The sequence below is a fragment of the Rhineura floridana genome, chromosome 7 (genome assembly GCF_030035675.1).
Source record: "Rhineura floridana isolate rRhiFlo1 chromosome 7, rRhiFlo1.hap2, whole genome shotgun sequence".
NCBI lineage: Eukaryota > Metazoa > Chordata > Lepidosauria > Squamata > Rhineuridae > Rhineura > Rhineura floridana.
In genome coordinates, this window is record NC_084486.1 from 119,610,072 (window position 1) to 119,682,160 (window position 72,089).

General features: G+C 42.4%; 1 protein-coding gene across 1 annotated transcript; it reads left to right on the forward strand.

The window, feature by feature from the left end:
- Window positions 1–5,628: 5,628 nt before the first annotated feature.
- On the forward strand, window positions 5,629–32,269 carry AADAC (arylacetamide deacetylase). Its single transcript, XM_061637069.1, has 5 exons — window positions 5,629–5,827; window positions 23,948–24,170; window positions 25,147–25,216; window positions 27,553–27,724; window positions 28,979–32,269. The coding sequence occupies exons 1-5, from the start codon at window positions 5,690–5,692 to the stop codon at window positions 29,585–29,587; spliced, it is 1,212 nt and encodes a 403-aa protein (XP_061493053.1). The 5' UTR covers window positions 5,629–5,689; the 3' UTR covers window positions 29,588–32,269.
- Window positions 32,270–72,089: the final 39,820 nt, after the last annotated feature.

Genomic DNA, 72,089 nt, shown 5'->3' on the forward strand with positions numbered 1-72,089 from the left:
GAAATGACTCGGTAGCCTGGCCTCCAAATACCTGGATGGAGTACTGGAGAGAGGTGTGGCCACAGCCATTCAGCCTTGCAACCGTATCCCCCTGCCACTGCTCACCATACCATCTCCTGCCCATATCCGCCTGGGGGGAGTGGATGTTGTTATTATTTAAATTGGTATCCCACCTTCCTCCCAGAAGGAGCCCAGGGTGGCAAACAAGCAGCAAAACTGAAAACATCTTTAAAACATTGTTTAAAACATCTTAAACATTTTCATTTAAACATAGATACAGACTGGGATATGGTCTCAACTTAAAAGGCTTGTTGAAAAAGGAAGGTCTCCAGTAAGCGCTAAAAAGACAACAGAGATGGTGCTTGTCTAATGTTTGAAATGGAAATGGACTACCTTCAAGTCGATTCCAACTTATGGCGACCCTATGGTTTTCATGGTAAGCGGTATTCAGAGGTGGTTTACCATTGCCTTCCTCTGAGGCTGAGAAGCAGTGACTGGCCCAAGGTCACCCAGTGAGCTTCAGGGCTGTGTGGGGATTCGAACCCTGGTCTCCCAGGTCATAGTCCAACACCTTAACTTCTACACCACAATAAGGGAAGGGAATTCTTGAGTGTCAGTGCCACAACACTAAAGATCCATTTCCTTTGTTGTGCGGAGTGGATCTCCTGATGAGATGGTATCCACAGGAAGCCCTCTTCTACAGAGCATAGCAATCGACTGGGTATATAAGGTATATAACAATCTTTCAGGTATCTTGGTTGCAAGCTGTATAGGGCTTTATACACCAAAACCAGCACCTTGAACTTAGCCCAGTAGCTAATGGGCAGCTGTATTTTGTACCTGTTGATATTGTTACATTTCTTTCTTATTTTTTGCCTCTTTCACAATCTTGATCTGCTGGGGGAGCAGAAAATCCTGACAAAGTTACACCAATGTCGGCTCAGTCAGAGGAACAGCCAGTAAACCTGAATCCTAGAATCTGTTTTGAAACCTTTCACAGCAGCTTACTGAAATGCTACTGGTTCCATGCGCAGGACCAGCCAGACAGGCCCAGCTTTGCAGTCTCAATGCGTGGATGAGACGATGGTGTTGGGTGGAAGGGTTTGGATTTGTTAGGCACTGGGGAACATTTTGGAACAAGCCAGGCCTGTACAAAAGGGACGGGCTCCACTTGAACCAGAATGGAACCAGACTGCTGGGACTTAAAATTAAAAAGGTGGCAGAGCAGCTTTTAAACTGACTGAGGGGGGAAACCCAACAGGAGCTGAGGAAGGTCCGGTTCGGAATAAACCTCCCCCCTGGGATAAAGATCAAAGAAATGATGAAATTTTAAAAGGAGTAGGCCTAGAAGTAGGCATTGTGAGAGCAGGGGCACAGGATATAAATTCAGAAGGGCAAAATTACTACAGGCCAAACCACAAGTGCCAAAGACACTTGAAGAGAGACACTGCTTACAAGTGCCTGTATGCTAATGCTAGGAGCCTCCAAACCAAGATGGGAGAACTGGAGTGCTTGGTCTTAGAGAAGAGCATTGATATAGTGAGCATAACGGAGACCTGGTGGAATGGAGAAAACCAGTGGGATACGGTTATCCCTGGATATAAACTATATCGGAAGGACAGGGCAGGACGTATTGGTGGCGGAGTCGCTCTATACGTGAAAGAAGGCATTGAATCCAGCAAGCTCGAAACCCCAAAAGAGGCAGACTCCTCCACAGAATCGTTGTGGGTGGTGATACATTGCCCCAGGAGGGATTTAATACTGGAAACGATCTATCATCCCCCTGATCAAAATGCTCAGGGAGACCTGGAGATGAGATATGAAATTGAGGAAGCATCCAAACAAGGAAATGTGGTAGTAATGGGTGACTTCAACTACCCAGACATAGACTGGCCGCATATGTGTTCCAGTCATGACAAAGAAGCAAAATTTCTAGATATTCTAAATGACTATTCCCTAAACCAGTTGGTCATGGAACCGACCAGAGGGACGGCAACCCTGGACTTAATCCTGAGTGGGGACCGGAACCTGGTGCGAGATGTAAGTGTTGTTGAACCGATTGGGAGCAGTGACCACAGTGCTATTAAATTAAACATACATGTAACTGGCCAATTGCCAAGAAAATCCAACACGATCACATTTGACTTCAAAAGAGGAAACTTCACAAAAATGAGGGGATTGGTAAAAAGAAAGCTGAAAAACAAAGTCCAGAGGGTCACATCACTCGAAAATGCTTGGAAGTTGTTTAAAAACACTATATTAGAAGCGCAACTGGAGTGCATACCGCAGATCAGAAAAGGTACCGCCAGGGCCAAGAAGATGCCAGCATGGTTAATGAGCAAAGTCAAGGAAGCTCTTAGAGGCAAAAAGTCTTCCTTCAGAAAATGGAAGTCTTGTCCGAATGAAGAAAATAAAAAAGAACACAAACTCTGGCAAAAGAAATGCAAGAAGACAATAAGGGATGCTAAAAAAGATTTTGAGGAGCACATTGCTAAGAACATAAAAACCAACAACAAAAAATTCTATAAATACATTCAAAGCAGGAGACCATCTAGGGAGGCGATTGGACCCTTGGATGATAAGGGAGTCAAAGGTGTACTAAAGAACGATAAGGAGATTGCAGAGAAGCTAAATGAATTCTTTGCATCTGTCTTCACAGTGGAAGATATAGGGCAGATTCCTGAACCTGAACTAACATTTGCAGGAAGGGATTCTGAGGAACTGAGACAAATAGTGGTAATGAGAGAGGAAGTTCTAGGCTTAATGGACAATATAAAAACTGACAAATCACCGGGCCCGGATGGCATCCACCCAAGAGTTCTCAAAGAACTCAAATGTGAAATTGCTGATCTGCTAACTAAAATATGTAACTTGTCCCTCGGGTCCTCCTCCGTGCCTGAGGACTGGAAAATGGCAAATGTAACGCCAATCTTCAAAAAGGGATCCAGAGGGGATCCCGGAAATTACAGGCCAGTTAGCTTAACTTCTGTCCCTCGAAAACTGATAAAAAGTATTATTAAAGCTAGATTATCTAAGCACATAGAAGAACAAGCTTTGCTGAAGCAGAGCCAGCATGGCTTCTGCAAGGGAAAGTCCTGTCTCAGTAACCTATTAGAATTCTTTGAGAGTGTCAACAAGCATATAGATAGAGGTGATCCAGTGGACATAGTGTACTTAGACTTTCAAAAAGCGTTTGACAAGGTACCTCACCAAAGACTTCTGAGGAAGCTTAGCAGTCATGGAATAAGAGGAGAGGTCCTCTTGTGGATAAGGAATTGGTTAAGAAGCAGAAAGCAGAGAGTAGGAATCAACGGACAGTTCTCCCAATGGAGGGCTGTAGAAAGTGGAGTCCCTCAAGGATCGGTATTGGGACCTGTACTTTTCAACTTGTTCATTAATGACCTAGAATTAGGAGTGAGCAGTGAAGTGGCCAAGTTTGCTGACGACACTAAATTGTTCAGGGTTGTTAAAACAAAAAGGGATTGCGAAGAGCTCCAAAAAGACCTCTCCAAATTGAGTGAATGGGTGGAAAAATGGCAAATGCAATTCAATATAAACAAGTGTAAAATTATGCATATTGGAGCAAAAAATCTTAATTTCACGTATATGCTCATGGGGTCTGAACTGGCGGTGACCGACCAGGAGAGAGACCTCGGGGTTGTAGTGGACAGCACAATGAAAATGTCGACCCAGTGTGTGGCAGCTGTGAAAAAGGCAAATTCCATGCTAGGGATAATTAGGAAAGGTATTGAAAATAAAACAGCCGATATCATAATGCCGTTGTATAAATCTATGGTGCGGCCGCATTTGGAATACTGTGTACAGTTCTGGTCGCCTCATCTCAAAAAGGATATTATAGAGTTGGAAAAGGTTCAGAAGAGGGCAACCAGAATGATCAAGGGGATGGAGCGACTCCCTTACGAGGAAAGGTTGCAGCATTTGGGGCTTTTTAGTTTAGAGAAAAGGTGGGTCAGAGGAGACATGATAGAAGTGTATAAAATTATGCATGGCATTGAGAAAGTGGATAGAGAAAAGTTCATGGAGGACAGGACTATCAATGGCTACTAGCCATGATGGCTGTGCTGTGCCACCCTAGTCAGAGGCAGCATGCTTCTGAAAACCAGTTGCCGGAAGCCTCAGGAGGGGAGAGTGTTCTTGCACTCGGGTCCTGCTTGCGGGCTTCCCCCAGTCACCTGGTTGGCCACTGTGAGAACAGGATGCTGGACTAGATGGGCCACTGGCCTGATCCAGCAGGCTCTTCTTATGTTCTTATGAGTGGAGAAACTTGGAGTGATGAAATCTTAACTACTCTTTCTGTAGAAGTCATGCAATACTAGATCCAACCTCTCTTCCTTCCCCACCCCCCTGCAACCAACTCTCCCATTCTTGCTACTTGAAGTACCCATTAGGACCAAAGTTTAGAAAGTTTTGCATATCTTAACTAGTGAGTTGTATAATGGTTAAATATTTCAATCTAAAGGCAATCAATTTCTTTGAGCAGTCAGTTATATAACCGGGTATAGGCCCTCAATTAGGTGCACCTACAGTCTGGTCCATTGTGGCAAGGAATCATTGAAGCAAATGCATTTAGTCTCCATCTCACTGAGATGAAGATTTTAGTTTATCAGTCATTTGGAGCTTCAAAGGGCTTGGAAGGAAGTGAACTGCCTTCAAGTCAATTCCGACTTATGGCAACCCTATGAATAGGGTTTTCATGGTAAGTGGTATTCAGAGGTGGTTTACCATTACCTTCCTCTGAGGCTGAGGGGCAGTGACTGGCCCAAGGTCACCCAGTGAGCTTCATGGCTCTCTCAAAGAGCTTACTCTCCACCAAATATGTTGTTAGTCTGAATGCATCTGCCGCAGCTCTGAACTGAGGGTGCAGCATTTTCCCACTTTAATTTCACCAGTGAGCTATCATGTCAAGTAGGGACGGGGGAGAAATTCAATTATGTTTGCATTTAAAGCCAAATCTATCAAATTTCCACTTTCTGAAGCAATATGAAAACCGAAACACAGCCCTCCTTTGAAATTCACATTTATCCGAATTTTATGATGCAGTTCTGCAACCAACCAATGTTTACAAAAATGCATATATTAGGGGGAAGTGTGATTGAAATGAGCATATTAGTAGAAATAGCATACAAAATGCATTAATTAGGAGAAATTGTTTGCAAAAATGTGTACATAGTCAAAAATGCATACAAAAGTGTGTTCATTAGGAAAAACCCGCACTAAAATCCTGGAGAATTTTCATGAGGACTTCTTTTTAATGCACATTGCTGGAAAAACCTGGAAAACTGAATTTACAACTGGAAATGAGAAACTGAGACAACTGCAATTGACAGATCCTTTGATTCTTACTCTCAAGCCATCAAAACATGAGAGCTGTCTGACAGAACCAATAGGTACAACTTTTGTTGTTGTTGCTTTGATATTAAAACCTAAGCTCCAGTAGCACCAACCTTAGTAATCCTACTGCAGGTGGTTGAATGCTTGCTAACATGGGGGTGTGCCTCTGATGCACAAGCACAACCTTTTCCCTAGTGATCAAAGGAGAGCTGAACTCTTGGGTGTGATTCATAATGTGATAGCAGACAAACTTTGTTACTGTCAGCTGACTTGCCTCTGTTAAAACTGGTGAGCCTATTCAATGGGAATCAGTCTTGAGCGAAGTGGATAGTAAAAGATGGGAAACAAATCACTGTGCCTTCTCATTGCTACTGTTTTAGTTGCATATTATATTTACAGCCCTATTCCAGAGAATGTTGAGGACCACTGGAAACTGATGTTCATTAGTGCTGCCTTTAGAACTGTGGGACATGTGGTAAGTTTAGCCATTTCTTTATTCCAGGCATCTGTGTGTGAGATTGCTTGAATTCAAACAGATGGAAAGTAAGGCAACAAAGAAAAAGGAGAAGATTGGGATTATGCAAAGTCAGAGCTAATTTCTATCACTACCTTGAATGCATTATTGGAGTGGGTGTGGAGGAATAATGACATAGAATTTATTTATCTCTCTTTCTTTAACTCTCTGGACACAAATATTCTCTATATTAAAATGAATACAAATGGAGGGGAACCTAACTGTTTGTTTTAAATAATTTAATAGCTTTACCAGGCATTACATCCTGTTTTCTCTCTGTATTCTCAAGCTGTCTTTGAAATATGAGCATCCTATTTTTAAGGCAGAAAAATGCAAAGCTCCCTTTGATAATGGATATAATTACCACGATTCACATTTCATACACACTCTTTAGTCTGCATGGCTGTGGCTATAAATAACCAGAGCTAATGCTAGAAGTAATCAATCAAGGGTAAAGCTCTTAGAATTTTCCCTAGCACTGATGTAATTTCTAATTGAAATCTTGTGTAAGGGAGATACAAGTAGCCCTACTAATATATCCGACACGCCAGACACTGCTAATAATAATTGTGGCGAGTACAGCAATTGGGCATAAACTTAAATTATTTTTCTCTATTTGCAGGGTTACATGCATTCATGGTTTTCCCCAGCTTGCTTGCTTATTTATAAAATTATAGCACTTATTATCCACCCTTGGCCCAAAGATTCTAGGGTGGGTTACATAAAAAAAATTAAAAAATATAAAATTACAGAGCTTGCCACAATAATTTTCCATTTCCATTTTTAACTGGTAGTACGTGGCATTGTTAGACATTTTGCTCCTGAGCAAATAATGTTGTTTGCATATGAAAAAGAGGAATCAGTACCTGCATTTATTCCAGTAAAGCATCAGATATATATGAGAATCCTAAAGTGAAGATTTACTCTCCCTCCCCCTACTTTTTTCTGAGGCATAGTTCCCAGTACTCTGCCTGCTATGCCCTAGTACTATAAGCACAGAACAGTTTTAAAAAATATATTGGCATGCTGCTGTAAGAGTAGCTTTCTGAGCACTTGCTGAGGTGTGCAAAAGTTGGGTCTGTGGCATCAGCTTTTGTGTGACTGCTTGGGTGCCTGGATTGCTGCTGCTGCTGGGGTCACAAAAGCACATCCTACGAAAGGAGGAAAGCAAAGGTCATAGAAAGGAACAGCATGCAGGGCAAGGAAGGAAGGCATCATACAAAGCAAAGGAGGGAGGGAGAAATAGAGAGTCTGGCAGAAGTTGATTGTAGTGAAGTATGTGGCAATGGAAACAAAGAGATGCAGCATGACTAGCACTGGGAGGATAGATAGGTAGGATCGCTAAATTCCATATGGAACCAGAGAGTTCCTATATTAGTTGGGTTAAAGGGAGAATTTTGGCATGTGATTTTCCTCATCTCAGTATTATAATGGAAGAAGCAGTATGTGCTAGAATTCTCCCTTCCACTTGATAGCCATGATAGTCATTTCTGATAACAGTTATGGCAATTCTAGGGAACGAGCAGAAGATGATCCAGACAAAGCTCCTTTTTTGGCTGGAATAATTTTGACAAGTTCAGCTTTTCCTGTGTAGTTCTGCTTTGTCTATGGGTTTGTCTATAGGTTTTCTGCTAAACCTTGATTAGTAAAGTACGGTTTCATACAGGTGTTGGTAAATCACAGGGTTATTAATGTGGGTTATATGCTTTTAACCCAGGCCTGCACGTGCCTAATCTAAAGGGATGGGCATGAGAAAGGATTCTAGAGGCTGGGATGCCCTTAAGCTACAGCGCAGAGTTAATGTACTGTGCCAGTATATTGCACAAGCCATTTTTCAGACTTCTTGCCACATGTATAATGAATGGGCAGGGTGCTGCTGGTGGTATCCTGGCAGCAGGCTCCATCTCTGATATATGCACATTTGTTGTAGTGTCTATTGTACAGCTGTATGCACAGAGGGTTCTTCTCCTTTCATTTGGGATTCCTGCTTTACTTTTCCAGGGTTCCCAATGCACAGAGAAGAGGCCTCTGGATATACAGCTGTAAGAGGGAAGGGGTCTTTAGAGACTGTATTATGAATGTGGACATATTGCGAGTGGTCCCTGACACCCACCCATGTGTGTTGTATGTATGCTACAACAACAATATAATAAAGCATTTATTTGTCGCTAACTACAAAAAGTCTCAAAGCCACTTACAATTATAAAAGCATATAGGATATGTATGCTTCAAAAAGATAAAATGCATCAGAAAGATAAAAGAACATTGACTACAAGTGCTCATCCTGTAATACGAACACTTAAGCAGATGCATGAAGAATCTCACCTCTGCCTTTTTTAGGAGGGTTGTTAAGATCACCTGTTTCTGGCTGTACAACACTCTGATCATCCACAAGTCCCAAAGTGCTGATAAATCCATTTGTTGAGCCCTCTGCGTACAAAGAAAATATATCTCCAATGTGTAGAAAGCACAAATATGTTATAAAAGAGATACTGTCTGGTTGCTATGAAAGATGCAGGAGGGTTATCTCTTATTGGATCTGGCAACTTCAAGGCAGAATAAGGGAAAGACCTAGATAAAGTGTCTGGGTTCCTTGCTCCCTTGCCTTCCTGTAACAAGGCTTGTAATTAAGCCTAAGCACATGTAGCTGAAGCAGCCACATATTGCACATAGCTTCTCTGCCTTCCTTTCCTGTTGTTTTCTTCTGTGTCAAAAGTTAACTGTAAACTCTTGTGGAGGGACCTGCCCTCTTGTACTCTGTAAAGTGCACACTGATGGTGCCACACCTTTCCTGTATACAAAGAGCAAACTCAGTTCTCCAGGTATGGATTCATATGTAGCCAAAATGGCACCATCTATGCACAAGAAACAGATATCAACAGTGTGGGGGGAGCCCCAAGGTATGATGAAGTGCCAAAAAAACCTGCCAAAGGGAGAAAAATCCCTCCTATAAAAAAGAGCCCCCTCCCTAGGCTAAGCATACTTGGTGGCCACAGAATGCTGGCTGACAGCTGAAAAGGGGAAACTGAGGGAATGGAATAGAATATCCTGCAAGAGGTCATGTCTGGCTGGAATCATGAACAGGAGTACTCCACATTGCAACATTTTGTTGCAAGCCCCACTTGCAAATGGTGGTGGTGGTGAAGATGAACAGCCTTCAATGAGAGGAAATACAACTTTTGTTTTCTTTGTTGATAGCAAATCACTCCAACAAATACAGGGCTGCCACAATTTTTTGACCTTGCTCCTATGCCTTTAACAGCAGCCTAACAACCAGAAATCAAGCTTTCTCTCTTCACTTCTACTTTTCTCTCCCAGATTGTTTTAAAGTCAGAGGGTTAAGGCTGGAAAAAAAATACAAAAAGAACCTCTTAACCAATACCAAGCCCTAATATTTGGCCCAGTTACCTTTTACATAGATATTTATTTGTATATAGTATGAAATTTCCTGTTCTGCTTGTTCTTCAGGTATTGTGTATACAGCATCTTGCTAGTATCATAATACATGAATAGGATAAAAGGAACAGGCAGACACACCTACTGAGTAAGTTTACTTGTGCAGCAGTTTCTTCCTGGAATGGTGTGATATTGCTACATAGGGGAGGGACTGTAACTCAGTGGAAGAGCACATACTTCTCATGCAAAAGATCCCTGATGTCTCCAGGTAGCTCTGGGAAAAGATTCCTGTCTGAAGTCCTGGAGAGTTGCTTCCAGGCAGTGTCTGTAATATTGAGTTAGATCGACCAATGGTCTGACTTGTTATAAGGCAGCTTCCTATATCCCTATGGCCAATTACTTGAGCCCTGTCCACACCTTCTGCACATGTACGGTAATCACATGGAGAAGGAGGGAGTTGAATTGTGCCACTGGCTCACCCCAAATGTCATGCACTGTTAGCCCCCTTCCTGTGATACCTGCATGCATGTTCAGTGCAATGTCTACAAAAAGGTAGACATTAATAGCTGAATCTATGTAGAAGTGCCAGACATTGGAACTTCTGATCACACAGGGATCCTTATTGTGGGTTCAGCTGCTCATATATAGATGCTCCTTTGCAGATGTCCAAAGGCTGCACATGTATACTACCCTTAGTGGGAGAAATCATTGCACTGGTGCCAGCCCTCCCCAACTGAAATTTGGAATTAGCCTGAAGGGAAGCAAATTGCCCAGGGCCTTAGACTGGAAATTTTAATGAAAGAGCATGCACCCCAGATGCACATTATTCAAGCCCCATTCCAACTCCTAATGCATCTTTTAAACAGTGAGCTCAACTACCATCTTAAAGGACTCCAGGGCAAATTAGATGTTTGTGTAGCTGTTAATCTATCCACAATGCACTGATTTCAACAGAATGAACATAATGGTCTACATTGGGGTATGAATTTGAATGACAATGAGTGTAGTATAGATGGTAATGTATCCTGCCTATCAGAAGGGAAGCCTTGAAGCTGTCCATCAACAGCTAGCACCTAGACTGCAGACTAAGCAGGCACACAGGTTGTCTGGTTACAGTCTTCCCCACCTTGGTGAGATGTATTGCATTTTGATTGAAATTATTGAAAGTATGTCTAAATAGTTTTTATTTAATATTTCTAAATTAGCATCTATACATATACATTAGCATATACAAATTTTATGCAAACCTGTGTCCTCTTTTGGGTGATGCATTTCCCCTTTTTGGGATGATGGTACAAATGGACACCCTAACGCAGTACAGAGAGATTTTCACAAATGTACAAGCAACACAGGAATATAAGAAGCTGCTTTATACTAAGTCAGACCATTGGTCCATCTAGATCAGTGTTGTCTACACTGACTGGCAACTGCTCTCCAGGGTTTGAGATAGGAGTTTTTCCCAGCACTACCTGGAAACTCCAAGGATTGAACCTGGGACCTTTTGCATGCAAAGCAGGTGCTCTCCACTGAGCTACAATCCCTCCTCCAAAGTGTACTGTTTTCACAATATCATTTGTCTTTCTTACACTGAAGGATCATGACAACATCATGTGCTGACATCATAAAAAGTTGCCAGAGAGGTTTATGGTTTAGCTATAAGTCTTTACCCCAGCCACATGGATTCTGGATCCAGGGATTTCTGGTCAGGGAGTTTGTCCAAGTCTTGGATTGCAAAGTAGCTCGTTGTGAGTGCTTAAACAACATTCTGATTTTAAATAAACGTTTTCAGTACTTCCTTTCTTCTGTGTAAATAAGATCATTTCATTCATTGATATTTCCTGTGCTACGATCTGGAAGATATGTTGAACACTACAAATGCTTGAGTAAAGCACATTCAGGGCCTTCTGTTAATAAGATTATTGGGATACTGTATCATTCCTATGTTGAAATAACTTCTATGTCTTCTATGCAGTTTCTTTCAGATACTATATTGAAATGCATTTCCTTCCTCCCATGGCATATTATGGCCATATATTTCTCCCCTTTCCCCTGCAGGTGAAAAAGCAGGATGGAGAGGTAACCTTTGATGTGAGAAAGGAGCAGAGGAGATTGGGTTTAGCAGTCTCTCCCTTTCCTGCCTTTTCTTCACTCAGATGCAGCCTGCCCAAGGCAGTTCTAGGTTTAAAAAAAAGCATAGAGAAGAGAATAAAAAAACTTCTCTTAATCCTGTTATTTAGGCCAACGTTTATTAAAGAATTAGGAGCTGTTTTTACAAGCTTCAAAAGCCCAATTTGGGTGTTATCCTCTCATGCAAGTAACATTGCCTGAGAAAGAGGGAGAAAGAGAGAAAGAGAATGTACATGGCCGTATCCTCTGGCCCCCAAAATCCCACTACTGTTCATACATTGAGGGAACAATCTGAAGAGGGGAACCTGCTCCACCATGAATGGGCTCTGTGATGCAGAATCCTGCATGATCAAGGTTCTGGATCATGGATGGAGCCTAAGTGAGTAGCAAAGATTCTCCTCTTCAAACCTTTTCTCTAGTGTGGATGGCAGAGGGGCAGAGCCAGCAGAGATGTAATGGTGGCTCACCCCTGAATAGAACTAAATGTTCTTTCAAATATATACTCAAATATACATTTTGGATTAGTTTGCTTCATGTTGCAGAGTTGTGTTTAGGGATGGGTGAGAATTTTGATTCAGTTTGCATTTCAAGCAGAATTTATCGAATTCGCAATTTCTGAAATAATATGAGAAATGAAACACAGCCATCCTTCAAAATTAGCATTTATTAGAATTTTGGGATGCAGTTCGCCAACTAAATGACATTTACAAGAATGCATATATTAGGGGAAAGTGTGCATAAAAATGAATATATAAGTAAAAATAACATGCAGAAAAGCATGAAATGATGAGAAATAGCTTGCAAAAATGTGTACCTTTATCAAAACTGCCTACAAAAATGTGTTTATTTGGAGAAATTTGCACTAAAATGGTGGAGAATTTTCATGAGGATTTTTAAAAAGTTTTTTGCAGATTGCTGTAGAAATGTAGAGAACTGAATTTAACATTGGAAAAATGAGAAACTGAGAGAACTGAAACATCTTTCCATCCCTAGTTGTGTTACTGATCTGACAATAGGTTTTAAACAGAGAAGAGTGGATTCTCTCTGTTCCACATCATTATTGTTCCAGTACTGTGACACATGATGATGCATCACCTTTTATATGCATCTCAATATGATTTACAAATCTCTTGGGTTTCACTCCATTTGAATGCCAGCAGAGGGTGGTGGAAGTATCAAGAGAGCCTCACATGCCGGCTCAAGTTCTGGGGTATTGTTGTAGTGTTGGGAGCTACCAGCACCACCCACGTAAGCCCCCTCCCCACTATAGGAATGAGAACCACAGGAAAACACTTTGAGAAGGGCCTCCTCGATGTTGGCGCTGTCTCAGGTCCTGAACATTAAAAAGCCTTTCCTCCTTACAGAGGGTTAAACTAGTTATTTGCTGGAGGTGCCAAACATCTGAAAAGAGGCTGGAGAAGCAGAATCTGGCTGGAAAAAGTGGCAAATGTCACAGTGGTGTCTGTACCTTTGCCCTCTCCCCTGCCCTTTTCCTCCATGGCTGCTTTTCTCCCTTGCACAGCAAACATGCATATGAGAGAATTGACTGTGGGAAGAGAGGATTCAGGCAAGACATGGCAGGTGGTGGAAAGGTGAAGCACTCCTTCCCTGATCTGGGTCTGCTTCCAAGCACTTCAGTTTGGCCCTGGAGTAACCACTACTACTACTACTACTACATCAGTTTGGCAGGTACACCTTCTGTCAAAAGCAAACAGCTCCTTAACATTTCAGGACACACTTTTCTCAATGACTTACACTTGAGCAAGGAGAGAATAAACACAAGGAGATTAAACTCTTTCCAAGGTCAAAATACTGTACTCAGGCAGGAACAATCAGTCTGACCCCCGAGTCACAGTCTTAGGGCCCCAGACAAATGCTGTGATTAGCAATTACTTTGTTGTCCTCAAAAATGTAGCATGTGTCAAGCGATGATTTAGCCTTTCCTCTTCAGCCACAATATTAGGGGAAATCACCGCAGCCACTCTTGTGGCAATTAGCATTAGGAAAAAGTTCCCATTAGCACCCATTGCTGGATGTGTGTGTGCGTGTGGGGGGGCAATTTTCACAGATAAGATGGCTGGGCCTAAACCTTTAACTCACTATATGCTGCATGCCTGAGGACAATCCCCAATCCCGCATGTTTGGATTTAATTTTTTTAACGAAAAATTAAATGTTTTAATATGTTTTTAAAGATGTTTTGTTTTAATATATTTTAAAATCTTTCGTTTTTAAGATGTTTTAAAGTGTTGTTAGGGTTTAGTTTGGGATCGGGTAATAATGGTGTAATTAAATCATAAGAATGTGGTTAGAACAACTTTGGCTGTAACATCATCCTCAGATGCAATTGAAGTAATTTAGTGGAGCAATTAGCATAATATATAAGCTGTGTGACTGGTTCATGCATATTATGTATGCAAATGTATTTTTGTCATAAAAGACCTGAAATAGCAAATGGTTTTGGGGTCCTGGAGACCTAATCCTCTCTTCCCTTGAGGAGATGTATGTAAATAAAAAAGGTACAGCACAATCCTGTATGTATCTACACAGAAGTAAGTCCTGGAGTTCATTGGGATTTGTGCCCAGATAAGTAGGTACTGGATTGCAGCCTGAACCTCTTTTCTACTAAGTTTCTTGCATCCAGCTTTCTCCATGCAGAGAAGCATGAGTAAAAAGATCAAATATGGAGAGATAAATGTTAATACCAGATATGGCTGGCATGGTGGAACAATGTGGTGCCACCTCCTCCTTGACAGCAGCATCACTGCCACTTACTGGGATGGAGGACAGGCAGGAAGGCATAGTGATGAGATCAGGGTTATGCAGGCGCACCAGCAGGAGTGCCAGATTGGCTCCACCAGTGTGTCTGGGCAAGCCCAACTTTGCTGCTGACCTGCCCCACCCTGACTGTCATATGTCAGAGATGCCCCTGTAGGGAGGGTGTTGACTCAGCACTGGCCCACTGTACCAGCTGCTCCTGAGTAGTACCCATACAAAAAGTAAAGGTAGCCATGTTGGTCCAAAAGAAAAATTCCAAAATCCATTGTAGGTCAATGGTAGCTGGTGTCCATGAGGACTGGTTGGCTGGAAGGCTGGATGAGGGCCAATAAACTGAGTCTGAATCTTAGCAAAACGGAGGTGCTGTGGGTTGGTGGTTCCTGAATTTGTATAATTGGTTAGTTGCCTGCTTTGGATGGGGTCATATACCCTTTGAGAGAGCGGGTTCATAGTCTGGGGGTGCTCCTGGATCCATCTTTGTTGCTAGAGGCCCAGATGACCTCAGTGACTAAGAGTGCCCTTTACCAGCTTCAGCTGGTAAGTCAGCTGTGGCCATTTCTGCACCAGGATAGCCTGACCACTGTTGTCCATGCTCTGATAACCTCCAGGCTGGATTACTGTAATCCGCTCTATGTGGGGCTGCCCTTGGAGGTTGGTCCGGAAGCAGCAGCTGGTGCAAAACGCAGCTGCAAAACTGCTCACTGGGGCAGGGTATTGCCAACATGTCACCCTGCTGCTGAAAGAATTGCACTGGCTACCTATTAGCTACCTGGCTAAGTTCAAGGTTCTGGTTTTGGTGTACAAAGCCCTATACAGCTTTTGTCATAGCACAGTAATAATTACCTGCATAAACAGAATGGAAACTCTTTGCTGTATCTGAACAACAGGCTTACAAGATTTGTGGTAAATAATTATTGTGGGACTGAATCGTTGTTGGTCGCCCTGATGGATGACCTTTATCAGGAGAACGACAGGGGGAGTGTGACCCTGTTATTCTTACTTGATCTCTTGGTGGCTTTTTATCCCATGGGATCCTTCTGGACCAACTTGGTGAGATGAGTATTGGAGGCACTGTTTTACAGTGGTTTCAATACTGTCTCAAGGGTCGTTTTCAGAGAATAGCATTGGATGATTGTCTTTTGGTGGCCTGGCAGTTGTGCTGTGGGGTGCCACAGAGTACCATCTTGTCCCTCATGCTGTTTAACATCTATATGAAGCCGTTGGGAGCAGTCACCAGGAGATTTGGGGTGAAGTGGCAGCAGTATGCTGATGATGCCCAGATCTATTTCTTGGTAACATCTGAATCGAAAGAGGCGGTGCAAGTCCTGGACTGCTGTCTGGACTCAGTAGTAGGCTGGATGAGGGCCAATAAACTGAGTCTGAATCCTAACAAGATGGAGGTGCTGTGGATTGGTGATTCTTGAGTTCAGATAATTGGTCAGTTGTCTGCTTTGGATGGGGTTGTACTCCCTCTAAAAGAGCAGGGTTGTAGTCTTGGGGTGCTCCTGGATCCATCTTTGTCACTAGAGGTCCAGGTGACCTCAGTGGCTAGGAGTGCCTTTTACCAGCTTCAGCTTTTAAGACAGCTGTGGCTGTTTCTGGACCAGGATAGCCTGACCACTGTTGTCCATGCACTGGTAACCTCCAGGCTGGATTACTGTAATGCACTGTATGTGGGACTGCCCTTGAGGTTGGTTCAGCAGCTGCAGGTGGTGCAAAATGTGGTGGCATGACTGGTCACTGGAGCAGGTTCTCACCAACATGTGACCCTGCTGCTGAAAGAATTGCACTGGCTGCCCATTAGCTATTGGCTAAGTTCAAGGTTCTGGTTTTGGTATACAAAGCCCTGTACAGCTTGGGACCAGGATACCTGAAAGACCGTCTTATTCCTTATATACCCAGTCAATCACACACTGTGCAGGTGAGGGCCTCCTGCAGATACCATCTTATCAGGAGGTCTGTTTCACACAACATAACAAGCAGACCTTTAGTGTTGTGGCACCTACCCTTTGGAATTCCCTCCCCTTAAATATTAGACAGGCACCATCTCTGTTATCTCTTCAGTGCCTACTGAAGAGCTTCCTCTTTCAACAAGCCTTTTAAGTAGAGACCTTATCCCAGTCTGCGTCTGTGTTGGAATTACCTTTTAAGATGGTTTTAAAGCTTTTTTTAAAAAAAGATATTTTGTTTTAACATGTTTTTAAAGATGTTTTGTTTAAATATAGCTTAAAGTCTGTTTTCATGATGTTTTGGAGTCTTTTTAGTGTTTTTGTTTGCCGCTCTGTGCTCCTACTAGGAGGAAGGGTGGTATATATATTAAATTAAATTAATTGGATTCCTGCATTGAGCAGGGGGTTGGACTTGATGGCCTTATAGGCCCCTTCCAAGTCTACTATTCTATGAGTCTATGTAATAAATAATAAGGTAGGGACACCAACAGACCCAGAGCCAATGACAGGTAGAGCCAACTAATTCTAGTTTTGTCCCCATCTTCCTCCCTGCTGAGTTCTACAAGGGCAATACTGAGACTGTGATGGGGCTGATTGAGGGTAAACTGAGGTTGGTAGGGCAATGCCCCACTTGCCCTAATTGGCCAGCCTCCACTGAGGCCAACCCAAATATCACAAGGTAGTGTACAAGCATTTGAGTTCTCCAGATTCCTTCAACATGCTAGACTGTAAATGGAGCAATGGTAGGCTGATGACATTTGGCTGATGTTGAAGCCATGGTATCTGCAGCTGGTCACAGCCTTATGATGGAAGGGGGAAGAAGGTAGCAGATATTCAAATGAGGCTCTTTTACATGCTCTGCAGGTATCCGATTCCACAAGGCCATAATAATGTTGATAACATTTCTGAGCAACAAGATACTTCCTCCACTTCTCAACCACATGCTCTTAGATGCTCCACTCTCTTTTGCAAATTTAGTTTTTGAATGCACTTTAGAAATAGTGATCTCATGTACTTCCCCTTGCTCAGGCTTTGTAACATGATCCCTGCATTTGCTACTTAGATGCTAAAAGCATCCCACCATCTAGGGATTACTTTGATGTACTAATGCAGCCTCATCATTTAGGGTAGTTATTTGCATGTTCAAATGCTCAGCACAACCAATACTATCAGCACATTCCCCACACTGCAATTGAATTGGGACATTAACCAAAAAGTGGTTCTCAGAGTTACCTTGAGAATTTTTGGCTCACTAAAATGTTAAGAATTACTGGAACGACCAACATTGACTGGATTTTTTGACATGTGTATACATAAGGCATTTGCGCAAACCAGAGCATGCAGCAGAATATAGGATAGCGAAAAATGGGGGTGGGGTGGGTGGGGTGGGTGGGGTGGGGGAAGAGGAGTGCAAAAAGTGTTCACCCCACCAAAGACAACAAACAGCCCACTTATATTTTTATTTTATTTTGTTTGTTTGTTTAGAAGGAGCCCAGGGTGGCAGACCACAGTGGTGTGGACACAGATGTAGATGGCTAAAATGTAGTTGAGGAAAACTTTGTTTGATTGTTTCAATAGGCTTTTCTATGTACATGTTTGTATCTGACAGAAGAAGCTGTTGACTTGTAAATCCTAACAGTGTTAACTGGAATATCGAGCTCAAACCTGTTCAACTGCATGACTGACTGTTGAAGGTGGGGTGATTTCTTTCAGTAAAATACAGCAATTGCATATTTTTATACTATGTGTGCAACAGGGTTTATTAGTCTTTATATGTGCAGTAAAAACAGACTGTTTGCAAAATGAGAGTTTTTCTTGTTTCTCAAGTATTCCCCCTCTTGTACAGTATTATATTGCCTTTTGGGGATTTCACAGTCCTTGTTTCTTTCTGTTTATTTTCTGTAGGTTTTCTGTGTATAGTTTCTCTGTGATTAGTTGACTGCCTTGTTCTCTTTTCCTCGCAATCCAGGGCGAATCCAGTAGTGTTGTGAAAATTCAGAAGTGCAAGGTCCCTTCATGACAATCACAGCCATGGCCCCACACAGTCACACACTCCTTCTAAGATTGTACAACCTTGTAAGATTTTAGAATCTGGCCAGACTTGAATACTGCTTTCTGCTTCTCTGTCAGTGCCACCATTTGACACTGTCAAATTTTACACCATTTGACACTTTCTCACTGTCAATTCAATTGCTTGAATTATTGAATTCAGTGTCTGCATGTTTATCTTCTGCTGCTACCAAACTGCTTGATGATGTAGATGGGATGCTATCATCAGGATTCACTGTGTCTTCTGGAGTTCCAGAATTTTCACCTTCCACAACTTGTCTTGGCTTTTTGAAGTAGGAACTAATAAAGGCTTGCTTGAAATTGCTACTCATTGGGGCTTGCATAACTGACTCTGAAAGCCCTACCACAATGAAGAAAAACACAAAACCTTTGGGAAAAAAACACTGTTTGTAGAGCTCCTCCCCCACTCTCTTTCTCTTGGGGCTTTTTGGCTGCTGAGTTAGGGCAACACTTGTTTTTCCTAAATAAAGGAATTCACACTCTCTAAGCAGGCCAGGGTAACACCCTTCCTTTTCATGCTGATTGGCTCATAGCATGCTGGAGACATAGGGACCCTGCTGGGACCTGGCTCCCAAGAAAGAAAGGGGTCTAAGACCCTTCTGAGACCCTGGACACATACACCCCTGCCAATGCCAGACTTCATAGGGCCCTTGGAAAGATGACGCCAATGGCTTCCCACCTCCTCAAAGCAGCAGCATTTTGTTCTGTTATGACAATAACAGGAGTTTCACTTACCACCCTCCTTGCTGGACAGCGTTTTGGCACTGGGCAGATGCAATGTAAATTTTGAATGGGAGCTGCACTTGACTCCCAACCACAGAGGCCACCTGATATTTTCATTCACCCAAAATTCAGTGCTTTGACTCACAGATCTATGGAATTTCATAAAACTATGGGCCGGGACATTGTATTTGGGATAAATAAAAATGGTGGGCATCCAGCACATGTGGGAGCCATGCTTGGCTCCCATTCAATAGCAGCATCACTACACGACCGACACTAGAATGGTTGCTCAGGCGTCCTGTCGATGAACTTATTGTTGATGGGCACCCTCAAGGCCCATGCTGCTGTCCCAGCTTATGCTCTTTATCTTTCATCTCGATTCAACCAGGCAGCCCTTCAAACAGAGGACTCCTTCAAACAGAGGACCATCCGTTGACAGCCCTTTAATTAGATAACTGTGTGGAGAGGCAAAAACCACCCAGATTCTCTAGTTTGGGAAATTTAAAGAGGCAATTGTTTTTAAGACTACTATGCATATAGAAAGCTCTCATGGGTTAATCTGGAGAGGTCTGATTTTACTGAGTTCTGCATACTCATAGTTTGACCCATTAAAATTAATGGACTTAAATGCGTCATGTCCATGAATTTCAGTGGGACTACCTGGAGTATGCATACAAGCTATCATTGCATACAAGATACAACACACTGATTTGGGCATTGGCAGAGCTATTGAAGCTCCCAGCTAGGTTTGGAACCTCTCCTGACGAGCTGGAAACATAAATACAGCACACACACAAAAGAGAAACACTTTAAGAAGGGCTAGAAGCATATCTAATATCTTTCTCTCTGAAAGCATGACAGTTTGAAGGAACCACTTGATGATCCATAGCTTTGTTTTGTTCTTTCCTTCACAAGGAAAGAAAAAAGTCAGGTAAAGAGTGTGAGATTTATGGTGGGAAAATGGCTGTGGGAAAAGTATCCACACACAAACACATTTAGGTATCATGAAAGCTAACTGAAATCCGTGTTCACAGTGCTGTGAACAAGAGAGTACATTGGATGGAATCTTGGAGACTTTGGGATGTCATCACCACCAGTGAAAGTTTACAGGCAATACTTTCTAATTATACAGTCACAAGAGTGGCTGTATACTCTAGCCAACGTGGATTTTTCACATTCCACAATGTTAAATTGAAAATAACCCCATGCCATTATGATGCTTCCCATAAGCTCATTTCAAAACAAAACCTTATAGTCCTGAGCTCAGGAACGCTTGCTTAACAACCCTCCCAATTTTCATGGCAATAAGCAAAACATTCAGAAAGAATTGAGAGTTCAAAGTCTAAAGAGAGAGAGAAAAAACCTCAGAGCCCTTTTGGACTTTTTTCTGTCAGAGTTCTCATAATCTGTTGAAATTCAGTAAACTCACCCATGTTCACAGAGGACCTGTAATCCTGTTACTGACCTTGCCCCATACTCTGACCTTCATCTTCTGCAGTTTAAAAGTTAAAAAAATGCCAGGTATATTTTTAATTAATTTAATCATTTTTGCATTGAACTGAATGATAATGTCGGGCATGCTTAGTAAGAATCAACTGTCAGTGTTCTAAAAGCCAGACTCACAGCTGCTTGGCTTGGCTAATCAGGAGGCCATACCCACACCAGACTTTGATTTCACATGAGACAGTCATGGCTTCCCTCAGAGAATCCTGGGAAGTGTAGTTAGTGAAGGGTGCTGAGAGGAGACTCCTATTCCCCTGACAGAGCTCCACGGACAGTCAGTCACTCTGACTGAAGGTCTGTGAGGGGAACCGGGCAGCTCCTAGCAATTCTCAGCACTCTTCACTAACTACACTTCCCAGGATTCTTTGAGAGAAGCCATGACTGTCCAAAGTGAAAGAAAGGCCTGGTATGGATGTGGCCAGGGACAGCTTTGGTTTAAATTTGGGTGGGAGGCTATATGTGCCTGCTGTAGAATGATAAGGTGGGGGAAACGCTGAAAAGCAATGATACTGTTCATAGTGCTTTCCTTTTAGAAAGGGGCTTCCCCTCTGCCCAGTGCCCACCCTTCCAATCTCCTCCCCTCCCCCTCTTCCTCCCCTCCCTGCTCCTCCCAAGGTCAGTCTTGGACTATGACTTGGGAGACCAGGGTTCGAATCTTCACACAGCCATGAAGCTCACTGGGTGACCTTGGGCCACTCACTGCCTCTCAGCCTCAGAGGAAGACAATGGTAAAACCACCTCTGAATACTGTTTACCATGAAAACCCTAAGTTGGGATCGACTTGAAGGGAGTCCATTTCCATTTTCAAACATGATTGCACAGAAATAAATCCGATTGAACTCAAAAAGTATGCAACTGATCAAATCCACCCTCCCTTCTCCTCCTTCCCATCCTCTCCCTTTTGCCCCTCCCCTCCCCCTCCAATCCCCTCTTTTCCCCTCTCCTCCCCCTCCCCCTCTCCATGCTCAGTTTTACCTATCTTAAGCATGATTGCATGGGAGTAAATCCCATTGAACTCAATAAGCATGCAAATGATTAAACCTGCCCTTCCTTTGCCCCTCCCCCTCCAATCCTGTCCTCCCTCCTCCCCCTCCCTCCGCTCCCCTTTCCCCTCCCTTTCTCCTTCCCTCTCCTCTCCCCTCCCCCTGCTGCTCCCCCATGGTAAGTTTTACCTATAATAACCATGATTACATAGGAGTAAATCCCATTGAAATCAATAAGCATGCAAATGGTTGGACCTGCTTTCCCCTCCTTCCCCTCTTCTCTCCCTTCCTCCTCCCTTCCCCTCTTCTTTCTTCCTCCTTCCCTGCCCACTCCAGCTGTCCCTCCCTCCCCCCGGTCAGTTTTACCTATCCTAAACATGATCGCATGGGAGTAAATCCCACTGAACTCAATAAACATGCAAATGATCAAACCTATCCCTCCCCTCCCCCTTCTGCCTGCTCCCCTCCCCCTCTTCCCCTCTGCCCTCCCTCCCCTCCCTCCTCCCCTCCCTATCCCCTGTGGTCAGTTTCACCTATTGTAAGCATGAGTGTAGGGGAGTAAATCCCACTAAACTCAATAAGCATGCAAATGGTCAATCCATTCTTGGCAAGCTTGCACAGGATCCCATTTCTTACTTCCCAGATTAAGAAGCAGAGAAATTCACTAATAGGCAGAAAACCTTGCGGTTTAAGAATGTACCTGTAGCCCACAGATATTTCTATCCAAGTTTAAAAAGCAGGGAAATTGGGCAGCTATAGTGAATGCACCAGGGGAGCAGGAGACCTGACCTCCTCTCAGAGGCACATGTTACCAAATTCTTCCAAGCTACAAAGCAAGTGGATTAGACTGTGAAAGACCAACTCAAATTGTGTTTGCATTTTGACAAATTTAGAGGGCAGTCCAATATCTCAGAGGGGAGGTCACATCTCCTGCTCCCCTGGTGCATTCACTATAGTTGCCCAATTTCCCTGCTTTTTAAAGTTGGATAGAAATATCTGTGGGCTATAGGTACATTCTTAAACTGCAAGGCTTTTTGCCTATTAGTGAATCTGGATAATGTTTGTCACATTGTTATAATAGAAAGGAAAGAAAATGGGATTTACACCTGTGTAATGATTACAGAAGAAAGTTGGTCATAAGGAAGGGCATTGCTAGATAACATAGCAGTGTATTAAGTGCTGTGTGGCGTCATCATTTCAATTCTGCTTACAGTTGATTGTCCACAAGGCAAAACACTGCTTCAGTAGTAAGGATGGAAGGCTCTGTTAATTTCACTTCTCCCTGGCTGCTTTCACACTGCACTTTATTCTGTTAGTCCAAGGATTTCTTACCTGGTAATTTGTGCATTTTATTTGATCTTTCACATGACATAAAAACTAGTTCCGGAAATCTAGTGGAAGTTTAGTGCTTATTTCCGTGATAAATTTGCAAGTTTGGGAACCCGGAAAATTGGGGGAGGTTTGGGTTAGCTGCAGCCACTCTGTGACAGGCATCCCAGGATGCAATGCATTCCTGCCCTTTAGGTGCACATTTTTTTTTTCCTAATGAAAATTGTACTGGTATTCTGGAGTAAGCAAGGGTAGCAGCTTCCCCTTCCTCCTTTTCCCACACACACCCTTGTGTCCAGACATTAACTTGCACAGCGAATTATGGGGGAACAAAAGTGCGTATGTGTATAACGGGTGAGGGACTAAAACAAGATGTTCGTTGCAAGAGTGTAAAAGATATTTGTACAAAATGCTGGTATATCAGCTAAAACAGCCACGATTCCTTAATGCAAAAGGTACTGCAGTGTAAAAGGAATTTTAGAAATCGGGACAGAAGCACTCCCATTTTAGTCCGCAAAACTGACGCAATAAGCCCCATGTATGAAAGCAGCCTTAGTTTCTCATGTTTCCAATCTTTTTTTTTTTTTTAAACAAACCCTCAGTCTTTTTACAGTTTGGAAAGTGATGTGGAAATGCACTGAAATGTGTGGGATGAATGAATGATCAATGGGAAGACATGTAAACACCCCAAAAGCAAATCAGGATGAATGCAGGATGAATGCTCATTGTCATATAATTGCCCTGTGAACAAGTCAGAACAAATGTCCAATAAAGACCGGACAAGCAAATCAGGATGATTCTGAATAAGCAGGTCATCAGGAGGAGACCTGAGTTTTGTATTTGGTGGAAGGAAGAAAGGGCTCCAAATGGATATTGCCTTTGGAAAACTGTTGCTGTTTTTCAGATGAATGGTATCTACTTGGGTGTTTATTTCCTCCTCTGTGTTTAACATGGATATTTATAAACAGATATCACAAAGCACCATTTGTCTCCAGTGCTCTCTCTCATGAAAAATGACAACTCTGTTATGCAACCTCTGGAATATCGTAGTGCTCCGGGGATGCATACCATTCTACATGATTAATGACAATAATCATATGCATGCTGAATGTTTTGGACAAGTTTTTATATAAAAGAGAAGGAAAAGAGGCCTTGATGAATATAGTCTATTATGCAGTTTGAGCTTGCATAATATATTGACATAAATATTGCTCTTGCCTTTCAGGCAGCAGTTGCTGAGAAGCTGGGTCTTGCACACTACATGGACATTATGATGGTGATCACAAGTATGGAATACGCAGCACCAGCATCAGATGAGAAGGTCACTGTGAGGGACACTGAATTTAATGGTGTTCCGGTTCGTTTGTACATCCCTAAAGACCAGCCTGATTCCTTGAAAAGGGCAGTGATTTTCATTCATGGGGGTGGATGGTGTGTAGGAGGGTCAGGTAAGCACGAGTGCTTCATTTCACTAATGTGGGTCTTTGGTGGAAAACTGAAATGTCTTTGAGATAGGATTTGTGATACAATATAGCACAGTAACCACTGCTAGATGGCAAAAAAGAGAAGGGAAAAGAAGACGTATAGTACACTTTCAGCAAACATCTCTTCTGCTCAAACAATAATATACCAGCAGAGGATGAATATTGTGCTCTGATTCTCTGCAAATCTGTGAGAAGGAATGAATATGAAGATTGCACTTAGCAGGTAATAAACCTTATGGACTGTGGCAAGTAATTGAAATAATGGGATTGTGTCCAATGGTTGTGCAAGCAGGAAGTACTTTGCACAACCAATTTCTTCTTCCCCTCCTTCCCCCAGCAGCCTCTTGAACCACATCAAACCTCCAGGGGTCCAGCCCTTGAACAGTGGGAACAATATTATACAGGGCTGGGTAGGGAAGGATAACTAACATTGGGCAGAGGGATCTTGCACCAGCAGAGCATAAGCAGATCATAGGGTTGCATTGTTAGTCCTTTCAGCATTGGGTGTTTGCTGCATTTTTTGGTTTAATTCTTGTTTTTTCTTTGCATGTATAATTCATATAAATGCCTGTCTTGCTATTTTGTAAGTTAATTCTTTTTGAAAATAAAACTATTTAGAATCCAAAAGATGCCTCTTGGGGTATATAATGTTTTAAAGTGGTGAAGGGCGTATTATATCCAAAGTGTGATACATTAAAAGTAAGATCCCATGTAGGACTTCTTCTTGGACTGCAGTCAAGTCATTTGTGAATAATTTGTTGAGTTCCTGTCTTTAGCTAAAGCAGTGTGTGCAGGAGTTTATTCCATTGCCAAGGAAGTACTGAACTAAGGAGACTCACAAAAAGTGCTCAAAAAGCAACTGCCAAGAGAAACAGGGAATTGTTTGTCTATTTGTTTTGGAAGAGCAATAAAATATACTTTGTTGCTTACTTTGTTGCAGCAATGAAGCCCTATGACCTCCTGTCGAGATGGACTTCAGAAAGACTAAATGCTGTCGTCGTCTCAGTCGAGTAAGGGAGGGTGCTTCATACTGAAAATCTGAAGAATCTTGGTTCATTCTTGTGTCTATTGTGAATAACACTGATCATTCACAAACAGAAAGCACAACTGCCATGATCCAACACATGTTTTGGATATGGTAAAGCCCACTGATTACAGTGAGCTTCTACACAACACAGCATTGTCCCTGTCTGAGATGAACAATGTCTATTTCAAGGAATGTCTGAGTTGCAATACTAGGCTTCTCTACATTTTGTCTGCCTATAAATATTGTGTCATATCTAATGTAAAACATACTCATAGCCGACCCATTGAAATAAATTGACTTGATTAATTTCATTGGATCAGCTCTGAGTATGAGTTACATTGGATATCAACCATTTTTTTCCAGTTTATATTTTCTACTTTATGTGGAAACTTTTTTACTTTAACATTTTTAGGTTTTGTATAGTCTTTTGGGGTTTTTTTGTATTTGCATCTACATTTTAATTGTTTTATTGAGTGTCAGCTTAGGACCTGGGAGACGAGGGCTCAAATCCCTCGGTGACCTTGGGCCCATCAGTCTCATACAAGATCTGATCCAGTCAAGAAAATGTCACAAGAGAAATGCCATATTTATATTTGAACTTATTTCAATAATGTTTTAATAATTCTGGATAGCAAGAGAGATAATCCAGTTTTGTTAGCGAACTTCACTTCCTAAAACTTTCTTTTCTAAAATTTGGCAAGCTCACACTGTCTTAACTTAGCAGAAGGGTCAAAATTTGTGGAACTGATTTATTTTTTTGGCAAGCTCAATTATTTTCCCTATATTCCTGTCCTGCTTCTTCCAAGGCTTGGCACTTAAACACAGATTAAGAAGAAAAAACAAAGAAATGATCCTATATAAAACTTGGAAATTAAAATTACCCTGCTCTTGCTTTACAGCAGCTATTAAAGGTCAGCCCAAACAAGAAAGGTTTGCAAACTTTCTGATAAGCTCATGGGATTGGACTTTAACTCTCTTTAACTGTAGGACTCCATTCCCCTCATGCTTCAGAGTAACTTATCAATCACATCTCTTGGGGGTGGTGCATAACCATCAGCCCCATTGATGTGCATGAAGCAAAAAGATCCCAACATGCAGCAGACCAGAGAGCAGACTGTTTTGCTAACCTTTCTTAACTGCAGGTGGAGGAAGGAACTGTAGTAATGGTGGACAAGAGTAGGTTGAGCTAGCATTCAATTTAAATTTGTAAAAGTAGGTCTTCAAGGCCTTCTGAAACCTCTGCAGAGTGGTGTTTCAAGGCAAGTCCAAAGGAAGTGAATTTGACAGCTTGAGATCAGTGCAGAGAAGAACTTCCAAACTAGGAGCAGCCAGTGCGGTGCTGTCTAGATGTTATTGGACTCCTATTCTCATCGGCCCCAATCAGCATGGCCCAGTGATCAGGGATAATGGGAATTTGAGTCTAACAATGTCAGAGGAGACATGATAGAAGTGTATAAAATTATGCATGGCATTGAGAAAGTGGATAGAGAAAAGTTTTCTCTCATAATACTAGAACTCGTGGAGATTCAAAGAAGCTGAATGTTGGAAGATTCAGGACAGACAAAAGGAAGTACTTCTTTACTCAGCGCATAGTTAAACTATGGAATTTGCTCCCACAAGACGCAGTAATGGCCACCAGCTTGGATGGCTTTAAAAGAAGATTAGACAAATTCATGGAGGACAGGGCTGTCAATGGCTACTAGCCATGATGGCTGTGCTCTGCCACCCTAGTCAGAGGCAGCATGCTTCTGAAAACCAGTTGCCGGAAGCCTCAGAAGGGGAGAGAGTTCTTGCACTCGGGTTCTGCTTGCGGGCTTCCCCCAGGCACCTGGTTGGCCACTGTGAGAACAGGATGCTGGACTAGATGGGCCACTGGCCTGATCCAGCAGGCTCTTCTTATGTTCTTATGTTCTTATGAGGGCACTGCATTGGTTACCCCTGCTCTAAACTATGGTTTAATATTATCTGTGAACCATGCCACTCAGTGAATGTTGGGACTGTTAAAAGTCAGGTTGAAACCCAGTTTATATCTTTGTCAGGTCTGTTCTTAAACTTCACTGAGTTTTTTTAAATGGTTATAATTCAGTGAGGGAGAAGAGGGGAGTTAGTTGCCTGCTAAAAGGAAAGGTATGGCGAGTAATCAGCTCCACAAGCTTGTAAGTGACAGTTCTGAAATGTAAGTTGAAGCAAGTCAGCAACTGGGGGGGGGGGGAAATACCTAACACCAATGTTAAGAATTAGATGATTTTTTTTGTTTTTTTGTTTTGCACAGGCAGCATGTGTACATAATGCTTCTTTTTTTAAAATAATCCCACAAAGGTACAGATTGGCACCAAAATATCATTTTCCAGTTCAGTTTGAAGATGTGTACACAGTGGTAAAGTACTTCCTGCAGAGCAGTGTTCTTGAGCAATACAACGTAGAGCCAAGCAGGGTGTGCATTTCGGGAGACAGTGCAGGAGGGAATTTAGCTGCAGCAGTGGCGCAGCAGGTGAGTAGCAGACATTGAAGAGGAAGGACCTGAAAAAAGGGTGCACTAAAATTAGTCTTGTTAATCTGAAGCCGTCTGTGGTCCATTACCTTGGGACAACAAACTGGACTGGCATCAGCATCTGGAACCCATGGGGACCTGGTGGGGCCTCAACTGGGCCCATTTCTGGATGTTCGACTATGGATAGCTGGGTCTGGGAAGCCACCTATCTAAATTTCTCACAATGCCCTGGAGCAACAATTCATCAGATGCTCCAGGGCACAGGGAAGGGACCCTTCTTAGCCCAAGGGCTGCATTCCTTCATAGGGAACCTCCTGGGGGCAGCATGTCAGTGGTGCAGAAGGCCAAAGACAAAGGTGAGTGATGCAATGGATGCAATTCTTACCTTTTTACAGTTACATTCTAGCCACACAGACACACACACCTCCATCCAGGCATGTAGGAGGCATAACCACAGTTCAAGGATGCATTCCATCCAAGCAAAAACACTTGGAGAGCATGAATCCGGGTAAGTGGGAGATGTGGGCTGGGGACAGTCTGAAGGGTCAGATAGAGAGGTATCAATATTTTCAAAATGGGTCATCTTAATATCCGAAATTGTCACTACTAAAATTGAGTCAGCCCTCCATGATGTTATATGGCAACTGGTTGTATAGATTTGGATATATGAAGTGCTCTAGCTTCCATTATGTTTACCAGGTCAATCAGCTTTCACCACTGTGGAAAAGAAAAGGTGGAAGCAGAACTATATGGGCCTTCAACATAAAGCATCAGAGCAGAACTTGGAAAAAATATATGACTTCCTATTGATCTCTAGCAGTACAACAGAGCTAAGCTGTAGATGTGAACGTGGGGACTTCTGATGCATAGGTTTGTGTGTAAGACAGCCTTCCCTTACCTGGTGCCCTCTAGATGTTTTGGACTCCAGCTCCCATAAGTCCCAGCCCCCTGACCAATGGACAGGAATGGAGTTGCAGTCCAACAACATCTGGAGGACATCAATTTGGGGAAGGCTGATGTGAGGGAGTATCTTGAGCTCTGTTCACAATTTATATGGATCCTGAGGAAAACCTAGGGGGTATGAATGGTCTTTTTTTTTTTTTTTTTAATTAAACTCCTTAAATGGGAGATATTGGAGGAGGTCAGAATGTGTAGTTTTCAGTAAAAGAGGCAGGCATTTTATAAACCTGGACTTATTAAAATATTAGATATGTTTCAATAATCAATGACATATTTTTCTCCAAACGGTTGCAGCTTCTAGATGATCCTGGTGTCAAAGTTAAACTCAAGATCCAAGTTTTACTTTATCCTGTTCTTCAGACCATTGATCTGGATTTGCCATCCTATCAAGACAATGAAAACATGCCAATTCTGCCTAAATCTTTAATGCTCAGATTTTTCAGTGAATACTTTACGACTGACATCTCTCTAAACAAAGCAATGGAGACCAACCAACACGTTCCTGCAGAGCTAAGCCATTTGTTTAAATTCGTCAACTGGAGTCACTGGCTACCTGAAAGGTTTAAAAAGGGTCACATTTATACCAGTCCAGCACATGGCAGTTCCAAGCTGGGGCAAAAATACCCAGGATTTCTAGATCCAAGAGCAGCCCCACTATTGGTTGATGACATCAAGTTGCGTGGTTTACCCCTCACATATGTTGTCACATGTCAGTATGATGTCTTGAGGGATGATGGACTCATGTATGTCTCACGGCTTAGGGAGGCAGGAGTTCCAGTAATACATGAACATGCTGAGGATGCTGTTCACGGGGCTACATTGTTTATTGCAAGCCCATTTGTCTTAACTATGGGAAAGAGGATAGCAAATAATTACATTGAGTGGTTAAATAAGAACTTATAAAGGAAAGAATTTCTGTGGAAAGCTTCTGGCTCTCATCAGTTTGGGCTAGGTTTTATACTGTAATTTGGGGAAGAAATGATATTTTCTCTGAATAATTTGATATTGTACGTCTATGGCTATTGTAATTGTTAGAAAAGCTTTTCCTCTCTCTGTTTGAACAAGGCTGAGATTATTGGTTTGGGTGCCTTTTTTGTGTGTTTGTGTTTGTGTATCTCTAGCAAATTGTTCTTAATTTTTAAAACAACATTGAAATGAAATGTATGATTTTTTCAGACCGTTCCAGGTGTGAAATTGCTGTTCCAGATCTGTATGTTGTTCTGACTTTGTTCTGCTTTGGGGGCAGGATGTCTCATGATCAGAGCTTGGAACAGTTACTTTTTTGAACTACAACTCCCATCAGCCCAATCCAGTGGCCATGCTGGCTGGGCTGATGGGAGTTGTAGTTCAAAAAAGTAACTTTTCCAAGCTCTGCTCATGATTTGGCTTATTTGCCATGTGATCCACCCTTGCTCTCTAAGTGGCCTTTTGATTAATGGCTTGTAGAAACTCAACCTGAACACACATTGAACTCAGTTTTATTCCTTGGTTATAGTGCTTATATGTCTGAGGCCCATAATTTCAATAGACGCCCATCCAAGGGCTCTGCTGCTGTTCATATCACAGTAGGGTGGCCTAACAGGAATAAACCTGGGAACCACAGACCAGTCAGCCTTTTAGTGCAAATTCCTCCTATTAAACACATTTGTGTGCAGTTTTGACTAATGTAACATTTTTGCAAGCAATTTCTCCTAATATAATTTATTTATTTTATTTAATAAAATGTATACAGTAGGGCCCCACTCATGCAGTGGGTTACGTTCAAGACCCCCGCCAAAAAGTGAAACCCGCCGAAAAGCGGAAGTCAGTCAATAAAATGGCGCCCGAAGCCCAAAACACGCCGTAAAAGCGGAACAAGCGCCGTATGAGTGGGGCCTTACTCTAATTGAAAGCCGCCATATTAGTGGAATGCCGAAAAGCGGGCCGCCGAAAAGCGGGGCCCTACTGTATACTGCTTGAATGTAAAGATCTCTAACTAGTTTACAAAACATTAAAATTATCAATAAAACGTTTAAAAACAAGTAATTAGAAACTTATTTAAAACAATTAAAACAGCTACTAAAAGATTAAAGAGATCAACGTCTACTGTGTGTGTCTGGATAGGCCTGCCTAAACAAAAATGTTTTCAGCAGGCAGCAAAAGGAATACAGTGAAGCTGCCTGCCTGATGTTATAGGCAGAGAGTAGTAATGCATTTTCTGTGTTAGTTTCACCAATATATTCATTTTTTAATGCACACTTTCCCCTAACAAATGCATTGTTGCAAAATTCAAATAAGTGCAAATTCTGAAGAACTGAAACTGTGTTTTGGTTCTCCTATTGTTCCGGAAAGTGTAAATTTGATAGCTTTGGCTTTAAATGTGAACCAAACTGAATTTCTCACCCATCCCTATTGTGAATGCCATAATCCCCTTTTGCCCTTCTTACAATATTAACAATTTAAACAGGATGGTTTTATGAACAGAAATGCTAGCTCAGCTCGGGTTTTTCATTCTACTGAGCGGCAATGATTTCTACTCTTGCAAACCACATGGCTCATCTCTCTTCCAGTGACCTCTATGCAGATTTCTTAAAATCAGATGAAACTGGAAAACAAGGTGATAAGAAGAAATTTAGGATTCTGTTCACAGCCAATTACAATGAACTGTCACCTGGCAAGCATATTGCAAATAACACAATGTTTTATTTTAGGCAGGGATGATATTCAGCATGAGCTTTTGTCTATATGTATTAGATGTTAATTTTATTAATCATTCCAAGTTTTCCTGTATGACGTCCCCTCAGATTTCAGACTCTGGGTTTTAGCTGGCAAGCAAAAGCTTTCATAAGCCGTACCAAAAAAAAAAAAAAAAAAGTCAGGAAAAGGTGTTCTTTTTTTAAAACCGCCAAAAAGTTTTCCCAAAACTGAGAAATGTTTTTGTTTAAATTTATATCTCATCCTCCCTCCCAAGGGAGGCAAACACACATAGGACAATTAAAAACATCTAAAAACATTTAAAAACAATTCCAGTGCAGATGCAGACTGTAGAGATCTCTACTTAAAAGACTTGTTGGAAGAGGGAGTTCTTTAGTAGGTAACAAAAAGACAACAGAGATGGTGCCTGTCTAATATTTAACGGGAAGGAATTCCATAGGGTAGGTGCCATGACACTAAAGGCCCAATTCCTATACTGTATGGAATGAAACTCCTGATGAGATGGCATCTGCAGGAGGTCCTCACCTACAAAGTGCAGTGATCAATTGGATATATGAGAGAGATGGTTTTTTGTTAACATTTAGTTCTTCTTTTACAAAAAAAGTCTCAAAAAGATAGTGCTCATGGGATTCCTTTAAAAAGCACATCCATGAATACAAAAGGTTACATCAGAAGTCACCTCCAGAGAAGAATTCTAGGTTGCATTATCAGACATCTGGAAGAAGGAAATAGTAGTATATCACTGGGACAATTTTTTTCTTTCTATTTTAAGAAATGGCAATATGATTAAGATCACAGACAGATTTTGTACTACTGCAAAACCTGGCATTGGGTTATAGATGGCGTGATGTTGTAGAATTGTAATAAAACTCCAGCAAATTGTGGAACAAAGATGCTAAAGGTATTTGTTTTGACATTGTTTCTGGACTAGCTGAAATGTTTATGCATATTCTGTGCCATCATACCAGCTAAGCCAGGTGGTCACCTCCCACAAACACAAACAATTTCCTATGTAGATTGATCCATACAGATGTGTCACAAAGAGCACTGACATGAACTTTGGTAGGAATGCTTCATCAGGGGCAGTTTGCATACTGCAGATGAAAATACTGTCAGATGAATACAGATTAAACAGGGCAGAAAAAATGAGGGGAACAAAGAACACACCAGCTTTGTCTACCAGACAGAAGTTCTGTTTGCACAATGGATTGGTCTGATTGTTTTACCTGAGCACAGCAGATCACAATATGTTTAAGCCATGAGATATTGTGAATGGGTCTTTCTTGTTATGTGATGTGGACCCTTTCCATCAGTCAGAATTGGTCCTTATATAAACACTGCCAATTTGTACAGTTACTGATGTTACAGAATTGTGTGTTGTGCGTCTGCCACCTGGTGGACATTGGAGTGCTAGCAGATGGCAGAGTACTATGCTGTCAATGCCATGTCATCACCTTTAAATGCCTTCTGTGTGTGAAGGAGCCCATCCTTTAGAGACTGTGATTGGATGAGAAACAAGGAGGTGGCCCCACAAGTATGTCTCACTTAAATGGTTTAGAGATTTCAAGGTCAAATTTAGTTCATATTCTGTGGATTCTGCAATAGAAGGCAAATGTAAACCCTTGGGTAGAATTGGGGTGATTTGCAGTAGATCAACAAAGTTCCTGACTTCCAGTTGTTTAACAAAAAAAGTGGAGTTTGCCCATCTACATTAGACTGCTGAGACAAAGAAGATTTGGGTGGGCAAAGAAGATTTGGGTGGGCAAATCAGGAGTAGATTTTTGTGTGACAGGATGGTGAGCTCAGTTCTGGTCCTGAAGGGAAAAAAAACTGAGCTGAGCATGTGTTCAGAAGAGTCTGTCACTCTTGCTGATCCACCAGCCACTATTGTGGATCCTGGAGTTTTAGTAAAAACTCATAGTGGATCCCAGAAGTGTGAAGTGTTCTCACCATGGCCCTACAGCACTGTGACACTTCCAAAAGGATATTGTAGAGTTGGAAAGGTTGGGCAACCAAGATGATCAGGAGATGGAGCGACTCCTCTATGAGGAAAGGTTGCAGCATGTGGCACTTTTTAGGTTAGAAAAAAGGAAAGTAAGCAGTGACATGATACAAGTGTATAAAGTTATGCAGGGCATGGAGAAAGTGGATAGAGAAAAGTTTGTCTCCCTCTCTCCTAACACTAGAACTTATGGACATCCAATGAAGCTGCATGCTGGAAGATTCAGGACAGATAAAAAAGTACTGCTTCACGCAGCACATAGTTAAGCTATGGAACTCACTCCCAGAAGAGGCAGTGATGGCCACCAACTTGGAGGGCTTTAAAAGAGAATTAGACAAATTCATGGAAGATAAGTGTACCAGAGGCTACTAGCCACAATGGCTATGTCCTGCTTCCACAGTCGGAGGATGTATGCTTCTGAATACCAGTTGCTGAGAACGCAGGAGGGGAGAGTGCTCTTGTGCTCAGGTCCTGCTTGCAGGCTTCCCTTAGGCACTGTGAGAACAGGATGCTGAGCTAGATGGGCCACTGCCCTGATCCAGCAGACTTGTCTCATGTTCTTATGACATACCATCAGTGATCCTACACAGCTTCACCAAGAGACAACTGCAGGATTCTACTGCAGTTACAGCCTTGCATGGAGAATACATGTAATAAGTACTTTTAAATGTTATGGGCTGCTTGCAGACATGGGGCTTATTGTGTTAGTTTAACAGATTAATATGGTAGCTTTTCTGTCCCGATTTCTAAAATTCCTTTCACATTGCAGTACCTGTTGTGTTAAGGAACAGTAGCTTTTTCAGCTGATATACTGGCATTTTGCACAAATGTCTTTCACATGGCTGCAGTGAACATTTTGTTTTAGTCCTTCACCTATTATACACATGTGCACTGTAGTTCCCCACTGTGTAGGAGATCTAAGAATGATGGGAGTTGTAGTTCAGGAACATCTGGAGGGCCTTGTCAAGGATTATCAGTACCTTGGCACAGTCATTAACCAAAATGGAGACAATAGTCAAGAAATCAGAAGAAGGCTAAGACTGGGGAGGGCAAGCTATGAGAGAACTAGAAAAGGTCCTCAAATGCAATGATCACTATCACTGAACACTAAAGTCAGGATCATTCAGACCATGGTATTTCCGATCTCTATGTATGGATGTGAAAGTTGGGCAGTGAAAAAAGCGGATAAGAGAAAAATCAACTGATTTGAAATGTGGTGTTGGAGGAGAGCTTTGAGCATACCATGGACTGCAAAAAAAGACAAATAATTGGGTGTTAGAACAAATTAAACCAGAACTGTCCCTAGAAGCTAAAATGATGAAACTGAGGTTATCATACTTTGGACACATCATGAGAAGACATGATTGACTAGAAAAGACAATAATTCTGGGGAAAACAGAAGGGAGTAGAAAAAGAGGAAGGCCATACAAGAAATGGATTGATTCCATAAAGGAAGCCACAGACCTGAACTTACAAGATCTGAACAGGGTGGTTCATGACAGATGGTCTTGGAGGTCACTGATTCATAGGGTCGCCATCAAGTCGTAATCAACTTGCTGCTGCTACCTGTGCCTACACCAGAATACTGGTACAATTTTCGTCAGGCAAAAAACACCAAAACACCACACCTAAAGGGCAGGAATGCACTGCATGCTGGGATGCCTGACATGCAAGCAGCTACAGCTAGCAAAAAGCTCCCATTATTTTCTGGGATGCCAAGCTTGCAATGGATTATTTCTGGTATCATTTATCATAAAATTTGTGCTAAACTTGCATTATATTCCCCTAGAATTCCAGAACTAGCTTGTATATCGTGTGAAAGATCAATATAATGTGTAAATTACCAGCTAAGAAATTGTCAGAATAGTGGAATAAAGTGCAGCGTGAAAGCAGCCATGGTCTGAGTGTGGTAGATGTGAGAGCTCTGATGTCCTTACTAGAAACATTTCTAGGACAAATATAAAATGTGGTCCAGAAACACCAAAGAAATATTGCAGATGCTGTACTGTCCAGCTCTTATATCCCCAAGAAAGTATGGAACTGCTAAAAACATCCTCGGGGATGTTTTAGGTCAGGGATTCGTCATGCAGACTGTGGGTTCTTCCTTATATTATCTATTGAGCATTACCATAGATTAGATAAGAGGTCAGTAGATTAGGCAGCTGTATAGAGAAGATCTGAGGACAAGAGCATGCACACACACACTCACACAAGTTGATTTGTTGCATAAGACATTGCACACTGGGGCCTGTTACAGAGCTTGAGGAAGGATACCCAAGAGTCTGCCACTATGCGCACTAGCAGATCAGCCAGCTATTTGAATAGGAAACTCAGCTGAGCAACAGCCCAGTGAAAATTATATACTTACTATTGTGAATAAGTGTCCCAAACAGTTTTGGAAGACTTTATTTTTATTGCATTATTTTTGGTTGAAATACAGGGTAAACCCCTAGCACCTCCAGGTAGGACTGGGAGAGAACCTTGTCTGAAACCACAGAGAGCTGTTGCCAGTCAGTGTAGATATTACTGAACTAGATGGACCAGTGGTCTGATTCTGTATGAGGCAGTTTCCCATATTCCTGCTTTTGGGGTTTATAGTGTGGGGTGGTTGCCTAACTCAGGCTTTGCCATCTGGCTAAAGCATGGATGGTGAATAGGTTGTCCTCCAGATACCACTGGACCTCAGCCATATAGCCAGCCTTCTTTGTTAGGGAGGAGCAGCCACATTTCTAGGTGGGGTATTTGGGGGGAAGGTGCATAGTGCCAGCCAATCACTCACTCACTCACTCACTCACTCACTCACACACACACACACACACACACACACACACACACACAGAGAGAGAGAGAGAGAGAGAGAGAGAGAGAGAGAGAGAGAGAGAGAGAGAGAGAGAGAGTGGTGGAGAGGATGTGAAGGCCAGACCAGGAAAGGGAAAGACAATAACCTTCCCCTTCACTCCTCCTCCATGCAGAGAGTGTGTTAACTTACATAATGAGCTATGTTAATATCAAGTTCAGAGAAAAATTAGTATGAACTCCAGGAATTAAATGACTGGCATATTTTTGTTAAGGGGAAAAAAAGGATGTTAAGGATCCAGTGAACAAGGGGATATCGCAAGGTGTTAACTTCTCCTTGAGGGTCTACCCTTCTAATCTTGATCGTTAGATTTTCTTTTCTGTTGCACAATTGAGAGAAACCTTTGAAGCTGGTTGCTATATAAAGGACTAACTGAGCAATTGGGAACTAATTATGAAAAGCAAGTGACATTTTTTTATTAGTCGCTAGGTTGATTTTTCTGACCAGAAACCCCCAAAAAGCCTCATGCTGAGGTGCACACATTGGGAAAATCAGACATTAGGCCTGAATTACAGCCTAGGTGGCGAGCCAGCCAACTAAATATAGTATACAGCAGTGTTTCTATTTCTCTAGGACTGTTTTCATCCTTTGCCATCAAGGACTCAAGAAAAAGAAGAAGCCACTATGATTGTGAATATAGTGAGTGCTTGAAAAGAGTAAAGGGTAACTTAGGGTAGATATTTTTTCAGATCACTTTAAGTTATCTCTTTATTTCACCCTTTAGCAATAAGCAATCCTGCTCTACTCATCATTATGGGCTCATCCACACAGCAATTTATGTTGGAATGTATGAGGTTCAACTCCAGCTTGTGGGTTGAGGCTGCATGGGGCTAAAGGCGTAGCTAGAGAGACCTCTTGGTTGCTAGGCTACACCTGTCCTTTGATCTCCTGTTGTCTCTTCCTTCCTGCTTTACTGATATGCAAGGAATGTTGATCTCAGTTCCTTCCCACCTTCCCAGTGTCTTTCTCCTTTCTCGAGAGGGGAGCAGACATCTTTCCTTTGTCTCTCCTCTCAACCAGCATGAGGGGTAGCACTGGGACCAGTGCAGGCTCCTCCAGCATAGCTAGTTAGCTAGATGTAAGGACTCTTTCCTATCAAGCATGTACTTCCAGAATAAAGTAGTTATTTCTTATTTTAAAGCTTAAAGTCTCTGTCTGACTAATTTGCAGGAAAGGTAGAATCTTAGCAAAGATTCAAACACACACACACAAGCTCGCTCAAAACACTACGTTCCGCAGCTCAGCATCGAGACTCTCCAACAATTAAGTGTGTATCCGGTGCTACTTGCATCCCCTTGTAATTCATATGGTTCACATGACATTGCAGGCAAGGAGAAGCTATCACACAGTTTTCCCCTTTAAATCCATATTAGCCCAATCTGCTGATAATGTGAACAGGAAAGGAAAAACTGTCTCTGCTGCACTGCATTCCTCTGTGTAGGCTTTTTGCTCCAATGTTTTTTTAGTGGCTGGGCTCTCTTATGCCCCATTGCCTACTCCCTCTGTCTGTGCTGCCCACAAAAGCTGCCATGGCCACTGCCTACCTTGCATTTCACTCACTCCCCCTTCTAGACAATTTCATATAGTTTCTGTCAATTGCTCCCACACACTCTTTCAGCTGAAGCCACAGAGGTGTGCAATTGACAAGAAACAATGAAATTGACATAAGAACCCTCCCCTTCTCCATTAGCAATATTGATACTCTGAAAGGGAGTAAACATATAAAATTGGGGGCGGGACCACAAGGCAACAGTGACACAAAACCTTCCAGAGGAATGCCTACTTGTGTAAATGGAAAACAGCAGATTGGAAGCTACCATTGAGCAAGAAGTGTGGACCTTGAAAAGCTATTGCGATGGTAAAAGCAGCTTCTTTAGTACGAAGTTAGGCTCCCATGTGGATAAGCCCTATAACTGCAGAATTAACAAACTTACTTTTTACTGCAGGCAAACCAACATGCTTCTTTATTGCTGGCTGGCTGGGTAGAGAACACAGCTGAAACTGAAAAGCAGAACAAAGGAAAGTCCAAGAGAAAGTCTTGAGTGAGCAGACTTTTGGGGGCTCTTCCAGATGAGGCTTTTGCAGTGCGCTTACTTTGCCTTATTCACTGAATTTTTCAGAGGGTCCTATTCTTAAATTGCTCCTGTTCTTAAAACAAGGTGCCATTCTTTAAATGGAGACTGTCATTATCTGTCATATCACAAATAAATTTACCCCCAAAAAATCCAGGGGAAGATGTGCACCCATTTGCCCCACCCTGGCTACAGGACTGTATGGACTCCAATTTTCATCAGTCCCAACTAGCATAGCCAATGTTCAGGGAGGGTGGAAGTTGTGGTCCTGCAGTATCTGGAATATCTCAGGTCCCCTACCCCTGCTCTAAAAAACATTTCTGGCACTTGCAAGGAAACAGCACTTGGACACTGAAATGAGCCACAGGGAGTTTGCCAGTCACTAATAATAATTCATTGGACTGTAGCAGGAGTGGGGAACCCTCTTCAGCCTGAGGGACACAATCCCTTCTGGGTAACTTTTCAGGGGCCATCTGCCAGTGGTGGGCTATACCAGAGACCAAAGTGGATGGGACAATGAACGTAAATGTTACTTTTGTACACCAGGCTAATTTCTATAAATGCACCCATACCCCTCTCTATTCTCAGTCCAGAGAAGCAACAATCATTATCAGAGTTCGGAGACACAGTACAGTCAGGCAGAAACACTCAAGGAAGATGTGAAACAGAACTGATGAGGGTGATGACCCTGTAGAGAGAAGTGGTGATTAGGAAGGGGGTGTGCCCTAGGGCTGCATTTGACCTTTTGGCCTAAGGGTCCCCACTTTGTCAGAACAGTTTGGTGCAGAGCTTGGAAAAGTTACTTTTTAAAACTACAACTCCCATCAGCCCTAGCCAGCATGGCCACTGGATCCGGCTGATGGGAGTTGTAGTTCAAAAAAGTAACTTTTCCAAGCTCTGGTTTGGTGTGTATTACACACACACACACACACACACACTTGCACTCTGCAGTAAGGCTACCTCTATAGAGCAAGACAATCTAGATGAAAGATGTTTTTTCAGAGAGAGCAAATGCCTCTGTATCTATCAAGACTTCCATTCATGGAACTTCTATTATGTCCTTCTTCTGCATTTCACAAGAAGAGCTGCCTTACCAAACACAGCAGCCTTCATGGAGAGTTCTGAGGCATTGCCATGGGACTTGCAAGCTAAGAGCAAATCCTATTATAAAAGCAGGTTCAATGCATTGACTTCAGAGCATTGAGAATACAATGCATGAAAGTGAATAGTTAGTTTACTGCTGCTTAGATAAGAAGGCTTGTTGACTGGCAGTTTCACATACGGTTCTCAAAAACATATTTATATTAGGGTCAGATTCTTTGAAAAATAATGCACTGGTTTTTATTTGAAATGGCTGGCCTTTTATATTCAAATATTGATCATATGCCCTGTTGAAGAAAGCAGTATTTAAATGCTAACATATTTCGGCTGCTGAAATCCCATTAAAGGAATTTAAGCAGCTTAACAATATGCAGGACTGCAGCCATTGTAAATTGATGCTGTCATACTTGTTTGATGTGAAGCACAATCCTATCTATGTATGTTTACTCTCAAGTCAGAGTATTCCATATGACTTCCTGCCTATGACTAGGATTAGAAGTATCTGTCGATTTCAGTTTCTCATTTTTCTAATCTTATCTTCACTTCTCCATTGCCAGGGCCGGCTCCAGGAATGCCAGGGCCCTTGGGCATCAGCTTGCCCTGGGCCCCGGTGTGTGCATTGCATGTGCATGCATGCGCCCCACGCCCCCCACGCGCCCACCTACCTGTCTGCTGTCTTTTACCATTGCCCTTAACGAAGATGGTGGTCGCAGTTTCCCTAAGGGGATGACACCTCCACCACCATCTTTGTTGATGGCACGTGTGTGAGCTACACACGTGCATCTCTGCCATCAACTAAGATGGCAGCAGGGGCTTCAGTACCTTAGGGAAGCCGCTGCCGCCATCTTTGTTAAGGGCAATGGTAAAAGACAGCAGACAGATAGGTGGGGGTGTGGGGGCTGTGGATCACGGAAGGGGAGCAGAGGGGCAGCTGAGGGGGCCCTTGTAGCTCCAGGGGGCATCTTGCAGTGCCCCACCTGGCTGCCCTTTAGAACCGGCCCTGTCCATTGCACACTCTCCTCATTATTGTGCAAATTTTCTTTTTAAAAGTCATGTTGAAAATTCCAGCTTTTTAGTGTGCCTTTTCCCCTAACAAAAATATTTCCATGTGCAATTTTGCCCAATATACACATTTTTGCAAGCAGTTTCTCTTAAAAGAATGCATTTTGTATGTTACTTTCACTAATACACTAATACCACTGTTGTCCATGCACTGGTAACCTCCAGGCTGGATTACTGTAATGCGCTCTATGTGGGGCTGCCCTTGAGGTTGGTCCGGAAGTTGCAGCTGGTGCAAAATGTGGTGGCGAGACTGCTCACTGGAGCAGAGCTTGGAAGATTACTTTTAAAAAGTAATAAATTACAGTTACAGTTACATGGCCCAAAAAGTAGTAATTACCGTTACAATTACAATTGCTCTGAAAGTAACTGATTACTTTACTTTTCCTCCAAAGTAATCACTACAATTACATTTCAGTTGCTTTAAAAAATGCCTACAAGGTGCTGGCCTTGGCTGTTGCACATCTAAGAAGCCTAAAACAACATTAAAAATAAACAAACACATACAGATGTAGTAGAATAATTCTTTTTATCCATAAGATAGCAATTGTGGTCTCTCCACTGGTAAGGCAGGTGGGAAGGGAGGCAGAGGCCACTACTCGGTCAAACCATGTGCAACACCCCCCCCTCCCCGCATTCAGCCAGCCAGCATAATCTCTCTCACTGAACCACCTCCCGGTCCCTGCCCTGCCACCAACTAAGGGACACTCACTCAAGCAAACATTTTCCCCTGAGATGCAAAAAAGTTAAAATACTGCAAATGCAGCACAGTAGCCAGAGAGGGTGGTGGAGGCCACTTTGTGTGCCAAGTGCAAACACAGTATTCACACACACGTGCGAGCATTGTCATCTTTCACCTCCACAGTTCTTTATCTCCATTCTGCTGTTGCCTCCTTCTCCTCCTTTATCCACGTTCTTGACCTCCAGATCCTTTTTCCCTCCACTCCATTCTTCATCACCACTATCCGTTTTTTGAAATAATTGTTTTCACCACTCCACCCCGTCTCACTCTCCGCCTCCTCCCTCGTTGCCTCCTCCCCATCCACAGAGCATGAGGAAACAGTGACACTGCACAGAAGCCCAGTTTGAAGCACATGATTTTCATCCACAAATCAGAGGAGCAGAAGACTTCCCCTGCTCCCCCCCAAGTAATGCCCAAAAGTAATTCTGAAAACGTTACAATTACTCCACAAAAGTAGTAAAATTACTCCTAGTTCTATTACAGTCAAAATGTAAAGGAATTACCCACTCGTTACTCAAAAAAGTAATGAATTACAAGTAATTCATTACTTGTAACTAGTTACTTCCAAGCTCTGCACTGGAGCAGGGTATCGCCAACATATCACCTCGCTGCTGAAAGAATTGCACTGGCTGCCCATTTGCTACTGGGCCAAGTTCAAGGTTCTAGTTTTGGTGTGCAAAGCCCTATACAACTCAGGACCAGGATACCTGAAAGATCATTTTATCCCTTACATACCCAGTCGATCACTGCACTCTGCAGGTGAGGGCCTCCTGCAGATACCATCTTATCAGGAGGTTTGTTCTGTACAATATAGGAAACAGACCTTTAGTGTGGCGACACCTACCCTGTGGAATTCCCTCCCTTTGAATATTAGGCAGGCGCCATCTCTGCTATCTTTTCGGCACCTTTTGAAGTCTTTTCTTTTTCAACTCTTTTTTTTAAGTTGAGAGCTGTCCCAGTCTGTGTCTGTGTCAGAATTGCTTAATATGTTTTTAATAATGTTTTTAACCCTTTTTAAAAATGTTTTTATGGTGTTTTGTCTTAATGTATTTCAAGATTTGTTTTTATGAAGTTTTTAATGTTTGTAATGCCTTGTTTGCCACCCTGGGCTCCTGCTGGGAGGAAGGGCGGGATACAAATTCAATAATAATAATAATACATGCATTTCTGTGCATACTTTCCTCTAATATATACATTTTTCTATGCATTATTTGGAGAACAGCATCACAAAGTTTGGAAATGTGCAAATTTCAAAGGATAATTGTGTTTTGGTTCACATATTGTTTTGGGAAATGCAATGGGAAATTTTTCCCTGTCCCTCCATATAACTGCAGCCTAAAGCCAGATTCTCAGTTCCATTTTATTTTTATTTTAATTTATTTATTTTATTTTATTAATATGGTTAGTAGAGATGGAGGAGAAATTCAGTTTAGTTCACATTTAAAGCTCATTGATCAAATTTGCACTTTCTGAAACTATATGAGAACCAATATACAGCTATCCTCCAAAATTCACACTTACCCAAATGTTGTGATGCAGTTCTCAAACCAAGCAATGTTTACATTGTATAATGTGTACATTGGTCAAAACTGTATACAAAAATGTGTTTATTAGCAGAAATTTGCACTAAAATGCTGAAGAATTTTCATGAGGATTTTTTAAAAAAGCCAATTGCTGAAGAAATGTGAAAAACCAAATTTAAGATTGGACAAATAAGAGAACCAAAACTGAGAGATCCTTCCATCTCTAATGGTTAATCACTATAAATTGAACTTTGCTCATAATTTGGTTGTATATACAGTGATCATTTTGTGGGATATACTCGAAAACCACTAACACGTGAGATATGAGATTTACCACACCAATAATAATGAGTTACTGAGTGCATACAAACCATCTGTTCAGGGTTCCAGATAGCCCAGTCCCACATTTAAAGCTTTGTCAAGCTAAGAACAACCACTGTAGCGGTTAGCATGTCAGAGAAAAAATGGAGAGACCCATGTTCAAATTTCCATTCAGCCAGAAAGAAAACTGAGGGACTTTGTCACTACTTCTCAGTATAACCAGTTTTGTAGTGTTGTTGGGAGGGTGAATGTGATGGGGGGAGTTGAGGGAGAAGCATGTATGTTGCTCTGAGCTCTTTGGGGAAAAGGTAGTATATAGATGCAATAAAGAAATGAGCTGTGCACTGGACACTACGCACACCAATCAGACATAAGCATGGCATCTGTTCAGCCCATCGTTTGCTGGCTTGTGAATACGGCAGAAGGACTGAGGCATTCTTTAAATGTGATGCAGGGGCATATGAAGCCCTGCTTGTGTCAGTGTTATGTGCCCATCCAACACCATGTTTAGACCAGCCTTGAGTTCTGCAGAACATGGTAAATTTTGAATCTCACCACATGGAGGTGCTTTTGGAGCAAATGTTCATGATGTTGAAATTAGAGGTAACAGTCGCCTTGAGCTGACTTCACCATGTCAACAACATCCTCTCTGCTAAGTTTGAAAGATTCTGCTTGCCTCATTTATTTATTTATTCCTTGATTTTACTGGCTTACTGCTGCTCACAGAACAAGTTTGCATTATTATTTGTAATATGTTATGTTGAGGGTTTTGTCACAGATGCAGTGATCCACAGCATTTGTCACAGAAGCATATGATCCACAGTCTTAAACATTGCCCATCTATCTTCAGGACATATACAGACTGTTCTACCAATCCATCTCAATAACAGTGACCCTTTTTGTTGATCTATAAGAACATTCCAATGTTGACAGAAGCTGGCTTCAACTTCCTGTGGTGATTTCTATAGCATATATAGCTACTCTTCAAAATCCCATCTTCTTTCCTCAATGTATTTTGAAAATTGTCAATGAACAGCTGTCAGGTGAGGGAGATTGCAATTATTACTTACTAGAGCAAAGCCACTATGCACTATAAAAAAAACTACCATTGACAAAAACATCTTTGTTTTCAGAATTTATTTATTTAAAAATACTTACTATACATACTGCTTCATGTACTAAATTTTAAAAAACATAGAGTGTACAGCAATAATAAATTAATGCAATATACAATGAAAATAGCTTAAAACGCTCATACAAAATCCAACTGATACAGTAGCCAGTGGAATGCACCAGCCTTATATAAATGGTCAGGATTTGTTTGGCAACGAAACTAAAACGTTCAGCCAAGCTTACCTGTATTTTGAATAGTGTAGTGGATGTATCCATCTACCACAGGAGTGAGGAACCTTTGGCCCTCCCGATGTTGCTGAACTACAGCTCCCATCAGCCCTAGCAAACATGCCGAATGGAAACTGTAGTTCAGCAACATCTGGAGGACAAAAAGTTTCCCACACCAGGTCTACCAGAAAATGATTCCTCATTAGAATATATTGGTGGCACCTCTCTCTCTCTCTCTCTCTCAATCTCAATCTCAATCTCAATCTCTCTCAATCTCTCCCCCCTTTCTACAGATCTGTATTAGACATGAGAGGGACAGGCAAATTCCATTCTACAGATTATTAGGAAAGTGACCAAATATTAAACTGCTGGTATCTACTTGGAATATTGTGTACAATTCTCATCACTAATGAGAATAATAATAATGTGTTGAGTTGGAAAATGCCAGAAAAGGGTAATCAGAATTATCAGAGGTTTGGAGCAACTTCCCTGTTTAACGAAGCTACAATTTGGTGGGGTTTATTGGTTGAGAAAAAAGGCTACTAAGAGGGTCATGACAGGAGTTTATAAAAATATGTATGTTGTAGGAGAGAGAAAGAGAGAGAGAGAATCCTCCCCCTCTGTCATAAGAGTAGATCTTGGACACATCTACTGAAACTGACTGGCAGGAGAGTCAGAAAAACATCTTCACAAGGCACATAATTACATTATGGATTGAATGGAATTAATTGTCAGTGGTGAGATGATCATTAGCTCATGGCTGTAAAAGGGAAAGAGATAAATTAATGGAGGATAAGTTCATCAATGGCTGTACAACATGTTATCTCCAGTTTTGGAGGTAATGCATCATTGAATAGCCAGGGCTGGCTCTGCCATTATTTATTTATTTATTATTATTTGATTTATATCGCTCCCAGCAGGAGCCCAAGGCGGCAAACAGGAATGCTAAAAACACTTTAAAACATCATAAAAGACCCTAAAATACATTAAAACAAAACAATGTTAAAAACATTTTAAAAAATGCTTTAAAAACATCTTTTTTAAAAAAAGGGTTAAAAACACATCATTAAAGAAAACATATTAAAAGCAATTCTAACACAGATGCAGACTGGGATAGCTCTCAACTTAAAAGGCTTGTTGAAAAAGAAAAGACTTCAAAAGGTGCCGAAAAGATAGCAGAGATGGCGCCTGCCTAATATTCAAAGGGAGGGAATTCCACAGGGTAGGTGCCTCCACACTAAAGGTCCGTTTCCTATATTGTGCGGAACAGATCTCCTGATAAGATGGTATCTGCAGGAGGCCCTCACCTGCAGAGCACAGTGGTCGACTGGGCATATAAGGGGTAAGACATTAGGCTGAGTGAGGCAATTGTCTCAGTCAGCAGATGCTGGGGATGAGGAAAAGATGGTGAGGTGTTGGAGGACAGAACTATGTGTGCTGGGCAGAGCTTTGAAAAGTTACTTTTTTGAACTACAACTCCCATCAGCCCAATCCAGTGGCCATGCTGGCTGGGGCTGATGGGAGTTGTAGTTCAAAAAAAGTAACTTTTCCAAGCTCTGGTGCTGGGTGGCTTTCCTTGTGCTACCTAAGGTAGGCTGCTTTCTTTGGGCGTGGTGGAGGATGCTGTCCTGTTTGCCAGTACTGTATCAAAGTTAGACTGAACTACGAGTCCCATCAGCTTCTGGAATGTATGTTCGTGGGGTGCGGGTGAGGGGTGGCAGTGCCATCCTGTCCTTCCCTTCAGGGAGCAAAATATCTTGGGATGGTCCTGTGAATACCTGCAGCCACAGTGGAAGTGGGCTATTGCCCTCATATCCTGCTTGTCAGCTTCTCAAGAGGGAATCAGGATCCTGGACTATATGACCCTTATGGTCTGATCCAGCAGGCTCTTTGAATACTCTTAGGACAGCTAAGCATGGAACCTCCATATTCAGAAGCAATATACCTCTGATTATAATATGCTGTGGACAAACAACCAGGAATGATTGTGCCACCCTGAGCTGCTTGTGAGCTTCCCAGAGGGCTCTGGAAGTCACTAGTGGAAAAATAATGCTGGCCTATATGGACCCTCAAGGCAATTCTTATTGCCTTCAGGGTTTTTTGTTTTAGGGAGAAAGCAATTACAAAAGTGTATGCTGCAACATATTGCTTCAATAAATTGGCACCTTTTGTCATATGTCATACCTTTTGTTTAAATTATCATTGCTTGATGAGATTTATATGCTATGACAGCCATAAAATTTTTATTTTTCCATCGTATGGTAGTGCTATAAATCCAATAGGGAAGTTTTTGTGTCTCCTTGAAAAATGTTTTCTAGGAGTTTGTGAATTTGGCAACAGAGAAAAGATATGCAGGAGACAGATGATGCTCCTAAGCAGGGCACAATAACTGGGAAAGCTATGTTTTGTAAACTCACTGTAAGGAGAACAAACTCTGCAGATGAGTTGCAATTAGCACCATGCAGAAACAATAAGCCTGCTCATAGGAGAGAAGAGCTGCAGGTCAGTCACTGAGCATGTGCTTTGCATGCGGAAGGTCCCAGGTTCAGTCCCTGACATCTCCAGTTGACTAAAGATAAGGCAACAAGTGAAGGGAAAGGTTGCTGTCTGAGACTCTGGGGAGACTCTGCCAGCCAGAGTAGACAATATTGGGCTAGATGGACAGATAGCGCGGCTTGATAGAAGGTAGCTTCCTAAATGAGAATTTAGTTTGTTTGCCATGCTCTGAAGGGTCAGAACTGATCTTAGCAATGATTATATCAATCAGACAGGGCAAAATGATAATAATAATAACGATGATAATAATAATAATAATAATAGTAGTAGTAGTAGTAGTTTTTGGTATTCTGAAGAAAAGCTTAACAAGACAAGTGGAAGGGATTTCTTCCCTCATTAATCAAAATTCAGTGTCAGAGTTTAATTTCTGTTACACTGTAGAGTTACCTGTAATTTAATGTTTTTAAATGGTCCATTTACAAGATAAAAAGGAAAGATGCAAGACTGATTTGCAAATATAATGTAATAAGTAATTCCAAGTGCATTTCAGCTGTCTTCTCTATATAACATATGTACAGATATACACATTAACCACATTGCTGACAAATCATGTCATTGCAAGAGCTATTATGCAAATCAATGGAACAGTCAATGGAGTGCAATCCTATGCATATTTATTTTTTATTTTTTTATTTTATTCGATTTCTATACCGCCCACAGCCCGAAGGCTCTCAGGGCGGTGCACAACATAGATAAAATACAATAGAATCACAAAAACAGTAAAAGCATACATATTAAACAATTAAACAACCTGATATACATTAAAAGCTAAAAGATAGAATTAAAATGCCTGGGAGAATAAAAAGGTTTTAACCTGGCGCCGAAAAGATAAAAGTGTAGGCGCCAGGCGCACCAAATCGGCAACACTGTTCCATAATTCAGGGGCAACCACCGAAAAGGCCCTAGATCTTGTTACGACCGTCCGAGCTTCTCTGTGAGTCGGAACTCGGAGGAGGGCCTTAGATGTTGAATGTAGTGAACGGGTAGGTTCATATCGGGAGAGGCGTTCTGCTAGGTATTGTGGTCCCGCGCCGTGTAAGGCTTTATAAGTCAAAACTAGCACTTTGAATTTGGCCCGGAAACAGATAGGTAGCCAGTGCAAACGAGCCAGAACAGGTGTTATATGTGCGGACAGCCTAGTCCTCGTCAACAGTCTAGCTGCTGCGTTTTGCACTAGCTGTAGTTTCCGAGCTATCTTCAAAGGCAGCCCCACGTAGAGCGCATTGCAGTAATCCAGTCTAGAGGTTACCAGAGCATGCACAACTGAAGAGAGGTCGTCGCTTTCCAGATAGGAAAGTAGCTGGGCTACCAACCAAAGGTGGTAGAACGCATTCCGTGCCACCGAGGCCACCTGCGCCTCGAGAGACAGGAATGGATCGAAAAGAACCCCCAAGCTACGAACCTGTTCTTTCAGGGGGAGTGTAACCCCATCTAGAACAGGTTGAACATCCACCATCTGGTCAGAGAAGGCGCTCACCAACAGCGTCTCAGTCTTGTCAGGATTGAGCCTCAGTTTATTAGCTCTCATCCAGTCCATTATCGCTGCCAGGCAACGGTTCAGCACATTAACAGCCTCACCTGAAGAAGATGAAAAGGAGAAATAGAGTTGCGTGTCATCAGCATACTGGTGACAATGCACTCCAAAGCTCCTGATGATCGCACCCAGCGGCTTCATGTAGATGTTAAAAAGCATAGGGGACAAGACCGATCCCTGTGGGACTCCACAATGGAGAGTCCAGGGTGTCGAGCAATGCTCCCCAAGCCCTACCCTCTGGAGACGGTCCACCAAGTAGGAGCGGAGCCACTGCCAAGCAGTACCTCCAACTCCCAACTCCGTGAGTCTCCCCAGAAGGATACCATGGTTGATGGTATCAAAAGCAGCTGAGAGATCAAGGAGAATCAACAGAGTAACACTCCCTCTGTCCCTCTCCCGACACAGGTCATCGTACAAGGCGACCAAGGCTGTTTCAGTGCCAAAACCGGGCCTAAAACCGGATTGAAACGGATCTAGATAATCGGTTTCATCCAAGAGCACCTGGAGCTGGCTGGCGACCACCTGTTCTAAGACCTTGCCCAGGAATGAAACATTCGCTACCAGTCTATAGTTGTTCAAATTATCTGGGTCCAGGGAAGGTTTCTTCAGGAGTGGTCTCACTACTGCCTCTTTTAAGCAACTAGGGACCACTCCATCTCTCAAGGAGGCATTTATCACTTCCCTGGCCCAGCCGGCTGTTCCAACCCTGCCAGCTTTCACTAGCCAAGAGGGGCAAGGATCCAGTACAGAGGTGGTTGCATGCACCAGTCCAAGCATCTCCTCAGAGGAAAGTTCAACGGGACTTACTCCAATGTAAGCATGTATAGGATATGATTTCAGACTTCCAATGCAATCTCATATATGTCTATTCCGAAGTAAGCCCCCTCAGTAATTGAGTTCGCCTTGGCTTTCAAGAATAGCCTTATCAAAATAAAACATATACATATACAAAGTAAAGCAGGTGCTGTTTGCTTATATGTCCTTTATGTTGCATTCTGCATTTTATAATATAATTCCATAATCTTTCAGTAGTTGCTGAGTTTCTCCTTAACATTGTAAAGCGTATCCTTGCTATATTAACCATTGTAATCAGTGCATTTCTGTAGTGATCTTGTATTGTTATTTGTGTTTTTTTTATAACTTCTTCTTTGCTGTCTGCATTTTAAACTTTTTTTTCAAAATAGATTTTTTGAAAACATTACATTTTTTATAAGTGCTTTAATCAAATAAATAACATTATTTCAAAATAATATTCTATGGAAGAAGAAGCAACTCTTGCTCTCCATTGCTGACCCAGCAAGCAAGGGTCGTGCACAGCTGATGCAGATGCACATCTGCGCGCACGTTGCTGTCCTCATCTCATCATCACTGGACTTGATAAATGGATCAGATGTATTTGTGGATGCACATTGCTGTACGCAAGTAGTATTGCAGTTTGGAGCATGGCCTATGTAGCCTGTGGGCAAGGAGCACTGCAAATGCTCTTTAGGATTAAACTTGCTGATTATTTTCATAGGAAGGCTTCTAACAACAGAGCTTTCATCCCTTGTGGCAACTGTGTGGATGGATGGATGGGCAAATAGAGGTTCACTGTCAGGAAATGGTATAAATGCACATTGTTGAAAAAGCAAATAAAACAATGAACCTGGTGAGTTCTGCCACCTGCATCAGGTCTCCTTTACACATTGCATCCTTCTTTTTGTGCACCATCATAAACGACTTGTCTAAAGGGACCATCTCTACAGAAACATTTCAAATGAGATAGAAAAAAAAGTTCAGTTCTTATGGGAAGTGGTTCAAACCATAAAAATGACAAACTAATCAAAGGATTCATTGAAAAATGGAGTTTATTATTTACTGGTGCAATAAAACACAAGACAGTGTCAAACAATATATTTTATTAGGAACTTTGTAAAAAAATTATTAAATGGTAATCATTTATCATTTACTATTCATGTAAAATGAAGTAGCATTATATTGCTGTTTCTCTTACTTCTATCAGCTGTGGTCCTGAAATTAAAAGAAAATAAAAAATTCTTCTCATCACATAATGATTTGGTATGGGTGTTTGTCAAACAGCATTCAACTTTCTTAAAGAGTTGAAGGGATGCCTTTTTTGCACGCGTGTACACACACACACATACACACACACACACTGCTAGTCTTAGTGGAATAGTGCCCTTCTATCCAGTTGTATTATATCTAAACATATTTGTACCTATGGATCAAATAATAGGAATCATGACCAACACCCTACCCCTTGGCTAGACAACCATGAGAATGTGATCATTATAACATTTTTAAAACAATCTAAAACAAAATTGTATTATTATTATTAAAGGTGTATTGCTTGCCCTTCACCCAAAGGTCCCAGGGCAGGTCACAATAGTTTTAAAATACATCACTAAAACATTTAAAAACAACCTAAAACCATGTCACAAAGAATGGGGCGGGTCCTAAAATACAAATCTCAGATGTCAAAGCCTATCTGTGCACTAAACTTGCCAGATGCACCTCTTTGAGGAGGGAGTTCCACAATTCACAGAGGCATAAGCTTGGAAGGTGACATATAATTGGCCAGGTTTATTTACTTATTTTTTAAAAAAAATAATCTCCAGTTGTGCTGAATATCACCCCTCTCACCTGAATGCAACCATTTCCCCCCCCCCATGCAAGTGGGGTAGGATATTCAGTGACTTTCAGAGGCAGGTAAAATTATTATGTTTCTTCTGCTCTCCACTCTGCCAGCGGAGGTAGAACATAGCCATAGCAGGAGTAGCTAGGAGTCACTAATGGGTTTATATTGCACAAATTTGTCTAGTCATCTTTCAAAGCTGTCCTAGTTGGTGGCCATCACTACTTCTGGGAGCAACTTCCATAATTTCACTATGACATTATGACAAATGAGAAATGGAGAGAACTGAAATTGACAGATCCTTCCAACCTTACCTTCTTGTAACTGTTACATTTCACAGAAGCTGTTTGAGCCGTGAGAGCTGTGAGAAAAATGCTTCATTAACTATTCACTAGTAAAGGTTATTCAGACAGAAGATCCATGACCCTCAGAAGATTCTGTTGCTGGTATGTATTTTGTATGGCTGCTTGTAGAGAAACCAAATTAGCCCATCAAAATGTCTTCTTTAAAAAGTTAGCAATGAAGGAAAGAATATAAATTATGGCTGTCATATTTTAAAAGAAGATTCAAGCTATCTTGAAAATTATTTTATTCTGGGTCAGACTGTGCTGTTAACAAGGTGTCTCAAGGCACAGCCTTTAGCTCTGAAAAGGAATTAAGGGCCATTCCCACACACCCCTGAGAAATGAAACCAAGTTGATTGGGTAAACTCTCAGACCTTAAGAGGGAAGAGGTATCTTTCACTTTGATAGTTGCAGTCGAGGTGTGAAATAAAACACAGACACATCAGCTTGGGTTGAACAAGGGCCACTTTATTAAATTATATTAAAATAAACCCAATTTAAAGTGACCTGCAGAAGGAAACCTAGGTGCGGAACTGACTCTAAGCAAGTATCTTGCCATACAGCTCTTGGGCGACCAGCCCCTGCCGGAGGAAGGGCAAGCCCATGTGCTTACCCTTACCCAGGCCACACCTTGTAGGTGAGTAGGGGGGCCTTCCTACGTCATCCCCACCCGGGGCTGGATAACCCCTGGGTAGATGAGATAAGTTGGCCCCAGAGGCAGCCCATATCCTGCCTTCAAGCTGGAAAGCTCTGACAGGCAGGCCTCCGAAACCGCCAATCACCTCCAAAGGTGCCTAAGGGGGCCACCTAGCTGTCCTTACCTATCTCCCTTCCCGCACCTTCCCGCCACAAAAGGGGGACAAATCTCCATTTAGTCCCCCTTTACCCCACTGCCGAGAATAAACTCTCGCAGACACCTCTGCAGGTCTTGCAAGAAGAAGTCGTTACCTGCGTCAGACAGGTGAACGCCATTGGCCCTGTATAGTTCAACCCTGGAATGCTGAATATGGGGATGCGGAATGGCTAAATCCCCGTGCCCAAGAAGAGCCAACCGAATATGCCGGTTGACCCTCTTCCATGCCCTGTCGAGAGCCCCAGGATTCCAGACCCCACGCCATACCCTACGTGGTAGCATGTCTGACCATAGCAGACGTACCGAAGGCCACCTTTGCCTTATCACCTGTATGTCCTTACATGCCTGCACCCTGAGGGCCTTGCCCTGCAGCAAACCAAGGTCATTACCACCCAGGTGAATGACCACCACGTGCGGGGCTGTCCGCACTACGTTCTGCTGGAACAGGGTGGGTAGGAGCCCCTCCCAACGCATTCCTCGCCGGTCAAGCCACTGTACCGTAGCCCAACGACTGAGGCCCAGCTGCGAGCCCATGCTCGACCTCGTTGCCCTCCGGGCTGCCCAGAAGATCATGCTGTGGCCGCATATGAGGATGCGCGTCCGCTCCTGCCCTGTCCAGCCACCTGCCAAAATAAATATAACGTATCAGGCTTCCGCGTTCCCAGGCCCCTTAAAGGGGCGAATGTAGGCCTTAAAGGCACCAGAGGACCAACGTCCGACTGCTTGTACTCTTGGTTGGGAAAACCAATATCTGCTGCCGTGGAAGCAGCTCCGATTCGGAAGGAATGGGTTCCAAACTGTGAGGGGTCAAACCCCAGCTTATGTAAAGCTAGCTTAGTTAAAGCCCAAAACTGGTATTTTGTGAGGGGAACCTCACTTGCGTGGGCAAATAAATATCCATCCCTCTGCCCCCTTTCTGCCATAAATGCATGTAAAGCCCGCACTGGGCAGAGGGCAGGCACTGTGGATGGGGCCAACCGGACATATTGTCCCTTACTATTTTGGTCGGTCTTAGACCGTCTCAGCTTTATGCAAACGCAACCTCCTGCTATGATAACATCTGCCAATTGAAGGGCACGACGAGAGGAGTCTCGCTTGGAGCCAGCTAGGACTTCCCCAATTTGGAAGGCACCAAAAAACAGTGTGAGGGCCACTGCCTGAAGGCCATGCCCTTAAGTAACCGAGGCCATCGTTGCCTCCTGAACTGCATGTCCGCACATGCCTGCCAAACTGAGGGCCATGCCCTTCCATTGCCTCCTGAACTGCATGTCCGCACATGCCTGTCAAACTGAGGGCCATGCCCTTCCGTTGCCTCCTGAACTGCATGTCCGCACATGCCTGCCAAACTGAGGGCCATGCCCTTCCGCTGCCTCCTGAACTGCATGTCTGCACATGCCTGCCAAATTGAGGGTCATGCCCTTGCATTGCCTCGCCAACTGCATGTCCGCACATGCCTGCCAAACTGAGGACCATGCCCTTAGGTAACCGAGGCCATCGTTGCGTCCCGAACTGCATGTCTGCACATGCCCGCCACCTGAGGGCCTTGCCTCAAATACTGAGGTCATTCCCAACTCGGGGAATGACCACCACATGCAGAGATATCCGCACTGAACCAAGCTGGAACAAAGTGGGTAGGAGCCCGTCCCAAAGTATTCCTCGCCAGCCAAGCCACCACACTGCAGCCCATTGACTGAGGCCTAACTGTAAGCGCAGGATAGGGTGCACAGCTGCTCCATCCCTGTCCAGCAACATTGCCGGTCCATCAATGTTATACAGATACAACTCCCTTCCCTGGAGACATCTGATTGCTGGAGGGCCCATCGAGACAAATCTCCCTTGGATCCGGCCACCACCTCACCTAAAGCCTCCAGGCGCGTCAAGATGGCAGTCCATGGCGGCGCTGTCTCCTCATCCGAGGAGCCAGGTGCCGGGGGAGGGCGTTTTTGTGGCTGTCTAACTATTGTCAATGCCAGGAACATGCCGTGCCCGAAAAAGCATATTGAAATGCAGGCACTGGAGAACAAAACCCCGGACAAGGCTCCTAACCCTGGCGTTCCTAGATGTAAGGGAGTTGATAGCATGGACCGTGGCCATGTTATCACACCAAAAATGGACCGTAGAGTTCTTCAGCCTCGCAGGCACTGGAGAACAAAACCCCGGACAAGGCTCATAACCCTGGCGTTCCTAGATGTAAGGGAGTTGATAGCATGGACCGTGGCCATGTTATCACACCAAAAATGGACCGTAGAGTTCTTCAGCCTCTCGGCCCATAAATAAACAGCCACCACTATAGGGAAGAATTCCAGAAAGGTTACACTCCGTCCCTGGCAATTACCGCCATAACTAAAACAGATTGAAGATTGTGGGCCATGAAGGCCAGCCGGGAGTTGGAGGCCATGAAGGCCAGCTGAGAATTCAAGTATGGGATTGTGAAACCAACAGGGGAAAACACCATAACACAAACAAACCTCCCCTTAAACCGGGTAGCCTGCAAACAGAGTTTGTAGTACCTTGAGTCTAACTTGAGTCTAACCTGAGCAGCTTATGCTGGTGGCTTCTTCTAACCCCTTTGAAGGCCTCTTGCCTCTTATCTCACTGTTGCACATATCCTTCTGCAAAGGAAAGGAAATCATTTATGAGTAAGTGCACCTTACAAACTACTATGTTGTTGCAGCTAACCCAGTTACCCCAACGCACAGAGACTGGGGATATGCTGCTGTCACCAATAGTTGGACCCACTGCAGTTTTTTCCTAGTGGGTTTCCAAAGCACCAATCAGAATAGGTGTTCAAATTGCAAAATTTGCATGCTATATTGATTTCAAGTAACTGATATCCTACATATTAAAATAGACATGTCAATGTAAAAGTTGCATGCTATATGTGACTTCAGGTAAATGATATCAGAAATGTTGTTGTAAAATCATCAAGAAAGAATGAAGAGTCTGCCTGAATCTTAAAAGGCAGCTTCCGTGTCACAATAGTCTAAAATCCTGTCAAGACCACCCCCTGTTTTAGTAAGGTCTAAAATCCTAGAAATGAGGATAAGAGCCTAATAAGTAGCCTGTCTTTCCTCTTTATTCCTATCCACCCATCAAGCCACATTATCATCTGCTAGACCTTCAATCCCCTGCAGAAGTTTACATATTCCTCTTTGAATATAACAAATGCCATATGCTTTGTTGTTGATATGAGACCAAATTCAAATAAATGCAACTTCTATCTCATGGTTAACAAGGAATGTGTAACTGACACGTGGAAAAGGATCACTGACATCTAAGTTATGGTGATGTAGACGTTTTCTAGCAAACCCTGTCATCTCTGCACAGCATTAGTATCCAAATCTGAAGACCGAAAGGCCCAAAAGGCTCACCCGGCCCTACAAAGGCCACATGTAATATAATAACAATAAAATTAGCTACCTCAACCTAATATGTTCCTGGGCCTAGCAGGAAGTCAGAAGCCTAACCAAAGAGCTCTGCACCCCCCAAAGCAGCCACCATGTAATAAAATTAATAGAATAAAGTACCTTGAACTTAATATATGCCCAAGTCATGCAAAGGCCATAAGCCTAACCAAAGAACCCTGCACAATGGCCAAGAGAGGTTGCCAATTTGTCAACCACATCCTTCACAGTCTTGCGCCCCCTACCTAGGCTGAACTCACACCCAGCCTTGGCAACCAAAGAGGGGGGGGATAGGGCCTGTTGAGGCTCAAAAGGCTTGTGCGGCCTCCTCTCTCATAATTAGTTCTAAGCCTGCAGCCCACGGCTATTGGGAAGATTTGAACCCGGATCTCCCGTGTTGCAGTCCAAACCTCAACCACTACACCAAAACCTATCCCAGGCGTATGGGTGGGGTAATTTAAAAATGCCCAAAGGCCTGCATTTTATGAGGGGACCTCTCACACACACACCATTTCCTTTCTTGGGTGGCATTATTGCTTTAAATCCACCCCGACTTATAATTATAATTATATTATTAATATTAATATTATACCCCATGACTGTATGTGTGATTCCCTTATTCCCAGTCATTGGCTTATAATTATAATTATGAAATAATAATTATTAGAAATGCTGTGTGGTGATTTAGCTCACAAGAGTAAATACACAAACAGTATCAGTGTCAAACAATGCAATACCAATATTATTATTAAAGTAAAGACACTGCTTAATGTATAAAACCCCTAATCATAAGCCATGCAGCACCTATAATTTATTTATATTCAATAGAATCTAATCATGTAATTCAGATTATAATTGTGTTGAGTTCTTGTTTAACTGGCTGCCAAGGCAGCCTTGAGGTGGTGCTGCTGGAGAGTACAGGCGTCTCCCTCCCCCACCAGCCATATGTGTGTGTGCCAGCCACGTTTGGCTGAGTAGGCCCCTTTAACAAGGCCCACTCCAGCCGCAGCCGCTCCTCCAGGCACGCGACCACCCTGCCTGCAGCCCACACCCCTAATGGGGAAATAAGGAGGCCAACATCGGCCCGCAAAAGGCTCCTTGCGCCGCAGAAACCTGCTGTTCTGCAGCTCCATCTCCCAGCTGCTCTGTCCCTCGCCGTCCATATAAGGCAATAAATGTGCTGCTTAACTGGGAGGCAGGTAACCCACAGGTGGCGCTAAAAGAGAGCCCCTGTGTCTCCCTTCCTTACTCGCTAGGGTGGGGAGTATCGGTGGGTGGGTGCACACTGTATTAGGCCGGGTAGGCCCCGTTACCAAGGCCCACCTCGGCCGCAGGCGCTCCTATGGAACGCAAACACCCTTGCCTGCAACCAGAACTAATTGTATGGGGTCTAAATCAGCCCGAAAATAAGGCAAAACGCCGTGAATCGCGTGCCTAAAATGGCGTCGACCATGTGGCCTATACAAAATGGCTGCCGTAGCAGAGTAGCAGCCTCCACCAAACTGCCTGTCCCTCAACCCAGTCGCAAAATGGCCGCCGCCGCTCATCTCCTCGCTCCGTCTGATCCCCCGTCGTTCTCAACGTCGCTTGAGCAAGGAGGAGGTTGGAAGGGGCGGCTGGGCTTAAATAGGCCCATTAAGCCCCGCCCCTTCACGCTATGCATCGCGCGTGCGTAATAGCCGCGACGCGTGACTCTGCCCCAACGAGATATGGAGGCAGCAGCTTCACTCCCGGCTGTAACTAGGCCCCACCCACCAGCTGCGCAGTAAGTGAGGCCCCATACAGGTCAAGCTTTTAATCACAGTAAGTTCTTTCCCCAGGGCACTCCAATCACAGTGATTTGGAGGCAGGATTAAGAACTGTGCTTGTTTTGACATGCATATGTGCCTTCCCCTATGTAAGTCAATGGAGAGAACTCCATTGTATCCCCCAAATCCATGGGAGTAGGGCAGAAGCCCACCACCCACTACTGGGGTTCTGGCTGTGGAGGGCGACATTTTCCCCACCCGTCTTGAGATTTTCCCCACCGCTCCTTCCCCTATGCAAGCTAACAGATCTCTCTTTTTCCCAGGAAGGAGAGGCTGTATTCCACAAAATCTATAAAGGGCAGAAGCCCACTCCCACCCCCTCATTGATCCATGAGTCCTTGCAGGGAGGGTGACATTATTCCCACCACACTCTTTTCTGAGGATCCATGCTCTTTTTTGCACCACCCTTTCCCCTATGCAAGTTAATTGAGATATTTCCATTGTATCCCTCCAAATTATATCCTGCCCTGTATCATTTGATTTCAGTGCAGGGTACATATTCCATAAAACAAGTTAATACAATAAAATATAACAGCATAATATCACATTCTGCAATCTGATCAATTACTGGGACCATCTGATTATAAACTATTAGCTTGACCCAAATGCCAGCTTAAACAGTCAGGTTATTGTTGTTATTAACAATAGTTTATTGAAGATTTCACAGTTGCACAATAACACAGATTGATCCCCTCTTGTATGGAAAAAACATGGCTGCCCCCATGTAAATACTGGGGACAGCCATTTTTCTCCTATATAGTTATCCTTGAGAGTAACAGAACATCATCCTGCCACCCCCCAGGGGACATGCTGTATTGCACATTCAAAGTGCACAACTGCAAGGAGCCCTGCACTCTAGATGTTTCAGGCTGAGGGCAGGTGGGTTACTCATTTCTAAACATTTAAAGGGTAGAAATCTCTTCTGGAAGGACAGAGGCATCATTCGAGCCCATGGACCATTTCATAAACGCTTCCTTTTTTTTTAACCTTGGTGTTTCTGTGCATTTTAACAAGTATTTCCCCTTAAAAATCCACATGGAAATGAGACAGGGCAGATTTATTCCTATCCCCATGCAGAACTGGGATAGAGTAGACTTTACTTGTTCAGTCCATCCCTGTTGGGGTCCAGCATCAGATCTTGTGGTCGTGAAGTCTATATGTTTAAGTTTGCTGTTCATGAAGAAGTATGTCCTTTTGACTGACCGGAGTCTCCCCCCATTCAGCTTCATTGGACTATCCCTGGTTTTAATATTATTCCAGAGGGAGACCAAATTCTCTCTACCCACACCACACGTCATTTTAAAGCCTCTATTAAGCCTCTATTGCTGTAAACCACCCAGAGAGCTTCGGCTATGGGGCAGTATATAAATGTAATAAATAAATAAATAAATAAATAAATAAATATTATGTCCCCATTATTACCTAAATAGCCCCAAATATTGTAACATTTTCTCATAGGGGAGTTGCTCCAGCTTCATGATCATTTGGGTTGTCCTTTCCTGCAACTTTTCTACAATATGCTTTTAGAGATCTGGTGATCACAACACTCTGATATTCATACATAATTCCATGTAAAGACATTATTTTATTTTCAGTTCCTTTTCCAATGAGCCTCAGCATGGCATTTGCCTTTTATTGCAGCTGCTACACACTGGGTCAGCTTTTACTCTGAGCTATCCATCACAACCAAAAGATCCATTTCCTGGTCAGTCACTGCCAGCTTGGACCCCATCTGTGTATAAATTAGTATTCTTCCCCCCAGTGTGCATTATGTTATATAATCCAGACAGCACCTTCAGGTGTGCCTAAGGCCTTATCCTCATTCAGTTTTTTCTTTGAATAGCAACTCTCCACACCACATCACACACTGTTTTTGAAAATCAGCCACATTTGAAACAACATGAAAACAGACTTCAAAATATATTAAAACAAAGCATCTTTAAAAACGTATTAAAACAAAACATCTTTTAAAATGTATTTTAAGAAACAGCTTCAAAAACATCTTAAAAAGCAATTCCAACACAGACACAGACTAGGATAAGGTGTCTAAGGCTTGTTGTTTTAGAGTATCTTTTTAGTGCTTTTGTTTGCCGCTCTGGGCTCCTTCTAGGAGGAACAGCAGGATATAAATTTAATAAATAAATAAAATTAATAATATTTACTTATTAAGCAAGTGAATAGAGCTTTCTACAACATTGACAAGATGTGAGACAGTGTCTGTTCACAAAGTTGCTTCAGTTATTTCAATTCTGCAAGAGAAAACCAATGCATATTCAGTGCAGAAGTACATCAAGATTCCTACATGGTCTCCACTGAACTTGACAGATACACCTGATGATGACGGGGATGCACACAACCAGAACCCTACAGAACTTTGAATCATGGGACACTTGCAAAGGATGACCATAAGGACATAAGAAGATCCTTGTTGGATAAGACCATAGGTCTATCTAGTCCAACATTCTGTTCTCACAGTGGCCAGCCACCTGGCAGCCACTTTTCTTTAAAAAGAGAGTCAGACGCTCTCCAGGGTCCAGAGAAGCGTGTGCCACTTTCAGCTTTTGAGGTCCCTAGGCTAGCCATAACAAATAAATATGATATACGAAAGCCACCACTTTTCTAATCAGTCTATCTGAGAGGACACATCCATCACAGTCTACTCTTGTGCCATCAAACCAGATGTATTTATATGAATATTTATGAATATTTTAAACTCTAATATGACAGAAAATGAAAAATTAACAGAAATTGCTTAAATTTGCACTTCTAAGCTGGCACAAGCTGGAAATGTGGATCCCATTTAGGTGTGATGTGCATAAAAACAAACTGTGAAACCTATCAAATGCCCCAAATTAAAAGGTTTAATTAAAAGGCCCCAAATTAAAAGGCCCCCTCTGAGCTGGAGGCCCAGGCCAAATACCCCCCCTGGGGCCCCCTCTGATTGGCCATGTGAATACTACTGCCATGCCACTTAAGAAACTTTTCACTTTAACTGTTGTGGCTCTTTTCGTTCCTCATCATTCCATATCATACCATGCACAATGTCCAGACTGTCTGCTAAATGGCATTCTGGGAGTTTGCCCATCACAATCAAAGCCTCGTTAGGTTAGTTTTTCCACTTTTTACAAGGCATGTTACCTTTTTTAAACAGCACACTTAACCCACTCGTCTATTCCCTAATGCTGGTGAGTAAAGCAAAATCTTTCATTAAAAGAGTCACACACTGCCACAAATGAGGGGATAATAAGTGAACTTTCTCAGCAAAATATATAGCAATTTAAAAAAATCTCTGGTTTGTACACACAGCTTTTTGTCAGGTTCATCCTGGCACACCTGTCTGTTACAGTGTTCATCACCAAAAAAGAGGAAACACATCACAAAAAAAGATAAAAGAGGGACACTGACTTGCATAAAATTTGCTAATTTATATGTATAGATGCAAAGTTACAAATGATCTCTACAAACAGAAATACCTCTCACCATAGTGGGGAAGACTGAAGCCAGGTGCCATGTGTGCCTGCTCAGTCTGCTGTCTACATGTTGGGTGATCCCTATTCTCCCTTCTTACAATTCATTAAGTCAGGCGTGGATTGAACAGTGCTTCAAATAGAGGATTGTCTTTTATAAAGTAGGTCACATGGCCAACCTAATCAATACACTGTCCTCAATGCTTTATATATATATATATATATATATGAACGTAATTGTGATTAACCAAACAGAGGTTTTTATTATATTAACAAAACGTTTCAGCTTCCGCCTTCATCAGCTGCCAACATACAAATGCTGTTACCAAGGTGGCAGTTATAGAGCTTTGAGGATGGAATGCTCATCCTTTCTGCCACCATTATATGGTCTGGGTTTCAACTCTCTCGATGTTTTCCCCTCCCAGCCAGTTCTATTGGAGGCAAAGTGATCTGCCAACTCTGCTGCCTCTTGAACAGATTTAGGGGAACAGTCTTTGACAAGGAGCCTTATTTCTGGTGGTAACTGATGGTGTAATTGATCCAGTATCATGAGACTTTTCACCTCTTCTACTGATTGAGCTTTGGCACTTCCCATCCACTTTCCAAATATGTCCTCCAATTTTGCTCCCAGTTCAACAAAAGACCTCCCTGCCTGGATCTGGCAGTTTTGAAATATATTCACTAATAGGCAAAAAAACCTTGCAGTTTAAGAAAGTACCTATAGCCCACAGATATTTCTATCAAACTTTAAAAAGCAGGGAAGTTGGGCAGCTATAGTGAATGCACCAGGGGAGCAGGAGACCTGACCTCCTCTCTGAGATATTGGACTGCCCCACCAATTTGTCAAAATGCAAACACTATTTGGGTTGGTGTTTCACAGTCCAATCTACTTGCTGTGTAGCTTGGAAGAATTTGGTAACGTGCTTCTGAGCATATGGTGAATGGTGGCAACACCACCATTCTTTTTCAGGGCTTCCTCCCCTTTTTATTCTATAGCAAGTAAAAGGACCTTCCCACCCAAATTTAAACCAAAGCTGTCCCTGGCCACATCCACACCAGATCTTTATTTCACTTTAGACAGTCATGGCTTCTCTGAAAGAATCCGGGGAAGTGTAGTTAGTGAAAGGTGCTGAGAGTTGATAGGAGATGCCCTGTTCCCCTCACAGACCTTCAATCAGAGTAGCTGACTGTTAAACCAGTCTGGCCACTGAAGCTCTGTCAGTGGAATAGGAGTCTACTCTCAGCACCCTTCACAAACTATACTTCCCAGGATTCTTTGGGGGAAGCCATGACTGTCTCAAGTGAAATCAAAGTCTGGTGTGGGAGTGGCCCCCTGATTAGCCAAGCCAAGCAGCTGTGAGTCTGGCTTTTAGAACACTGACAGTTGGCTCTTACTGAGTGCGCCCAACACTATCATTGGGTTCAAGCCAAAATTTCTCAAATTAATTAAAAATCAGCCAGGTGTTTTTTTAACTTTTAAACTGCAGAAGATGAAAGTCAGAGTATGTGGCAAGGTCAGTAATATGATTACAGGTACTTTGTGACCATGGCTGATTTTTAATGAATTTCAACAGATTATGAGAACTGGGAGAAAAAAGTCCAAAAGGGCTCTCGGGTCTTTTTCTCTCTTTTTAGACTTTGAACTCTCAATTCTCTCTGACTGTTTTGTGTATCGCCATGAACATTGACAGGGTTGTTAAGCAAGCATTTCTGAGTTCGGGACTATACATTTTGTAAGGTTTTGTTTTGAAATGAGCTTATAAGAAGCATCAGAATGGCATGGGGTATTTTCAATTTAACATTGCGGAATGTGAAAAATCCACGCTGGCTATAGTATACAGCCACTCTCATTTGCAGAAACTAAGTAGTGGTGGTACTGTCCTCCAGGTTCAGTCCATGTGGTGCCAATGTGTCCAGGGAGTAAATCCAAAAGTTGTCCCTTTTAGTCAATGCTGCTGGATCTGCTGGCATCTCTATCGCTGTAATGGAAAAGTCCAACAGACTGTGACCCTTGATATTAAAATGCTTTGCAACTGGTTGCTCCACTTTTTTTCTCAAAATTGCCGACTTGTGGTTCCTGAAGCGCATGTGTAGGTCAGTTGTGGTCTTTCCTACGTATTGGATATGACATCTTGGTCTTTTGCATTCGATGATATAAACTATATTGCAGGACCTGCAGGTGATGTTCTGTTTGATGTAATATGTCCTGCCTGTCCTAGTGCTTGTAAGTGGCTGTCTCCCTGAGGTACACACAGGCGATACAGCGTTTGGAGTGACAAGGATGAGACCCTGGATTGGTGATAGGTGGGTTAAGCACAGCTCTCACCAACAGTCTGCACAAATTAGGAGGTTGGCAAAATGCTATAACAGGAGGCCTGCTGATGGCTCTAGTAAGATGTTCAGAGTTTGCCAGCAGCTGATGAAGGCGGAAGCTGAAACGTTTTGTTAATACAATAAAAACCTCTGTTTGGTTAATCAGAATTGCGTTCATATATATATGAACTTTAAGGATGGAAAGCTCTGAGGGGCTTCATTTGCAGAAGCTAAGTGATGCTGGTACTGTCCTCCAGGTTCAGGCCATGTGGTGCCAATGTGTATATATTATTTCTTAGGATTCATGATTCCATTATGTTTTATGTTCTCATGTTTAAAAGAACTCTCTTTGCTGTGCTTTCAAAATACTGTTCAATAAACAGGTTAGAAACTCATGGGAACTACAGCATTATGAAATACCTAATTATTTCTGTGTCAAACTGTGTCAATATAAGTTTCATGATGCTTTAATTTGTGGAACACTCTGGGACACTACATTATACAGTTAATGGCAAATCAGAGTAAATTGTAACTGTACTCATTTACGGGAATAACTATGAAACATTAATGCCACAGGTGTGATTTTCTAAAAGTCTCATGTGTCCATATAAGTTTTAAGAATGGAATTCCACAACAAAAGTGATTGCCAAAAAAAAGAATTCCAGAGGTGTTGCAGAAAGTAACTTCTATTCTTAAAAAACAAACCAACCACCAATCAATGTATTTTGATCTACATAATATGTTAACCATGGGAACATGGGAAGCTGGCTTATACTGAATTAGATCCTTGGTCCATCGAGTATTGGTCCAGTATTGCCTACTGGATTGCCAGTGGCTCTGGGATTTCAGGAAGAGTCTCTCCCAGCCCTGCCTGGAGGTGCTGGGGATTGGACCTGGGACCTTCTGCGTGCAAAGCAGATGCTCTCCCACTGAGGTACAGCCCTTCCTTAAGGAGACAGATAAAAGAGTTAGCCTAGAAATGAAACAGAGGAACAAATACAAAAATGAACAAGTGCCTACCCACTCACATGATCTTATGCATAATAATAACAAAAGCAATTATGAATGGAGTGTTTCTATGACTCCTTTTTATAAGAAAGCAGAATTATATGATGCCTGAATAAGCTTTGTCAGGCCTACCGTCAGGCCATTAGATGGACCATTTGGCTTGTGGCCAAACTTGTTCAGTTCTCTGCATTTTCTCTGTAATGTTTAGGCAGACTCACTGATGTTGTTTCCCTACATAAACATCCCTAGGAACACCAACCAATGATGTGGCACAGGGTCACACATTACATTAAACACAGGTACCAGCTGTCTCTGCTAGGGATGGGAAGATCTGTCAGTTTTAGTTCTCTCAGTTTCTCCATTTTCCAATGTTAAATTCAGTTCTCTACATTTCTGCAACGATCAGCAATGAAAAAAATCTCCATGAAAATTCTTCACCATTTTAGTGCAAATTTCTCCAAATAAACACATTTTTGTAGGCAGTTTTGACAAAGGTACACATTTTTGCAAGCCATTTCTCATCATTTTATGCCTTTTTGCATGTTATTTTCACTCAAATATATTCATTTTTATGTACACTTTTTCCTAATATATGCATTTTTGTAGATGTTGTTTAGTTGGCAGACTGCATTCCAAAATTCTAATAAATGCAAATTTCAAAGGATGGCTGTGTTTTGGTTCTCATATTGTTTTGGAAATTGCGAATTTGATAAATTCTGCTTGAAATGCGAACTGAATTGAAATTCTCACTCATCCCTAGCCTCTACACATGTACAAGTGTCTGTAGGGCTGTATATCTATGCTGTATATGTGTACAAGGAGCCTGCACACATCTTTAGGGTTTCAGGAAGAGAGTCTCTCCCAGCCCTACCTGTGAATAACTGTATGAGCATACAGCTTAATTGCTTGTGTACACAGATTATACAGTTGATGAATGTAACATTCCTAATGTTGTAGGGAGAGAGGCAGGAGAATACAAGAAGGGCTGTCATTTTTGATGGAAGTCCTATGTCATGTTTAGTTTCATCCTCTCTCTCTCTCTCTCTCTCTCTCACACACACACACGCACACACACACGCACACCAGTATTTAAGAAAAGAAAGAGCTTATGGAAGCAGTAAACAGCAACAGCAAGTATACTTTTAAAAATGCAGCTAATGAAGTTTAGTTAATTTGAAAGAATTATGGGTGGAATCGATGCCCTTGTTCTCATGGAAGGGCTTTTGATTCAGCCCATGCCTCCACTAACAGGAGACTACTTTTGCAATTCCACTTTCCTCCCGCAGCCACCCAGCCTGTTCTGGAGAGTCCCCAATCTCTCTGATTTCTTAGGGATGCTGGGAACTGAAGGAGGAAATTAGGCAAAAATCAGCTGCCCTTCCCTTCCATTAAGGGAAGTATCCAGTGGATCAAAAGCCCTTTTGAGCGTGCAAGGGGACCAACTGGATTCCACCCATAATATATAATGGTATTATTAATTTTGCTCCAACCATTCTGAAAACATATTGTTGTATGGGATCATAAGAGATGATAATAAGCATTAGTGGCCTGTTTTCTAACACTGTTTCATGATCATGCTGTGGTTGCAATCATCTCCTTGAATAGAAATTTGATTCCTAATTTGTACTTTCCAAAACAATACATGAGCTAAAAACAGCCATCCTTCGAAATTCACACTTTTTCAAAATTTACAAGGGAGTTCTCCAGCCATGCAATGTGTACAAAAATGCACAAATTAGGGTAAAGTACGTATATTAGTTAAAATAATGTACAAAAATGCACTTTATTAGGAAAAATGCCACCCTGGGCTTTTACTGGGAGGAACAGCAGGATATAAATCAAATAATAAGTAAATAATATAAATAAAATAAAAACTGGTTTGCAAAAATGTGTATATTAGGCAAAATTGCATATAAATGTGTATATTAGCAGAAATTCACACTAAAATGCTGGTGAATTTCCATGAGGACTTAAAAACAACTGCAAACTGCTGTGGAAAAGTGAAGAAGTGAATTTAAAACTGGAGGAAAATGAGAAACTGAAACTAAAATTGTCAGATTCACCCATCCCTACCCTAGATTTCCAATTATGGAATATTTGACTGTCCATATACAGTATTGCAAAGTTAAGTGATAGTGGTCCTGTCCATAACAATCAACATAAAAACAGTCTGTGCTGACCATAGTATCTGCTGTGCGAAGGAATAGGCAGATGCCTATGTTCCAGAAGCAATTAGTTTTGGACTTTGAAACTTATATATTACTGGTGTAGTTTTCTGTTGCCATTTGTTCCGTGTTGACAGTTAGGGGCATTCGTGTTCTCTTTACAATACAAGTAGCTCTGTGTGAAGTCACGGGAAGAAAACTGGTACACACAATTCTGTGCACATTACAAAACTTTATATACGCTATCTGTGAGGTGAACATCACATGCACTCTTATTATACAGACAGATAGTATATGTCCCATGGAAATGATACAATTGACAATGCATGTAAACAACAACAACAAAACATTAAGGCATGAACACATTTGATATACCACCCCTCCCCATACCATTCAGCATTGCATTTCTACAGAGCTTGGAAGTAACTAGTTACAAGTAACAAATTACTTGTAATTCATTACTTTTTTGAGTAATGAGTGGGTAATTCCTTTACATTTTGATTGTAATAGAACTAGGAGTAATTTTACTACTTTTGTGGAGTAATTGTAATGTTTCCAGAATTACTTTTGGGCATTACTTGGGGAGGGGGAGCAGGGGAAGTCTTCTGCTCCTCTGATTTGTGGATGAAAATCATGTGCCTCAAACTGGGCTTCTGTCGCTTTTTCCTCATGCTCTGTGGATGGGTAGGAGGCGACGAGGGAGGAGGCAGAGAGTGAGACGGGGTGGAGTGGAGATAACAATTATTTTAAAAAATGGATAGTGGTGGTGAAGAATGGAGTTGAGGGGAAAAGGATCCAGAGGTCAACAACATGGATAAAGAAGGAGAAGGAGGCAGCAGCAGCAGAATGGAGATAAAGAACTGTGGAGGTGAAAGATGGTGTGTGTGTGTGTGTGTGTGTGTGTGTGTGTGTGCGTGCGTGCGTGCGTGCATGCGTGCGTGCATGCGAGCGAGTGAGCGAGAGAATACTGTGTTTGCACTTGGCACACAAAGTGGCCTCCACCACCCTCTCTACCTACTGTGCTGCATTTGCAGTATTTTAACCTTTTTGCATCTCAGGGGAAAATGTTTGCTTGAGTGAGTGTCCCTTAGCTGGTGGCAGGGCAGGGTCTGGGAGGTGGTTAAGTGAGAGAGATTGTGCTGGCTGGCTGAGTGGGGGGGTTGCACTTGGTTTGACGTGCAAAGATCTGAGTAGTGGCCTCAGCCTCCCTCCCTACCACCCTTACCAGCGGAGAGACCACCATTGCTATCTTATGAATAAAAATAATTATTCTACTACCTCTGTATGTGTTTGTTTATTTTTAATGTTGTTTTAGGCTACTTAGATGTGCAGCATCCAAGGCCAGCACCTTGTAGGTTTTTTTTTTTTTAAAGTAACTGAAATGTAATTGTAGTGATTACTTTGGAGGAAAAGTAAAGTAATCAGTTACTTTCAGAGCAATTGTAATAGCAACGGTAATTACTACTTTTTGGGGCTATGTAACTGTAACTGTAATTTATTACTTTTTAAAAGTAATCTTCCAAGCTCTGCATTTCTGCTTTGTAAGACTGCAGCATAGCCCAGGACTAGTATGTTGGTTTTCATTTTTGTCTGAGATGTTTAATTGCAAACATCCAACATGAACTTTGGGCAACAGCTGCCCCCGCCCTCCAGTTGTTACTCAGAAGACACAAAAACTTTCCTTCAAGACTTTCTAATCTAGTGTATAAAGCCTGGGGATTTGACAATGCTAATGAAACTCAGCTATAGACACATGTAGAAAAACATAACTGGGGTCAAGCTCTCAAGCAATTAAGATATATAAGGTAGCTTTTTATATAAAACGGTGTGAGGCAACTAAACAAAATTAAAGTTTAATATGACAAGATCCCTAGACTTGTTATTTCTAAGAAATTTCTAAAAAAATTTCTCATCAGCAAAATATTCTAAGGCCAGAACATCAGAAAATAAGGCTTTATTCATTACAGAGACATCATAATGTGATTGATAGACAGATAGATTTAGATAGGAGCAGAGCTTGGAAAAGGTTACTTTTTTGAACTACAACTCTCATCAGCCCAATCCAGTGGCCATGCTGGCTGGGGCTGATGGGAGTTGTAGATTAAAAAAGTAACTTTTCCAAGCTCTGGATAGGAGATGCCAGTTGATCTCTGTTTTTCTGAATCTGAGAAGTCAGGATAGTTGGCATATTGCACAAGTAAAATTGCCACACAATAGCCTGGTTCAGATGTAACAGAAAACCATGGTTTCCCACTACAAAAACAAAGTACAATGAGCCTTGGGCCTGTATGTTCTCTTTCCCCTTTCCTCCACCAGCAAATGAGACTGGAAGCTTCCACTTAAACAAATAACAGTCCCCCATGACACCTGAACTCAAGAAAATGTGAGTCTGCTTTGTTCTTACTAACTAAAGTTTAAACAAACCACAGTTCCCCAAGTTTGAACATAGCAGGGAACTGTCACTTGTTTAAAACAGAAAGCAAACACTTCTGATCTCCTTGTCTGGCAAGTAAAAAAGGAGGAGAGAAGAGGATGCAAGCCCAAGCCTTGCTATAACTCATTCAGGAAGTGGGAAAAATGCCTACCCATGTTTTATTTATTTTCTTCAGACACAGAACCCAAGGTAGTGTACTTGTGGTTCCCCCAGGTGGTCACCCATTCATGCATTGACCAGACCCAGACTTGATTAGTTTCAGCAAGGTGGTGGCTTCTGTGCCTTCACACCATACCCTGGCAGCATCTGAACAGGGACATAGTGTAGTATACTTAGTTTGGATGCCAGGCAGCCAAACCTGTATTAGATTATACAGCAACGAGACTGTCTCTATACTATAGCCAGCGTGGATTTTCACATTCCACAATGTTAAATTGAAAATACCCCCATGCCATTCTGATGATTCGCATAAATTCATTTCAAAACAAAACTTAAAGTTCTGAACTCAGAAACACTTGCTTAACAACCCTCTCAGTTTTCAAGGCGATACACAAAACAGTCAGAGAGAATAGAGAGTTCAAAGTCTAAAAAGAGAGGGGAAAAACCTCAGAGCCCTTTTGCACTTTTTTCTCTGAGTTGTCATAATCTGTTGAAATTCATTAAAAATCAGCCATGTTCACAGAGTACCTGTAATCCTAATACTGACCTTGCCACATACTCTGACCTTCATCTTCTGCAGTTTAAAAGTTAAAAAAAATGCCCAGCTGATTTTTAATTAATTTAAGACATTTTGCATTGAACTGAATGATAGTGTGGGGCATGCTCAGTAAGAACCAACTGTCAGTGTTCTAAAAGCCAGACTCACAGCTGCTGGGCTTGGCTAATCAGGGGGCCACACCCGCACCAGACTTTGATTTCACATGAGACAGTCATGGCTTCCTCCAGGGAATCCTGGGAAGTGTGGTTTGTGAAGGGTGCTGAGAGGAGACTCCTATTCCCCTGACTGGTTTAACAGTCAGCTACTCTGATTGAAGGTTTGTGAGGGGAACAGGGAGTCTCCTGTCAACTCTCAGCACTATTCATTAATTACACTTCCCAGGATTCTTTGAGAGACGCCATTAATGTCCAAAGTGAAATAAAGGCCTGGTGTGGATGTGGCTAGAGACAGCTTTGGTTTAAATTTGGGTGGGAGGCTACATGTGCCTGCTGTAGAATGAAAAGGTGGGGGAAACGCTGAAAAGCAATGATACTGTTCATAGTGTTTTCCTTTTAGAAAGGGGCTTCCCCTCTGCCCAGTGCCCACCCTCCCAATCTCCTCCCCTCCCCCTCTTCCTCCCCTCCCTGCCCCTCCCCTGGGCAGTCTTGGACTATGACTTAGGAGACCAGGGTTCGAATCTCCACATCAGCCATGAAGCTCACTGGGTGACCTTGGGCCACTTACTGCCTCTCAGCCTCAGAGGAAGGCAATGGTAAAACCACCTCTGAATACTGTTTACCATGAAAACTCTATTTATAGGCTCGCCGTATGTCAGGATAGACTTGAAGGGAGTCCATTTCCATTTTCGGACATGATTGCACAGAAATAAATCCCACTGAACTCAAAAAGTATGCAACTAATCAAACCCAACATCCTTTCTCCTCCTTCCTCCCTCCTATCACCTCCCTTTTGCCCCTTCCCTCCCCTCCCCCTCCAATTCCCTCCCCCTCCCCTTCCAATCCCCTCTTTTCCCCTCCCCTCCCCCTCCCCATGGTCAGTTTTACCTATCTTAAGCATGATTGCACAGACGTAAATACCATTGAACTCTATAAGCATGCAAATGATCAAACCTGCCCTCTCCCTTCTTTTGCCCCCTCCAATCTGCTCCTCCCCTTCCCCTCCCCCATGGTCAGTTTTACCTATCCTAACCATGATTACATAGGAGTAAATCCCACTGAACTCATTAAGCATGGAAATGACCAGATCTGCCTTTCCCCTCCTTCCCATCTCCTCTCCCTTCCTCCTCCCCTCCCCTCTTCCTTCTTCCTCCTCCCCTGCCCACTCCAGCCCTCCCCCCGGTCAGTTTTACCTATCCTAAGCATGATTGCATGGAAGTAAATCCCACTGAACTCAATAAACATGCAAATGATCAAACCTGTCCTTCTCCTCCTCTCCCCTCCCCTCCCGCCTGCTCCCATCCCCCTCCTCCCCTCTGCCCTTCTCCTCTCCCTCTTCCTCCCCTCCCCTCCTCATCCCCTGTGGTCAGTTTCACCTATCCTAAGCATGATTGCAGGGGAGTAAATCCCATTGAACTCAATAAGCATGCAAATGATCAATCCATTCTCAGCAAACTTGCACAGGATCCCATTTCTTACCTCCTGGATTAAAAAGCAGAAAAATTCACTAACAGGCAAAAAACCATTCAGTTTAAGAAAGTACCTATAGCCCCCAGATATTCGTATCATACTTTAAAAAGCAGGGAAATCGGGCAGCTATAGTGAATGCACCAGGGGAGCAGGAGACCTGAACTCCTCTCTGAGATATTGGATTGCCCTGCAAAATTGTCAAAATGCAGACCCAGTTTGGGTTGATCTTTCACAGTCCAATCCACTTGCTGTGTAGCTTGGAAGAATTGGTAACGTGCCTCTGAGCATTTGTTGAGTGGTGGCAACACCTGCAATCAGCCCAAATAATAGAAAGAAGACATGTGTTGTGCTAATCTTGTTTTAGCAGGGAGGAAGCAACATTATTAAGACAGTTGACATAGTTCAGATTGTCACTTAGAATATATCTGATTTCCTTTGCAATTTTAGTGATGTTTCCCATAGGAAATCATTTTCTTTTGTTTCTATTTCTGTGAATATGTGTACAGCAACACTTGGCAAAAGTTACACTAAAATAACTCCAAACATAATTGTGGAATATGTGAAGTACTGCAACACTCAGCAAAATTTACACTAAAAAAACTCCAAACATAATTGTGGAATAATGGCACTGACTATTCTGCAGAATAGTTTCCAGTGGACTTCAGGAGTGTCTCAATTTGCACAAGATAAAATAGTGAGAGGTAAAATATATTCTAGCAAAATGCTAGGTGTGCTCTATGTTTTTAATTGACAGTGTCCACCTTGCCTTAAATGAAGTGGTTTAAACATAGCAGGCTGAAAGCATGCATCCTCTTTTTTCCAACAGCTA

Coding starts and splice junctions, on each gene's coding strand:
- AADAC (XM_061637069.1), top strand. CDS start 5,690: ATGGGAAACAAATCACTGTGCCTTCTCATTGCTACTGTTTTAGTTGCA. Junction 5,828..23,947: donor TTAGAACTGTGGGACATGTG/GTAAGTTTAGCC, acceptor CTTGCCTTTCAG/GCAGCAGTTGCTGAGAAGCT. Junction 27,725..28,978: donor CTGCAGCAGTGGCGCAGCAG/GTGAGTAGCAGA, acceptor AAACGGTTGCAG/CTTCTAGATGATCCTGGTGT.